The 72,052-nt window shown below is 27.8% G+C and overlaps 2 protein-coding genes across 3 annotated transcripts; one reads left to right on the top strand and one right to left on the bottom strand.

Annotated features, from left to right (window-relative positions):
• The first annotated feature begins 15,552 nt into the window (after window positions 1-15,552).
• Window positions 15,553-41,211, top strand: LOC136977244 (voltage-dependent calcium channel gamma-5 subunit-like). Of its 2 annotated transcripts, XM_067272714.1 has the most exons (5): window positions 15,553-16,139; window positions 33,636-33,728; window positions 34,280-34,420; window positions 40,013-40,030; window positions 40,103-41,211. In XM_067272714.1, the coding sequence occupies exons 1-5, from the start codon at window positions 15,932-15,934 to the stop codon at window positions 40,543-40,545; spliced, it is 903 nt and encodes a 300-aa protein (XP_067128815.1). In that variant the 5' UTR covers window positions 15,553-15,931; the 3' UTR covers window positions 40,546-41,211. The 2 variants fall into 2 exon arrangements, with proteins under 2 accessions (XP_067128815.1, XP_067128814.1); XM_067272713.1 differs by having other exon boundaries at window positions 40,013-41,211.
• A 2,198-nt stretch (window positions 41,212-43,409) lies between these two features.
• On the bottom strand, window positions 43,410-49,406 carry LOC136977183 (epithelial membrane protein 1-like). The gene is made up of 5 exons (XM_067272630.1): window positions 49,249-49,406; window positions 47,969-48,279; window positions 45,391-45,468; window positions 44,764-44,901; window positions 43,410-44,193 (listed from the first exon to the last, which is right to left on the bottom strand). Exons 2-5 carry the CDS (start codon window positions 48,201-48,203, stop codon window positions 43,937-43,939), a joined length of 708 nt encoding a protein of 235 aa, XP_067128731.1. The 5' UTR covers window positions 48,204-48,279; window positions 49,249-49,406; the 3' UTR covers window positions 43,410-43,936.
• Window positions 49,407-72,052: the final 22,646 nt, after the last annotated feature.

Below are 72,052 nucleotides of genomic sequence, written 5' to 3'. Positions count from 1 at the left end.
TAACAATGGTGAGTCAGCCGCACCACACATGCAAATGTCCCTTCTGTAATTACATAAAAAACTTAATGAGTTACATCTTACTTACATTAATAAAAGTTAAGAATACCGTATCCAAACTGTTTGCCTGAAATCCCCCACACCTCGGAAGCATAGAGAAGAGACGAACCCACTACAGCATTAAATAACCTTAACCGATCCCTCAGATTAAGCAACTTAGCAGACTGACACATATAAATAACTTTGTCCATTTTTATGTCGGCATTAACTCTACAAGATCTCACATGAGTATTAAAATAACCATTACTTTTAAAAATTACACCTAGATACACTTATATTGTGATACAACCGAAATTGAAACACCTCGGAACCACCATTAGAAGCCACTATTTCGAAGAACCACAATTTTAGATTTTGCAAGATTCAGTTGTAAACTATTATCCTTTAAATATTTCTCGAAAAGGTCAATCGACCTATGTAACGACCTCGGCGAATCCGCCACAATTACCACGTCATCCGCATACGCCAATATTTTAACAGAAACGCTACCATTTATACCTTTCCCCCGGAATCATCAATACAATTCAATAAATCATTTTAAAATAAACTAAAAAGAATAGGGCTTACAATACAACCCTGTCTAACACCCTTATCAGAAAAGAAAGGCTGAAAACAACGATTCCTCCATTTAATCCTAACATTCGAACCACTATATAACTCTGCCAATAAAGAGACAAACTTAAAACTTAAACCAAACTTTAATAATTTCCTCCATAGTAAATTCCTATCAACAGAATCAAATGCTGATGCTAAATCTATAAAAAAAAAAAAAAAAAAAAAGCATAAACTCCACACCGTTTCCTACTTAATGTCTTAGAGATAACAGTATACAGAATAAAAATATTGTCAACAGTCGAGTAATCTGCACGAAAACCAGCCTGACACTCTGACAGAATATCTTTCATATTCAACCAACTTATTAACCTATAATACAAAACTCGACAAAAAATCTTAGAAAAACACGACACAACAACGAAATACCTCTAATTTTCAAGTACTGACCTTGAGCCACCCTTAGGCACCGGAACCAACAAAGAACTTTTCCACTCATCCGGAATCACACCAGTTCTCAAAACCTTATTAAAATTATCTAATTAATAAGGGAAAATACTATTAATTTTCCAAAATTCAATAGGAATACCATCTATTCCTGGAGCACCACCAACACTCGACTTACTTAAAACGTCTCACAGTTCCTCCTCCGAAATATACGAATCCAATATTTTGTTCGACCGAGTCACACAGTCATTAAAAACCACCAAATCAACATTATATGGTCTCTCAGGGCCATAAAGGGAGAAGAAATAACTAAACCAATCAAGTAAACTAATATTTACCTTAACACAATTTCCTCTTGCTTTACATGTATTCCAAAATAATCTATTATTTTTATAAAAGTTTTTTTTACATTTTGTAACCTTTTACAAAATTCTTTCTTCTTTGCTAAACATAATCTCCTTACCAAACTTCGGTACAACACAAAAACTCTCCACTGAGCCACCAAACCATTTTTCTTCAATTCTAACCAAGCTCTATTTCTGGCTTTAATCATTAATCGACAATCCAAGTCAAACCAATCATCCATTCCAACCATAGTTTTTTTCTTTTGACTCAATCCCTTTACTTTAGCAAAATCCAATATCACCTTACTGATCTCCAGCAGTGATAAATTAGGGGTCTGCACCAAGCAGTGTTTCAAATCAGCGGACAACGACTCCAGCCGATCACTGTCCCAGAAAATCCTCTCGTAACAAGAACCACCCAAGGAAACTGTAGCAAAATCTTCCAAATAAAGTACTATCAGACCAAAAACAACTCTCTATTCTAAAACATTTAATACAGTTCTACACAGAAGGAGTAACTATTTTTAAATCAATTACTGAAAACCCTTGATTAGAAACAAAAGTAAACTCTCCCGCTTCATCACCACAAGCTCTACCATTTAGAATTATTAGATCATTATCCGCACAATACGCGAAAACTTTCCATCCTCTCGCATTCATATTTACATCCTTGGAGGCTCTGCTTCTCTTATTAGCAAGAATACCTCAACTATCACATATACTTGTCGACATCACATTATGGTCACCGGTCCGTGCATTAAAATCACCAACCAAATCCAATTCGACTCGCCGACCTCAAACCTGGACAATACATCAAAAATTTCTTGCCACCTTTGTTCCTGCATATAAACAAAACAAATACTAAACTCTCTTAATGGTAGCAGAATATTAATCAAAACAATATAACTATCTCTATAAATAATATTAAATTTCAAAGAAGATTTAATACAAAGCAACCAACCAGCCATAGGTCTACCCCTACTGTGAACTCTCACAGCATCACCAACAATACAATGATATTCTCTTAATTCCTCCCAATAACATCTACCCCCACCCTTAATAAACCAAGTTTCCGATATAAAGAACACATCATACTTCAATAAATAACTCCAAAAGAACCGCGGTTTATTACCAATCCCAGCACAGTTCCACGCCATAATAGAAAACACAGAAGTCGTGAATGGTTGCTATGAGATCGGTACCACCTTGGCTGATACTTCATCAACTTTATACCGAACTCCATCTACCAACAACTTATCATAACTTAACCGAACACTTCTTGCACCTTCTTCCCCTTTTTTTCTTCCCAAACACCCTTAGGTTGTATTTAATATCCCTTAAACGTTTAGAGAAATCATCATACACAGCAACGTTCAGATTCCGATTCTCAAATACAGTCTTTTTAAACCTTAATTTGTCACTAAAAGAACTAGATTGACAAATCACTGATCTGGGTTTATCTCCAACTCTCTTCCCAACCCGATGCGCGTTTACAATATGCAACGAAGATAAATTCAAAGTATTAACCGCAAAAGAATTAACAGTATCAAATATTTCCAAAGACGACTCCTCTTTCCTCTCTTCCAATCCCTGGATAACAACATTGTTTATCCTTCTCTGATTATCCATAGCATCCAGTTCCCTCTAAAAAGTCAATTTCGTAAAAATTTTATCCATATCCAGCGAATGCCCGACACCAATTACATCCCCTCCAACCTTCGACTCAACCTTCCCTTACCTCACCTCGAAATCAATCAACGCCTCATCTACATTCTTGATCCATTCTGCCAGGTAATCCAAAAATCTCCTCACGCAATTTTGACAAAAATGTACAAATAGCGATAACATGAAATGCATCCAATGGTGAGTCAGCCGCACCACACATGCAAATGTCAAACATGTTTAATCACTTGTTCAAAAACATCGGATAGTCTCCCTAGAAAAAGATATTGCCAAAAGAGCCACAGTAGAAGAATAAGCATAATAGTTTCTGATTGAAATCCGTATGCGTGTCTCCAGCTTGCCTGATGTCCGCACAAATTTTCTATTTCTTACAATACCTGTAACTACTTCACCTACTTTACCGCTGCTTCTGCCGCACGTTATCTAAACCAAAAATCATATTTTAAAAAATATTTGAGGAGTTCAATGGCTATCGAAAATTCACAAGTGAGGAAATTAGACTTGTCCAAGGCAATGAATAGGGTTACATATGTTGCAATTAAATGCAGAAAAAAATTTAAGTAGCTAGGTTTATCATAAAGAAGGCCTACAGTGTAATTATTAATGTAGTTTACTATTTTAATCGTCATATATTTTTTAAGGATAACTTCCCCCCACTTAGGCGTTACAAGACGTGAAGAAAACCCGTAAAGCGACACGTGGTCAGCTCGTTCTGGCGAGGTGCGAACCCACGACCACACTGCCAGTGTTCGGGCAACGAAACCCGCTTGGCCACCGTAACCCAAGCGAAACCCGCTTGGCCAACCGGCGGGCCTGTTCGTATGAGTAATTTCATTACATATTGATAAAAAGCTACTAGCTCAACGTCCATTTTTATGTTTTCAACTTTTTCACTTTCGTATTGTTAAATAGAGCATTCGTAGCAGAGAAGCTGCACGTTTCCTCTTTGTTGGCACCATACTAAAACAATACTGTACTCTTATAAAAGTAACTGTTACGATTCAACATTACTCTCTCTGATAATGTAAGCAGTAACTCTTAATATGCCAAGTGGAACCTCCCTGTTAAGGTTGCCATTTTGAATTTTAATCCAAATTAATGCATACGTATTTTTCTGATACAGACGATTAAATTTAATCTACTCTCGAATAAACTACGAATAAATAACTGTATATACGCTATGCTCAACCATTATAGATGTGTATATAATTTTTTAATTACTAATAAAATGCATTATAGGCCTATAAGACATTCATTAACAAGCAACTCCTTTTATGAATGTTTTAAATGAAAATAATTTATTTTATATACGAAATCTATCAATATGTTTATCTACAGTCAACAATTCTTTAAATAAGTTTCCTTCGCTGACGTATCGTTAATTTAACAAATTAAAATATGATATAATTAGTTAGATAATGAACAGACAGATATAAGAATAAATTTTGCTTGAGGAAATTTATCATAAAAACAAATTAGACGTCAACTTATATAAAATTCAAATATGTGCTTATGATAAATGTTTACCTATTAATCTAAGTCGAGATACTTTTTTATTAAAATAATATATATATTATTTTAATGAGTCAATATTTAAGCAAATAAAAACTTAATGCACACAATTTATATATAAAGACACAGAATTATAAATCATTCTATTCCCAAAGTTCTAATCGAAATACGACTGTAGGCTATATTTTTCAACTTAAAGGGGTTTAAAAAGAGAAGAAATTGTTTTGGTCTGGTATCTGAATAAATTAACTAACTTTCGAACAATATCGAAACCAAAATTTACAATGATTGATCGAGTAATTAGTTAACGAGAGACATCACACAGTATTGGCTATCCGTTGGCTCCAATCATTACATTACAGGCAAGCCAGTACAAAAAATGAGACGGCCCTATGGCCGAGCGGTTAAAGTGGCAGCCTACCCGTCTGAGGGTCCTGGGATCGGGACTTTGTCGAAAAATCCACAATGGAGACTCGTCGAAAAAAAGACCATAAATGAAAATTTAGCTCTGAAATGTACAAAATAAATAAACTATTAAATTAATACATCTTATTTAAAAAGATTTCAGTAAATGGTAAAGATTTTTTTAAAGGTAAAACAATGGGAAGAGATGCGTGGGAAAAATCGCCCATCAACGGTCGAATGGATAAAAACCAATGAATACCGTGATAGTTGCCGGTTAAGTAGGGACCAATTTTTTATAGGAGGAACTTTTCCTTTGCAGGTTGCGATGTTGAAGAAAGCCTAGCGTTTTTACATTCGTAGTTGTACCGAGTTAGGCCAGGAACATACATGCGTAAAATTCGGCGTAAAAATTTTTCTGAAATTTTGGCTGAAACAGAACTGAAAATAGAGTAGAGCGTGTCTCTACTTTTTACGGCGTAAAATTTTTACGCCAAAATTCCTCCAATAAAGAGAAGTCTTTTCTGTGACGTCAAAGTAGACACGTGCTTTTTATTCTAACAATGGCGGCAATGAGGGGTTAACCCTACAATTGTGACGGTCTCGAAAAAACAAAAAATAAATGAAATAGAGGAGTTTATTGAATCCATTCGACCACATCGGTGTCATGTATAAAGCCACTATATTTAAACAACGTTTATGGATGGCTATAGGTGCAAAATTTCAAACAACAGGTAGGTCTAGTAGAATTGATTTATAGGCTTAGTATTTAGATTACACGTACGTTCTTTTATTTGAATTCGGAATACAAGTGTATTAATTTAAATTTTCTATATTATAGCAGAGGAAGCGGAAAAAAATGGAAGGTACAAAGGAATAGATATATGACAAGAAAAAATTAATAAAATTAGCACTGTTGGTAGCAGTGGTGTTTCCTATTCGGTCAGAATTTTTACGTATGTGTGTTCTGGCATAAAAGCGTAAAATAAAAACTGAACTGAAAGCTGATTTCTGATTCAGTTTTCTGCCATACAATTTTACGCATGTGTGTTCGTGGCCTTAAGCTATTACAGTAGACTCGTTAATCTAGCACAGGTCCGGTTAAAATCCCGACACAATTAGCCTAACTGATGCTATTTTATTTCGTTTTCTATCGGAATTTTAAACAATTTCCAAGCGTAGAAAACATTTTGTTGAATTTATAATTGTCAGAAATTTACTTTATTATTATTATTATTATTTTTTTCCAATGAAACTGCCAATAGTGAGTTCCTCGTGATCCGAAGAAATGTATTTTAAAAATACACTCAAACCTGTTTTTGTGCGGTCTTTTTTTGTGCGATTTTTTATACGTGCAATGTGTTTTGTGCAATTATTTTTGTGCAGTATACCAATTTGATTGAAATTCATATACCACACACAAAAAATCACACAAAACAAATCGCACAAATAAAAAATTGTACAAAAAAAGACCGCACAAAAACAGGTTTGAGTGTAATTTATTTCCAAAATTTTCTTTGGATCAAAAAATATATAAGAAGAGTGATAATATCGGTCTTTCGATCCAGTCTGGATTTTGATCGGATCGCTGATAAGGAAATTATGTTATTCAAATATTTATTTTACAGATTAAAAGAACGGAATATTAATCATTTCACAAAACGAAAAGGGTGTGTTGATTCTGAACGGATGGAAATAAATAAAAACCTTAAGAATATCTTTCGACAAAATGATCATGTTAAAATATACTAAAATTATTGTATTTTTTAAAATGAATTTATCTGCAAATTGATGTTAATTATTACTTTGTAAAATACTGTGCCGTACACGAAGCCACGCTCAATTATATATTCGTTCCTAATGGATTTAAAATGAAGTAAAGCTGTAATTTGTAATCCACGATCAAATTGTTCTTAAACTAATCCAGGTAATAGAAAGTTTTGTGTCGTGTTTAACATAAAATTCAATATGTCGAAAGTAGAGCAGTGTTTTGTTTACGGTTTATTACCATTTATCTTCATGATTCATCTCCAAATCTTATAATTTTATCTTTTTTATTTGAACTTATTTCTTTACAGAATTTTTTAATCTGCTAAAAAATATTTTAGTCGTTATTTCAATCTGTAAAATTACTATTACCATGAGAAAGTTTCTTCTTCCTCACTGAATAGTGATAAAAATATACTTTTTTGCTATTTATAACTAGTTAAAACAGTTATTACATAAATAATTTTAAAAAAGGCATTTTCTATGAGCAATTGAAATCCAAAGATAAATCTTTTGTGAAGATAAAAGTTAAAAAAAACTGCTTTTTTGTTATTATTTCCAAAACAAACCCAGAACACCTTCCAGTAGATTCATCAACTTATTACTTAATAAATCTAAAGTCAGAAGCATCGTAAAGTAATTTAATACTCTAATAACTTATTAATTTAATTAAATTATAGTCCATAGAAATCGATAGAAATGAATGAAATATATTTTCATTTATTTCAGTTATCAAATAAAGATCTTTAACTAAGTAGATTAAACTCTTTATAATAATTAAATAAGTAATTATATCTTACGTATACAATAAAATTATAAAATGGAACAACCGTAGTTTTATATAATTGTCAAGAAGCTTCTATTTTACTTCATTTTTTCCAGTTTTTTTCACAGTTAGAATATTGCCATTCGCTTTTTTAAAATTTCAATTGCAATTTCTCTATTAATTTTATAGCATTTACTATATAAAATTCCTTAAACGATTTTAATGTATGACTCATTTCCTTAGGAATTTCATGAATATTGCACAATTAATCTCTCCAAGGCGTGATATGAGAATAGACTGTAAGCACTCTTCCATATCATAAATCGCATTGAAAAGATCTTTTAACGTGTTTTACCTAATGTTTCTCGAGAATTTCGATACTCTTATTACTTATCCTACTACTTTTTTCCAAAGAAAAATATCTCCTTGGTCGATATATAATTTGTTTTTTTTTCATAATATCATTTCATTGCCTCATTTATAAATTTTGTATTTTATTATTAATCGATTTACGCTCTTTAAACTTTATTTAAATCGATGATTTGGTTATTTTCTTCTTCGATAATTGGAAAAACATTAATATATAATTTTTATTATTGATCAAAAATTAATAAAAAAGATTTTATTTATTTAATTCCTGTTATTTTTTTTCTGGAAAGAATCGATGTTTCGTAATTTAATTCTACGTTTGTAACTTGGGACTACCCAAACCATGTTCTTTCTCACAGAAGTTAGAAATGATGTACTTCTATTTTTTCATCAATTTCATTTTTTTAATTAACACAATTGTTTTCTAGTGTTTTTAAACAATTGTATACAAAAAAATCGAAAAAATTATTGTGAAATCGTCACAATGCCGGCCTGCAATACGCTCTCCATCTCAAATTATTAGTAGTGTCTTGCCCCTGTACATCATACTTTTCCTGATAACAATAGAGCTGCTCCTAAGCTTTCCATATCTGGTCTCGACTTTCATCTATTTAACTCAGTTCTCGAGATTAAGGAAGGACATAGCCAGTAGGAATTTAAACGTCTTCAATTTAAAAATAGTAGCCCAATCACCATCACGCAAATCACTAATTAAAAATTCATTTAAATTATGATAAATCTGTTCGATCTTGAATTTTCAATGGTTTTAAATTCTCTCTAGAGATATATAATACGTAATTTGAATGGTTTAATTATTTAATTTTAAACTTATAGGGGCCATATCTCTGCTTATATCCAACTCTACGCGTATTTAACTAGATAAATCCTATGCTATATTATAATATATGTTATCACTCGATTCAGAGTATCCAGTTATTGATGTAAACGAGAACCAGATATAGTTTGTCGAGTCTGTTTCCGGTGTAAGGTATCGTTCTAATAATATACTAACAGAAAGGCTCCCGTGTACACGATAATTAAGGCATTCTGCTCGACTTAACAGGCTTTAAAAAATTCTATAATTAAATTTCGTATATTTTCATAACAGATTTTCTATAATTATTTTAAAGTAGAACCTGTTTAAACCAGAATTGCACAGTACCGAATATTTTTCCGGTTTGACGGGTTAGGTTTCCGTTTTGAACGTTCAGCTTCAAAGAATTTTTCCCCTTTAGGCAGGTTTCCGTTTTATTCAGGTTCCGTTTTGAACCGGTTTTTACTGTATTTACTAATAAATAGTTGAGTTTTTTTACAGTTTCTTTAAATATGAGACAAACAAAGTTTTACTATTGTATTAGAATACAATAGTAAAACTTTGTTTTACTGTTGTATAGATCACATGTACTGCTGTATAGTATAGTAACAGTACAGATCATATACTGTATATTGTTGTATAGTATAGTAACAGAACAGATGACATGTACTGTTGTATAGATCATAAATTTTACTGCATTCACTTTTATTTTCCTGCTTCTTGATTTTAAGCGATTATTTGTTATTTATAACTTTAAATGTCTCGAAAATATTTAAAATACAATAAAAATATAACTAAATTTTAAGCACACTGCCATTTAATTTTACAATTTTTATCTTATACAAAGAAACTAAACAGGCTTTTTTTTATCATTATATAAACTTATATCAGTCCAGAATGTGACCAATTTTCTATCAAAGTATTTCATATAAAAGAAAAAAAAAAGATTTAATAGCATTTTCTTTTTGAAAAACAGTCAATAATATTCCCAAATGGTTCTCTGTCTGAAATTAAGGTTTCTTATTTTTTAGGTTAAAATGTCTTTATTTATGATAAGAATTAAACTTTCTTTTAGGGGAAAAAAACATTGTTTATGGAATTTTCGGTGCAGAAAACACGAATTAAATGATAAAAATATAATCTGTTAAACGTAATTTCCAAGTAAAATAAACTTGTATAGAGCTATATTTAAGTAATAAAATTTAATTTTTAAAATTGTTAGGTCTAAATTAAAGTTCTTTACTGTTAAATTGATGAAAATAGATGATTTTTTATAGCCTTATATTTTATGAATTTAATTATACATACGAAAAGAACATAGAAGGAAATTTTGCAGAGTATATTTTTAGTTCATTTAAATATTACATTACTAAATATACAGTTTCTTTTTTGGAAAAAAAAAATTCATAAAAATAATTAATTTTGTAAGGATATATTTAATTAAATTTAAAAATAAAATATATATATATATACTGTATATATACATACGAAAAAGTAAATTATTTTGTTAGCATACACCATAAGAGTATTTGACACGGTGGATTTTATTCTTAAGATAACATTGATTATGGAAAAAAGCTGATGAAAGGCTGGTAAACTTTTCAACGAATCTAATTTTTATCCAATTTCTTTTAGATTGAAAATATAGTTGTTTTGTCTATTTTCCTTTTTTTAATACACACGCCTCTATGGCAATTTCTATTTTTAAATTTCTCGATTTTGATGATGCAATTTTGTGGTAGACATGGTTATCAAGATCTATTCTTTTTTTCCAGAAATTGTCTTCTTAAAAATTTTTCCATTTTACGCCTATAATAATAGTCATTTTTTAACATTATAGAAGTCATTATAGTCCAACCTTCAACAACGGCCACTTCTAAATGGCGGCCATTTTTTCGGGAACGTTTCTTTTTTTTTTTGAGATGCTTACAAAAATAACCTCTAAACAACGACCATCTTTTTACGTTCCGTCGTTCACAGGTTGGACTGTATATTTATTTGATTATTATTTTATAGATTAAAATTGAAACGGGAATATTTATATAATTTTACAACCATATTTAAAAAAATCAATTTTATAACTTTACTAAATTAATTTCTTTATATTTTAATGAAAAATAATAAAACTTTAAACAATAGAACCGAACGACGCATTTTATTACCTTCTCGATTCTAAATTTTAACTAAAATTAGATAAAAAAAAAAAAAAAAGTTTAATGCAAATGATAAAATCAATGAGTCTACTATACTAAAATTCAATTGTTTTCTAATATTTCATGAAGGTCACTTTAAAAATATATATATATATATATATATCGATTTTTTAAAAATAAATATAAGGATTTTACAATAGAGACGTATGACAATTAATTAAGGATAAGGTCTTATTTTATTTTATTAGATAAAAATTCATAAAGGTAAAGAAGAAATTTACCGATTATTGATAGAATATTTGGTAACCGGTAAAGGAGGAACTGGTAATGAAGTGCTGTTGATCGGAGGAAACTAAACGGAAATGAACATTAGTCAACCTCTTGACAAAAATCAATAGAAACACAGGTAATAAATTATGCAAGAGAGGATTTCGATCGCTAATGGTAACCGAAATATGTATTTAATATTTAGCACTATTCTTTGAAGTATTTATATCCCTTAGGAATTTTTTAGTAGACGAAAGAGAAGGTCTTCCTTCCCCTAAAGACTATCGCTTGAGTGCTGTTACTGAGTATACACAAGCAATCTTTTAGGGCCGAGTCACGTTTTCTATATTAAAATATCTCAAACTACTACAAAAAAAAAAAAAAAAAAAAAAAAAAAAAAAATGAAAAATTAACTTTATCTACCTAAGAAATTCCTAATACGTTTTCGTATAAATATTATATTTTAGCAACCCCGAATTGAATAATATATTCGTTATATTAATATAATATAAGCGGAGGTTACTACTGAAAATGGCTTAAATTTGTATAAATCACACCTTAAAAAATGAATAATTCTTAAGGATTTCGAGGTGTTAACATCTTTTAATACTAAATTATTCTTTTATGTTAGTCTATATATATTATATAATTAATTATTTAGTAAATATATAAATGCACCAGCGATCAAATTATTAAGTGAAATTCTATATAAATTAATAGAGAAAACCATTACAAGATTTATCTATATAAATTTTATTTTTTAAAAGTTTTTTGATGTTACTTCTGACGATTCCATTCTGTTACTTTCGAGGATTTAATTCTGATTTTTCTCTTTTATTTTTTTAAGGATTTAATCTACAAAAATAACAGGAAAAAAAACCCCTAAACTAAATCCTTAAAATAACATAAAAACTTTTAATAGAATAAAATTCGTAGCCGATAATTCTATTCTATAAACAAACTTAAGTTCAATTAGCAGGTGATTTCTATGCGATTAATGAAATAATTCCATAATACTCAATTAATTAATTGTGTTTTCCGATATTACAGAATATAATTAAGTTAAATTTATAATTATAATTAAGTATTAAAGTATATTTAATTGTTTTTGATATTTAATTTTTAGTCGAAGAAAAGTATTCATTAAAGTTAAATGAATTAACGATACAAATGTATCAATAAAACATTTTAAAATATTAAATTCAAGTATATTTAAAAGTGTTTATTTAATTAAATACATTCATTACATCTATACAATATTATTTACTTGTATTAAATTTAAGTATTATTATTTTTTTTACTTAAAATTTTTTTTATAATTATTAATTAAACATGAATGTAATTTAATTAATTACAATTAATTATTTTCTTTGATTCGTTTAGTTACATATTTAACGTGCAGATGGCAGCACTATACATTAAAAAAATTTATATTGTTGTCTATTGAAAATATTAATCTAATATATAAAAATATTTATTATTAAATAAAGAATATATATATATATATATATATTTTTTTTTTACTTTAAAAATTATAAATTAAAATTATAAAAATTTTTCTACGGTTTTATAATAGTAATAATAATAATAATTTTAAAGATAACAATTTTTTTTATTATTATTAAAAAATAACTTTAATGATAACAATGTGAGCAATTTATTAATAAATTTAAAATGTAAGAATTTCTGAATATATTTAGTGTAAAAGAATTTATGTAAAATTTTGATTAATGTGCTGATCACGTAAACTTTTTAGCTACAACTAAGTATCTCATCTTAAATAATTTTTAACCTTTAAAAATATGAAAATATAACCGAGTTTATACGTAAAAATAAAAGAGAAAAAAAATCTGTTTTCTTATAAATATTTAATTATATGCTTAAATTTGATCCAAATTACAAAATTAATTTTACATTTCTTATCCCAATTTCTTTAATGATATTTTAACAAAAATACATTATTTTATAAGAATATTTATCTTTTAAAATATTTAGAATAAATTTATTTAAAATATATTTAAATATTAAAGCTACGTTTTTTGAATTTGAATTTGTCAATTCTCTTCCGAACTTAACTCGTGCTTATTATATTTTTTAACATTTAAATTTAACATAATTTAATTTTAAACAATCATCTTTAGTGATATTAAACTGATTTAGATGATAATTATGTGTACTTTCTGGGAACTTTGTCGTAATAATTAGTATAGAGTCATTCCAGGAATAAGTTGAGGCTCTTGTCCAATTATTGATGTTATCGAAAGGGATGGCTAAATTATCAATATTTTATACTTTGTACTAGTAAAATAGCGTTAATTTAATATTATTTTTTAGTAAAACTTTTAAAAATATCGATTTTTCTTCTTTTTTTTTTATCACAAAGTTAACAAGAATGGTATCATTTAACGAACCATCTCGTATACATTAGAGAAGATATTTATTTTTCCTGTTTAAGAAAAAGTTTAAAAATAAATTTACGAATAAATTTAAAGTAGAAACAAACTATATAATTTATAAACTCTAATAATATCGATTCGAAAATTGACTTTTTATTGTTATTTCCTGAAGTGTGTTCTTTTCCGTGTTACAGTAGCTTTGAGATGAAAACTGATTTACAGGGGAATTGAATGTTATGAAAATAAAAATAAATAAGTAAAAAATATTTCGTAAAATAAAAGTTTATTTATACGTTAAGATTATTATTTTTTAGCGTCTATAGACTGGTAAATTTGCGTGAAAATCCTATTGCAATTATTCAAATAAAGAACAATTTATTTTAGATAAATTGAGTCGTTTATTAGTCAAAATTAACGTTATTTTTTCGATATAAAATTTTATGAATTTATATTATATATATATATAAGTTATTTATGATTTGTGGTTATATATCTACATAAAGCCACACATTCATATCGATTAGTGAAAGTTTGTTTAGTGGAATCAAAGCCAATAGTTTTCAATGGATATTGGAAAGTTGAACATTGAATATACGTTTATTCCTATGTTGTGGTAAGAGCATAGAGTTGGATAAAAGCCAAAAACTCAATCCATGCCAAACAGAAGGTTGGACAATCGCCAGCAATGTTTGTATGATATTAACGAAAAGGTTTTATTGTCACATTTTATAAAAATGTGGTAGAGATCTTACGTTTCCATGTTCCGATAATCGCCGATTAATTATAATTAGTTAATTTTTAACTGATTCGGATTTTAGCACAGACATTCGGTAGTTAACAGTGAAAAGAATGGTAGGTTTATTCAGTGATAAAAGAAAAACCTTTCGAGTTATTTGCACATTGTACTTTCTAGGTAAAAATATATTGTTTTGCGAAACTATAAAAAACGAAAATTAGATAAAATATAGATTTATATATATATATATTACTCATATATATATATATATATATATATTGTTTCCTTTATTCCAAGTGGAGAGGGAAAAAACAACAATCGAATGATTTGATGTTTTCCACAGTGGCCCGAGAGCATTGGATATAGAAGAAATTTCCGAGGATCCCCAGGCCGAATGTTGTTGCCAACTTTATCCGCTAGATGGCGAACTGCCGACCAATGGTTGTCCGCACCACTTCATCTATTGATTACTGCATTGTTCGCTTTGTGTGTATTGTTGCGATGCGACCAAAACTTTCTTTTCTTCTCTGGGCGATAAATGGTAACTTTAACAGACGATGACACTTTTCAGATGGTTATCGTCAAATCGTTAAAAATAAGTTCAATTGTTGAAAATTATAAAAAGAAAAAAATTATAAAAGAACGATTTTATTTATTCTTTTTTCTTTCTTTGATCCAATTTTTCTTTCTTCTGAGATAATTTACCTGGACGGATCGTTTTAGAATTGAATTAGACTTATATATTTTATATATATATTCTCGTTTATTACTCATTTCTATTTGATAATATTTTGACGTTTGAATATTTAAGAGTAATCTAAACAAAGTATATGACTGCTATTGAAAATCCTGAAGTTGTTTCCGTCTAAAGTACCGCTTTAATACTCCTTTAAAATTTAAAATAACAAAATAAGAGAAGACGAAGAGAAAACAGATTAGACAACAGAAAATCCGTTTATCGGATTAAATAATAATTTAACGCGAATTTCTCGGAAAGTATGCAAAAATAAAAAAGAGGAACTCCACCTTGTTGCTTGTAGGAAGGTTAAAAAATATATGGCGAGTTATTAAGAATGCAACTCTGGAATCTGATATCAGTTTATGTTGGAAATAAAGAGTCATCCCACTCGGCATCCGCATCTCAGTGTCACTATTTTCATCACAATAAAATTATGTAAAGAGTCCTGTATGCACGCGCACTGACGTCACCGTCGCAGGCACAGCATCCATAGAGCATGCGTCGACCAATCCATCTTAACCGCTTTTCCTCATCCGTTAGCTGGACATGCCTAAGAGTAGGAGAGCATGCGTTGGTATGCGTCCATTTAATATCTTTCCCAACGGCGCAAAGAGGAGAATGAGAAGCAACCAGGCCACCATTCCGTACGGCCTCGAAGGCGTGGGCCTTTGAGCGGGTCGCACGTCCACCCCCGTCTCATGCAGTGGATGGGCACAGCCCTGGCGTTGGTCCGATCTCGTCGGAGAGAGAGAATGGAATAGGAATTCTACTGAACTATCGGTGCCTGTCTCGCTAACATCGAATGGATATAGTCTGCACCCTGGGTTCTATCTATTGTGAGTTCTGGTGTTTGGATGCAGGCTTGTGGTATGTAGTTGCCTGCAATACCTGTCATCCCGTGTGTTGTTCCTGGGGCTGGCTACCACAATGCCCAAGACATCTGTCCGGGTTTTACGAATCTTGATGTTGATCACAGCTGTCATATCACTGGTCGCTCAAGCGATCTCCTTGTGTTCAAACTGTTGGTTACATAGCGAAGAACAGATGCCAAATCCAGAATATAACGGTACAGGTGACAGGGAATACCTGTCTAAATTCACGGTGTCGGGACTGTGGAAACTCTGTTATAATAAGCGTAAGTACAATTTTTACCCATAATAAAGCATTACTTATCGATCGCAAACAATCGGAAGTACGGACCGATGCCTCTTTTTTACATCACTGAATGAAGGGACACGAGATATCTTCCCTTTTCTCTTCTCTGACGTCATCTCACTATGGCGGATGTCTGCAGTCCGTTGATGTTCTGGCAAAATAGCTCGTCTAACACGTGCAATTTCCCAATAATCCATCGTATTCAAGTTTCGCCCTTTAACCGTCAAAAAATTAATACAAGTATACAAGCGGCGTCAATCTCTATACCGTGGAAAAATTAATGAATTAGTTCGACTAGACCCGTCCAGTTATTTTTCCCATTGAAAAAAGCCTAACGATCTTAATTTTTCTCTGAGTACAGACAAGTAAAAATTTTAGTGAGATACTTGTTTCTTTTTTTTACTTTCGGAAGATAAAAAAGAAGAATTTTGAGAGCTGTAGATGCCGGTTGAAAGTATTGATTGAGGAACTGCCGCCTGTACGATGCCTGCAAAAAGAATTTCTTTAGTATGCAGCTATACAAAAACAAAAAATTCCAAATTCAAATAGAAAATATCCATTACAGACAGAAGAATTTGACAAAAAAAATTCATGTATTATATTGTAATTAATCACCGAACGAAACTTTGACTAAACTTTTTTGTTTTGTACATAATTAGGATCATTCCCATCTCCATTCAATTTTGTTCAGACAAGTTTTCCTCGGTTAGCTGTTGAAATATATTATTAAATACCTACCAAATTACTTCCTCGAAGGTAAATCAAATAAAACAGAGAATTATAATACATATAAATATATATATATTTTAATCATAATCACTTCTAAGTAATACCACGCTGTAGATTTACAAAACAGATAAATCAAAACCATTATTTTTCATTATGGAATTTTTGAATAAATTTCGATTTTCACACAAATATTGCGTATCTTACATACATTTGTAATAATACAAAAAGTATTTTAAAAACGTGTTTGACTTTAGTTATTATATTTAGTTTTTTTTGGTACAATCTTTCAGTTGTAAGTCGATAGCAGTGTTTGACATGTGCAAACATTGATATCTTTTGAGGAACGAAAACTGCCTTGAACAATTGTCAACAGTCACAATACATATCTCTCACTCTCCTTCGTTTTATAATACAATTATATTTGTAAGAATATTATCAAATTATGCGTTAAAAGCATCCCAACAAGAGAAAAAAAAAGAATCAGCATTTCTGTTATTAGTTCTTGTCACACTCCTTCATTCAATATTCGGAGCTTGTTTAATATTGTAAACATGGCTTTAATAGAGAAATTATTATCAGGAAAGGGTCTGTAATAATTTATATTTAAGAAATTTCTGATTTCGATTGGAGGAGCTTCCATAAAAGATTTATTGTAGATACGTGTTTGATTTGTGATATTATATTTAGTTTTTACTTCATAAAAATCTTTCAGTTACGAGTCAATAGCAGTTGTTTGACATCTTTCAAGTGATGAAAACTGCTGTGCCCAATTGTTGGCAGTCACAATACCGATCATCATGTCGAAGCGTGTAATCACTACTATCGTTTCAACAGACGTCGGTGTCGGCGCAATCGACCTCAAAGTCCTTCAATCTGCTCAGAAACGCTTGACAGACAGCCTATTGATATTAATTAGGAGCTGGTTCGCTTGGATTCGCTCCAAATTACCTAATTGTTACATATGTTAAAGGAAACTAATTAGTACCTAAGTAAATACTTAGAATGCAACTAATCTGCAATGTACGATTTCTTTTCTTTCTTATGAGAATCGTGCCAAAAATACAGATTATTTCTTACATTAATAGGGTCGAGACGGTAACGTAGGAGAACTGACACCTCCAGTATCTAGCAATGGCATAGTTTCTTCTTATAAGTATCCGTATCCATGGTTACAAGATCGAGAAATGTTCCTATCACTTCGGTGATGCAGAAGCGATAGACAGACACTTGGCAGAAAATGTTTCTGACTGTAAACGCCTTTTTACAATTGCAGAAAAATACGTTTCCATCTATCAGATATTTGCCGTGTACATCGTATAATTACATTTATGTGCCGTTTAAAAACAGAAAATCATTTTATATCAGTTATCTAGTAAACGTATAAAATTCCTTTCGTATAGATTGCAGTCTTTTCTTTTTTGTGCCAGGATATTAATTATTAAATAAGAATCTTCCATGCATAAATTTAAATGAGAAGCAGCAATTAATTATTATTTTTTAAAAGTATTTTTTTACTTCTTCTTTTTTTCTTTGAATGGTTGATGACGAAAATGGTGGAAGTTTGTAGAAAGAGAGATATATGGTAGGATTATTTGATGGGATGAGAGGGAAAAAAACAAGACTTTAACTCATCTTTCAAGCAATTGGGTATGTTGCCAACTTTCTTTAAGGTTTAGACAGATTCTCTACAAAGTTTTCCAATGATTTTGCTCCTTGAAACTTGATTTTCGAAGTTAAGATAAAGAGAATTTAAGGTCGATATCTTATCGATTCTTTTCCACGATCATCATTGAAAGAAACGCAATTGAAGGTAATGATGCTGAAATATAAAAAGTGCATGTAAATTGTTTCTAGATTCTGTTATTTCTAAACAGCTTTTAACAGAATTTTAAAATTTCGTTACAGTGTTTCATTACATAAGCAGCACACGCTACCATTTCACTTTTACTAAACAGTATTACAGAGATTAAAAACACAATCAGTTCTTTATACTTATATATATATATATAAACTGGATCAAACTTAGAAAATTAGAAAAAATCTTTAAACTTTTTATTGTTTCTTTATATAAATATTTGAATTGCTTTTAATTAAAAACAGTGTTATAGCTTGGGGGTTAGTATAAAAATTGTCTCCTGTGTTTTTCCCTGGTTAGTCATTAAACAGAAGGAATATGTTTTTTAATTAAGATATATACGACTTAATTTTATAAGTTTTTTAATCTCATTCACGTTAGATTAATCATAATCGAAAGATTTTTCTTCTCAAATATATTTCCATGTTTTTCGCTCCATGCTCCGTTCTGCTCCTTTAAACTCGATAGTATGGGATATGTAAGGATAGGAGAACCACTACATAGGGTTGAAGTCATCCATCAGGAGAAGCAAGACTTATCTCTCGGTCAGAAACTGCACAACTATTGATCTAGTGTTCTGCCTGAGGAGACGAAATCGTCTGCTTTCCTCACAGAGTCGTCTATCTTGACGAAATCGTCAACACCAATTCCAATATTTCTTCCCTAAAAAATAATTAATAAGACCAAACAGGAGTTAAAACAAAAATTAAAATTGTGTTAATCATTTACATACCACTTCACTTAATTAAGAATAACAAATAATTAAATAAAGATTAATTTAAAAAAAATAATAATAATAAGCTTAAGCTTGGGAATAATTAAAATGCAACAAGGTGTAGACTCGGTAATGACGAAAAAAAAGATACTGCAATAATATATACGAATTAAAATACATTTTAAGGTTAAAATATAATCAATTTTTGAGCTAAAAATAGATAATTTTGTTACACAAGTAGCATAATAACTGAATTTCGTACCCTTATTTCGATGTCAACTTACTTGAAAGCTTGTAAAGCGATTCCGAAGCCTCTATCGATCTAAACACTATTATTCTTCGTGTTGACAATATATATATATATATATATATATATATATATATATATATACTGTAAGAGCAGGACAAAGCTGAATTCTTGAATAGCAATACTTTTATTTTTAAGAAAGTTTTAAGGATCTTGAAAAGGTGTCGAGATAGTTCAAGTAGGAAAACACTTGTTAAGAAAATATCCAAGTAGAGAAATATTACAATTATTATTATTAATTGATTAAAATAAATCGATTCCTTTTTTTTATTCTTTAAATAACAGTAAAATTAATTAAAATGAAAATTTTACGCTTGCAAATGTGTAAAAAGTTGGAAAGAAAAATTGTCGATTTTTCTTCATAATTGTTTTTAGAATAGTAAAAACAATAGATCGACCTTTATCTCTTTCTATCTTTTTCCCCCCTTTATATAAAGTCTTTTCAGAGATGGGATTTGTTCGTTGTGAGGACGAAAAAAACCATTTTCCAAAAATCATTTTTTTTTTATACTTCTTAAGAAAATATTTACAATCTCTTTGCTTACTTAATGTAATATTCAACGAAATTCTCTCTCTCTCTTCGCCTTCTTTCTTCTTCGATTTTCTCAGACTGCATAAATTACTGGAGCAGAATGGCGAAGACAAATCTATGATGAATAGTCCTTGGTGGAGATGACGTAGGGATTATAACAATTTTCCAATTGCTAGTCTCTAAGGATTTTAATTATAATTTGATAAACACTTGATTTTTATAAAGAGAATTAGAAATTTGTTTGAAAATAATGTAAAGTTTTGTAGGAATTTATGCTTTTCTTGTTAAGTTCGACGTAAAAAATCTTATGCCACTGACAAACATCGCCCGTTACTAATTTATTATCAATGTAATTTAGGAATGCATTCAACAACGGCATAAAACTTTCAATAACGATTTGGTATATTTAGAAAGTTACATAATGCAATTTTAATGTAATTAGCAAGAAGAAAGTGCATTTGTATTTTCTATAAAAGTAATGTGTTCGGTAGCATGTAACACGTTCGTAACATAATTAGTGTTAAATCACATCGTGTATAAACTGTAATTAATCACTAAAATATTTGTTTAAGTTATTTTATACAGAAAATCAGCGTTTAAAAGCATGTTTTTCAGTACTAATTCATTATATGCAAGCATTATTTCTTCCATATTATAGTATACCCTATATTGTTTCAGTATTATTATTTTACATTTTCTATAAAGTATCTGCTTTCTACCTCTTTATATTTTCTGAGCATCATTCTTTCCCTTCAACGTCATCATCTTACACCATCTAACAGCATTTTTTCAGCATCATCTTACGTCTTTTAAACAAATTTCCTATTCTACGCCCTTCTCTTTCATTTTTAAATCAAAATCCTTTTTATTCATTATTATTTTTTTATACATTTTTATATTTTTAAACGAAAAATCTCTTTATCTAGCATCGTTTTCTAATCTAGAATCGGTATCTTTTTCTATTATTATCATTTTTGTGTATCCTTTATTTTCTCTTTTATATTTTTACTTATTTAAACAGAATTAAGCTATTCAAATTAGAATTATAAACTCAAATGATTAATTTATGATTAAATTAAATCAATTATAATTTGTAATTACTTATTAAGAATTTAATCAGTTTCTAGTCATTTTAAAGTTGTTAATCAATACGCTTCGAGTTTTCCTCTTATCTTTATCTCGAAAGTTGTTCATAAAACTCAATCCTGGATGACAATTCGTTTGTAATTTAGAAATTTGTTTGAAATATTTCTTTGTAATATATGTCAATAACCATGGCATCCATTCGTATTTTAACCTTTCTATCAAGGTGCTTACATAAAGAGGACGAACATTAAAAGTTTAGCCTGGAGTCTGTTTCCCTTATCTTCGTAAAACAACCATTATTTAATGTCCTCTGGGCTTTCCCTACAAATGTCTAGATGTAGCACATTAGCTAAGATTCATACCAAGCATACACCTAAAAAAATCCCTACGCATTATTGATACCTTTTAACCAATAAAATACAACATCCAACGTTTAATTATAATTAAAACAAATTAAAAATTTATCGATGAAATACTTCATTTTATTCACGCCAAACAATACGATACAGGATTAACGTGAATCGAGTGACAGGAATTTTTCTCATTTTACACACGGGGTTTCTCTCGATCTAGCTCGAAAACTCATTTAATTTAGAGGATTTTGAATGTATATAGTCGTGGAGTGTGCTAAAATTTCATAAATTCAAACGGTTAAACGTTAAAATTATTTCAAATCTGAGATTTAAACGTGCGAATAAGATAAGAGAAATTGAAGGCAAAGTTAAAGAAGTGCCTGAGGTAGATGAGAATGAGATAAAATAATAATAAAAAAATAACCAGTAAAATACATTTGGAATAAGAATAATGATTTTCTAAAGCAAATCGAGGAATAAGTCACACAATTACAGCTTCCAGTCATTTTGCATTTGATTTAAAATTCAATTACATTGACCTTATATATAGATGGATATATTATTGCGTTATGAAAATGCATCCATCAAGAATGTCCATATGTATTTTAAGCCATTCTCTTTACTTATTTAACGAAATTTTTTATAGAATATCCAACTTACCCCTTTAAAATTTGTATTATTAAATTAACAACAAAATAAATCAGTAAAAATATATCAATTATTATATTGTCCACGTTGACGTTGCTTATAAATAGGACTTATTATACTGATGTAGAATTATCAAAAGGAAGAAAACAGTCAAAAACGAAAGAAAATATCTTTATTTTTACCTGTAAAAATAAAGATATTTTGTCTTATTTTTGACTAAGTTTTCTTCCTTTCTTAATTCGAAATTACATCAGTATAATACGTCCTATTTATAAACAAGGTCAACGTGGACAATATAAAAACAAAATTGAAATATTTAAGGACATACAGGCACAAAGAATTAGTAAAAATACATATATTTTTTCTATAGAAAAAAGTTTAAGAAATATAGCAAAAATTGTTGGGTATTTTAATATTAGTAATAAGTCGATAAATTCGTAAAAGGACACTTATCAGTGGAGACGAGTTCTGAATGTTGGAATGGAGAAAAAAGTTGAGTAGCGTTTTATCGATCAGAAGGTGGTTGTTGTCATTCACGTTGCTTGTCTGCGTTGCTGTCCTAAGGTAGATGCTGACTTGCTTTGCCTGCAATACTCTTGTATTGATGGAAGTTATACAAACGAAAATCCTCAACCTCCTTCGGTTTCCACATCTTTCAATGTTTGAAAGCTTAAATTTTTTTCTTCTCTCTCTCTCTTGTCGGTAACAGAAATCGTTTCATTGTATCCGTTATCAGATTTTTGTATACGTTTACTACGTTGTTTTCGATTTTTATGCAATTCAAAGTTAAAGTTTATATACTGTAGATCTAGGATTTATATATATTCTGCATATAAATATAGCGAGTTTGCTTTTTTCTACCAGGCTATATATGTATGTATGTATGAAAAGGAAAGATTGTGATGTAAATTGTATCTAGATCCTACAAAAAAGGCAAGCAGAAACCTAGTTTCGTTACTTGGAATATAAGAGATTATAGAAGAAAGAATCTGAGCCAATGGAGAAAGAGAAAAAGAAATGTGAACTTCTATTGGAGAAAATGGAATTTCTTTGGAGTCATTAGAGTTATTGGAAAGAAGGAATAGTCGGAGACAACACGTTTAAGGAGTAGACAGAAAGGAATTTGTCAATAAATGAAATATTCTTAGAAACAAGAGAATAAATTTGAAATGAGAAACAATCAAACTTGAAAAAAATCACTACTTTTGCATTATTATATAAGAATTTTTATTGTCGTAGAGGATGCTTAAGTGAAAAATAACGTGTTGGAAAATCGATTTTTTCCCGCAACACTTTCACTGTTTGAGTGTCTAGAACATATATTGATACATAAGTTTTGGTATTAAATTGCTCGAACCGAAAGTGTCTCGCAAGAACAAAAATCATAAGGAACAGATGACCCTAAACATTAATTGTAAAGGAGAAAAAGCCAGAAAATAATAGAAAACAGATGTCAAGTGTGTACATCTATCATTATTATAGAGTTAAATGCTTCTAATTTAATATAATACAGACATATTCAAGATTTAACAATAAATCTTTGTAGTAAGTTTCTCAAAAGACGACGTTTTAAAGTAGGATAATATAAGTAATCGTAAAGATAATCACGATAAAAATTCTCTCGTGTATGAAAAGATAATAAAATGATTTATGGTGAATTAATGGGATTAATTCTGATCAATTTAGCAAACAAGTTTTGAAGAAATATCAACAGAAATCCGAGAATAGTAGACTAATACTTAGTTCAGAATGAAACACTTCCATTTAGAGAGGAATCGAGATGATTGCATTTGGTTTATCTCGAATTACTTTTCTCTTATGTAATTTTCAACCCGAGATATGAACGTAACATATTATCTGCGTAGAGAAAAATTGAGACACAAATGCAATCTTCCTTTCAAATAAAAACAAATTATTTTTCGAACGGGGAAAAGTTTAAACACGGTCATTTTCTCTTCAACAGAAAACGTCAATCAAGTTTTAAAGGAAAGCAATAAGCTGACCCGGATAACGGCAAGGATACTTTTTTAAACAATGTTATTAATAAAACAACAATCCCCATTAGTAAAATAATAACAAGATTCCTCAATAATTAAGGCTTCTAACGATTATACATTAATATTAATGTAACCAATAAATTTTCCATTAACTGCCTATATACCGTACACAAATTACTTTTTAATGTAGAAATTTTCAGAATTTCCTGTTTTTCCTAACTTCTAAAATATTGCTAGATACCAAGGCAAATTTAAACTTTAAACGTAGATTATCGTCTTTGTAATAAATTCATTTTATCATTTCGGTTTTTAAAGTAAAAAAAAAAAAAAAATCAAATATATGCCAAGTTTTCCTACATTTTCGTCTCGCCTTCCTGAAGGAAACATAAAAATTAACAGTTTGCTTCTTTTTAATTATTGCTATTACGATGATTTAAAGTTATTTGTTAAATTAAAAATTATGACTCACTTCATTGTTGTTTAGTAGCCCTATTCGTTGCTGTAAATATGGGTCAACACAGCCAGTTATAAACTTATGAAAACATTACAAAGATACAAATTTAAATAGAGTATGTCTTATCCAGCTTCCACTCTACTTGATTCATATTAAATGAACTTATTCCATTCATTTAAATAAATAAATATTCACTTTCTTCATTTAAATATATTCTTTTTCGGTTTAAAAAAAAATAATAATAAGTTACTTGGAAATCTTCTCTTTTGCAGTTATAAAATTACTTAAAGTTTTGAATTCTACTCCGAAGTCGTAAAATATAGAATTATTTTTCTTATATTTAAACGGAAATGTAAATAATTTTAATATTCAACCATTCAAAATTATTAGTTTTTACGTCAAACTAGTTTAAATAAACATAAATCTATGCCTAACTAATATCTGTATGTATCTACATACAATTAATCTATAACTAATTTAATATAAATTACGTAAATCTTTAATGCTTTAACTTTATTTTTAAATCTAAAACAATCTTTTCGATATTCAGCTTTACACTTATACAAATATAAACTGTGATTTATTCTAATTTATTTCTCAATATATCAATAAAATTTATGTATGAATTTAAACTAAAGTATGCAACTTAATTAGAGAATTTGAGGAATTAAATTTAAATAAATAAATATGCATTTTATTTATTCATTTATAAAATCTACATAAATTTATTTTTAATGTAAACGAATATTGTGTATTTAATTCTTTACACTTATATCGCAGACTTCATTAAACATAAGTAACTAAACTCGAAAAATATGTTAATAGAATAGTTCTATAAAATGAAATGTCGATTATCTACAAATAAATTAAACAAAATTTATAAGATTAAATACATAAATATATATAAAATTCCTGTTTTTATGCGGGGGATAGGGACCGCATTAAAAAAAACGCATTAAAAAAAATCTCACGAAACTTCACGAATGGCTGTAAATAATAGTTTTCGCAACACAATTAAAAAAATAATTTTTTTATGCGGTCAACAGGGACCGCATAAAAAAAGTCTCACATAGAAAATAACTCAAAACCGTACGAAATAGAATTTATTGACAACAGATGTCAGCACTTGACTGCATCGTCTGGTCTATCGTCTGTTTTACATATTTTTGTCCAGGTGGTGTTTTGTTGACTTAAAAAGTAAATTATTTCATTTTTCGCATATTCATGCAATAATATTACTATAATAAGTGCATTTATGCTATAATAAGTTTATTTAGCTATAATAAGTCAACGTGAGACATGACGAATCGCACGAGACTAGTCGCCAACTATACCGCACAAATTAAAAATTCGCATTAAAAAAATCGCACAAATAAAAATCGCACATAAAAAGAGCGCATAAAAACAGGTTTGACTGTATATAAAATTCTACGTTAGATAAACCTAAGTCGAAGGAAAATCCTTCGCCATTTTGTAAACTGACATTAATTAAGTTTTTGTTTTTAAGAATTAAACTTTGTTTATTCTATTCTAAAATTTAAAATAATGCTTTGCTATATTTAAACGCAACACATAATCGAAATGAAATTTGAATATTTCTGCAATTTACAAAGCATAAAATATAGTAGAAAAAATATATATATATTATGTAGTTATAAAATTACATAAATAAAGAGTTCTTTAAGATTATCTCTTTGTTACAAAATTCGATTTGAATGAGGACATCTTTTATATTCTTCAACGAATTTATAAAACTTGCAAAGAAGTAAATTAAAAGAGACCAAAAAATAAAAATAACAGAAATAAATGGCGATTCTTTAATTTATTCCGAGAAATTACAGTATTTTCTATCGAAGAAAACCAGAAGTAATTAAACTTTATACCAGATTCGAATATTAAATATGGAGTTGAACAACTGTAAAAAAAAAATAAATAAAAAATAAAGACAATTAAGCCAAAATTCAATTTATATTTATGGGAAAGATAATTTGCACGAGAACAATTTACATTATTGTTCCAATGTTTTCGATATTGTTAAGAGCTAGATTGATAACATTCTCATTTACTTTTGGTTTGTTAATCAATTTTTAATGATTTTTGAAATAACTAAACAGATTTAAATCTTGTAATCTCTAAATATTTGTCCGTACTCATTTATATTTCGAAAAAGAAAAACTTTGCTTTTTATAAGAGTAATATTTGAATATATTTATTTTTGTCTAAAGAAATAAGTCAAAACCTTACGAAATGTAGCAAATAAATGATTGAATTTCTTCCAAAAACTTGCATTTTTAAACGCTAATAATTACTCATTACAATAATTAAAAGGTTAAATATCATTAATTTATTGTTTACCATACTTAATGGCTTTGAAATGCGTGCAGATAATTCTTCACTATGCCGTATTAATTATAAATTATCTTAGAATTTCTATTACGAAATAACTCGTTTCGTCTTAACGTAAAAAGACACGAATAATTTGCATTAGCGACGATTATAAAAGATATAAAAGGGTAAAAGCAATTAATAACAATTAATACATTGATTTTAAGCGTAAGAGCATCACGGAAAATAATTTGTGGTAAGCAACATGGCTAAAGAGCATCGTGGACAAATCACGGAAATAGCTAAATATTTAAAGAAGACTTTTCGTTAATTTCTTAAAATTGTTCCTGCTAAAGTAATTTAAGTACAAAAGTCGAGTTTTAATTATTTTTAACTATGTTTGAATCTCTTAATATTATACTTTATACTAATTAGGTAATGGAATTATGAAAGCGCCTACTCTAAATTTGCGTCGTGTGTATATGTAAGAAAACGAACTTGTAACTACAGAAGGATATTTTTATTATTATCAAGTAGATTTTCACATAAATTTATAATTCATAAGCTCGAATCTAATCAAGAATCGAAATTTGCGAAGAATTAGAATTTTAAACTAAAGTAGCCAATCAGACGAAGATTTTCTAACAATGAAAATAATGTTTTTAAGTCTATTGGTCAATTTTATTTTCGTTTACGTTGATTGGTTAAATCTTCGTAATGAATATCTAATATTATAACTTAAAACTTACAAATTGTTCCACCTCCTTACATTCATTGGATAATAATTTAAGATCTCTTTGCGCTTATTGGTTTTCAAATATGATTCAATAATTTAGCGTTTTTATTGGTTTAAGCATTGATGTTAATAAGGATAGGCATTTACGTGTTACCTTGAAGATGTTTTAATAAATCAGATCAGCAAGAATTTTTACTTCACAAGAAAACAATAGTAGTTTAATTGGATACAAGAATGAACCAATTAAGGAACTTGGTAGATTACTCATGTATTGTACTTATTGTGTATTCTAAATTGAGATAATAAATTCAAATATGCAAGCAGCCATCAATGGCCGTAATTACCAATCAAATTTTAATCAATGTTCCTATTTAATTTAATTTAATTTCAGTTTTCATCGTCTTATTTAGTTACCAAACATACTTTTAGTTTCGGCACACATATTTTGGAAGAGTTGAGAATGAATTAAATTGCCTTCAAGTGGCTGTTCTTGTCATCGTATAGGATCAATTCTTTAATATACGATGATACTACGTGTTTTCTCTTATAAATCGTTTATAAAATCTACATTGCTTAAGATTCTAAGAAACAGAGTCTTTAACTATAACTTGTTTTAGATATAGATTTATTACCATTTGTAATTTTAATATCTCTTAATAAAACATATTTTATACTTTAAAATAATGGCAAAAGTTCATTTAATAGATAAAAATGATTTTTCTTTAAATTTTAATTATAATTTTTCTGTAAGATTTATTCAGTTTATCTAGTTGCTATTAAGTTTCTCGGTTAACTTGTTAATGAGTTATATTGTAAGGAATTGTTAATGGACTTACTGTTTATTAAAGACAATCGTTTAATATGATTAATATTAATACAACAAAAAAGGAAAGATGAATATAATTAGTTAAATAGTTGACAATTGTTAACAATAAGTTTAGTATTCGTAGACTATATGACATGATCTTTTTAAAACAGAATAATCAATTAATTTGAAAGAATTTGCATAATATTCTAATCAACAACATTTATATTTAAGTTTTATATTAAATAATATTATATAAATTATACATTTACTTAAATATTTATCAAATGTATGCTGTTCTTTTTACATTGGAACGATAATAGTGACCTTTCTGTTTATTGTGTCGTTAGTTTAGTAGCGAAAATATTCATTCGTTGATTCACTTATTAATGTCATTGGGGAGTTCCTTATTGCATAAACATGTTTTTTATGAGTAACATATAACGATTGTTAAATAAATTTTAAGAACGATTGCATCTATTAAAATACAAAATATCCTTAATGAATCGACATAAATATTCTCTATAAATACAATTGGAAGTAATTTGTATTAAAATCGGAATTTTAAACATCTTTTATACACATAAATTACTAAGAGCAACGACAAAATATCGAGTCTATCAAAAAATCTCATCGTCGAGATAATTCTTTTGTCAGAATATTTAACAAAAATCTGTTAGATATAGAAAAATTTTTATCTGCTAATACAAAATGATATTCCATAAAACACGTTGCATGTTTCTGTAGAAATTTTTGGCTGTCACGCAACAATTCATGCACAACTTTTCTTGTTTTATCCTTTATAGAAAGCTTCTTTTATACTAAAAGCGCTAGCATTTCATACCAGTAAGTTTATGGCCTCTTTCTTTCCGGATCTAAAATGCACTAAAATTCTCAAAACGCAAGGCATATGCGACCATATTTTTTAGTGCATTAATTGATAACGGTCCTCAGTGTAATATCTTATATCGGCAAATTCTCATAAAGTCATTCTTGCATTATTGCTGTATCGATAAACAGGTTCATAGATATAACATGATCTTTAAAAGACAAAAATCGTTTAACCACATTATGCAGAATAATACTTAACTGGATATATTATCTTATGTTCCCCCCTATTTAAGGCAATCAATAAAACTTGTACTGATAATCAAAAATTGAATTTTATATTTTTCTGTTTTATTCTTTAAAAAATATACACTTAAATCGTAGATTTAAATACGCTAAATACATTCTTTTTGTAGAATATTCTGACCTCAGCATTATAAAATATTTATAGTAAAGGTTAAAATTATTATATATTTATTAAATTTTATTAACTAATAAGTCATTCTTACTATTTTATCGATTTAATAGGCTTAAACAGAGTTCATATCTAACCTAATAAAACAGGTGTAATATATTAAAGAGATTTATAAATCAAATGTGTAAATAGTTTAAGATTAAACAGAAATACAATAGTAATAATAATAATAATATAAAACATTATAGTTTATAGAACTATAACTTGGAAACTAATTTGAAATAAGGCCTAGCGTATAACTTGGAGGGGGGAAAACAAAGTTATAGTTAATATGTTCTTAGTTATGTTTTTATTTTTTATTTTGAAGAGAGAAAGCGAGTGATAGCAATAATTGAAACTAGAATTCAAGGAGCTACAGACATCAAATCTGTATTCGGATTACAGGTCACTAGCTTTAGAAAAATTCCATCACCAAGTTATGACGTTATTTTAAACTATCCTCTACTCGAAATGTACTTTTTCTAAACTTAAATGAGAAAAAATAAAGGAAACTCGATTCAGTGATACTTAGGCCTATTCAGTTCGCATTAATAAACGATATATGTAATTAAAACAAAACTTTTAATGTTTCATTTTTTATTTTGAAATAAAAGGTTTATTAAAAATATTCTTTAATTTGTTTTAATCTAGTTTCTTTTATTAATAAATTTATCGTAAGTAAAGTAAATAGGAAGATAAACTTAAACAAATAATTAAGAAATGATTATTTTTATTCTTTAGAAAGGAAGCAAAAAGCGGAAACAAAATATTGCACCCATCCACTAAATAAATTTTGTTTAGAAAATTCGAATATTGAGAAAAGAAAAAAAAATGGCACGTTTCAACGCATATATTTACATAATAGATTTAATTTTAATTCATTTAAATATAAAAATATGTGCAGTACATGTCGTCTTAACATATTTGTTCCATTCACGATAAACAAATAAAAATAAATGCAGCCATGTTGAAATATTACAAATAACTTAGTGACACTTTTAATTAGTTAAGTTGTAACTAGCCAAACATTCGATTATATTTTACTTTTCTTGAGAATAAAATATTTATTTGGAAATTTACTATTTACTAAAGAATTAAGTGGACAATAACCAAGATATTTTCTAAGATTGATAACTTATCTGCCTTACCTCGTTATCTTCAATATAATTTCATAGAAAGAATTGTTGTATAATAAATACGTAGAAAGGTATGGCAATTTTTATAATGCTTTTCGAACATTCTAACTAATGAACTATTTATAACTTCTGTTTATATTTTATATAACGTATCGAACCTGGCAGTTTATTGATCTTCGAGATACTTTAGTTAATACTTCTTTATATAAATTATAAATGTGATTATTGCATTTTATAGGGCCCTAATTCGTCAAGTTACATGATTTCATTCGTAGAATTGTCTAGATTCTATCAGGTTCCTATTGAAATGTTTCTCATTTGTAACGTCTTTTCTTAACAGCTGGTCGTAATTAACAGGTTTAATGGTTTACAAGCCAATAACAGAGATATTTTCTTTGATCTTAATTTTAGAAACACTCTTTATAAGCTTCCTCTCTATTTTCTAGTATTTTTTATATAATTATTTATTCGCAATTCTATTGTTTAAAATCTTTTATTTAACCTACATTAACTTTGATAAATTAATTTATTAAATAATTAATAAATAAAAATATTCAGATCTATCGTTATAATAATAAGTAAAAAAAAGGAAAAAAAAATGTAATATAAATATTAAATTTATTAATTGGCCTTTATTTTAAATAAATTTCTACGTCGTGAAAGTGATAATTAATTTATAAGCAATATTTATTTGAAATATGTTAATGAATTACTAAGTTGTTAATATAAAGAATTCAATTTTTGTGTGATATCAATCAAATATTTTCAGAGCACGAAAGAAAATTTATCAAAACTATGAAAAAAAAAATTATTTTTCGAATGAAAAGTTTGTTTTCCAAGGAGTATTTCAAATAAATTTCCAACTGAATTTCATTATTTGAAAGTATCCAACGTCTTATATGACAAATAAGCGGTATCTTCCATACAGAACTTTTTTTCACGACACTATGATAAATTTATTCCTTCTGCTGATTATCAATAAGTAAAATATATCATTTTTTCTCTATATATTTCTTTTTATTATTATTATTATTATTATTTTAAATTATTTTTTTTCTAGACACAAATAAAAGTAAGGATTAAAGATTTAACAGGATGACTTATATAAGTGTGATCGCTAATATGATCTGGTTTATGAGGCCTAGATGCGGATGAGAAAATAGCCGAGAATATTTTTTGCTAGAAACTGTGCTGCAAATCACTTTGGTAATAAAATTAATGGTAGTTTGATAATGATGTATGGTATATTTTATCTTCTCTCTTGTCAGTCAATTTAAGAGTTTGAAAAAAAAAGTATAAAAAATCTGTAGTTGCCTTCGAAGTAAAATATACTTAAATTTCAACTATGTTAGGAAAATAATGGCGATAATTTAAGAATTTTATTAAGATGACTTATGAGGGTTTTATAGCTTGTTATCGGGAGTAAGGTGTGATTTTCTTACAAAACATTACACAAAATCATAGTCACAAAAAGAATGATACATAATTTTTTATTAAATTTTTAAAATTTAGTCTTTATAATGCCCAACCAAACTGCTATATTACTTTAAATCAAGTCACTTATTACTTAAAAGTGACTTGATTTAAAATAATATAAATATGTACAGTACGTAGTATATCATATAATATAAATACTTACTGTACAGTACATAGTATAATTATTATATATATGTATATAAGACAATATATGTATATAGTATAACTATAAAATGATAAGTACAATGTAAATATGTATACATGTATAATATAGAAGCAATATATTCTTTAATATTAGAATGCTTAAATAAAAAAATATATTTTTTATCATTCCAAAACGAGAAAAATAGCAAAATACATTTTTTATTTTTATTATTAAGTTAAGGCCTTATCTGATTTTTCTCAGTTTTTAATGATATTAAAAATGCTTTTAACAGGTTATATAAAAATTGATTGCTTTCGAAGATTTATTAAATTAAATAGAAATGAATCAGGTGTTAAAAAATTATTGAATTAAATTACTATATTTACTTTTACAGATTTTTTTTTTATTTCTCAGGGGAGATTCCTAATGAGTATATGGACGATCTTAAATATTTGCATATGTGTTTTTTTATATCTTCTTTAGTTGCTTATAAATGTTTAACGTTTTTTTATATTTATGAACATTTTATATAACTTTTTGTATATTTATATTTATTCATATAAAAAATAGAATATTTTAGCCAAAAAAAGCGTAAAGAACTAAAATAATGTGCTATCCGCTTAAAAAAATATTATTTGATTAATGTATTGATTGCATTATATAAGTAATTTCTTCATAAAATAGTTGCGAAAGTTAATTAGCGTGATAATAAAATGCAATGATGTGTCATAATAAACTAAGCTACGCTATTATACATTTAAGTAGTTTCTTTTTAAATTCTTTATATTAATCAAGGGAAAAAGTACGAAATTGTAACTTAATCAAATAATAATATTTGATATTAAATGATTAAAAAAAGAAAGGAAGTATTTAATGAAAAACTTGAAATTTTCAGCTGGAAAATCAGAAATGCATTGTTTCCATATCGACTACTTTCCTAAAGAAGAATATAGCCCAGATCCCAATGATTCTACTATGGCAATACCTTGTAAGTACTTAGAAAAATTTTTAATAGAAACACTTTTGATTTATCACATAAAATAAACAAAATAATCCTTCCATAAATCATGTATCCGTTCGAGTTACCTCTCTTAAAAAACGATATTTTATGAAAGATTCGTCTTGTTTTGAATTTATGATCGAATATAAAAACAAAATAATCAATTTTTCAAAATGTTGTTAAAAGTCATTTTTATAAAAATATCTTTTTATCCAGATTATAATATTTTTAAGTAATATAACACGAATCAAATCTTTCTGCACTTTACATATTACAGTTCTCACGTTTTGTACGTAATACGAGATGCAAACAGACAGCTCTTTGAGTTTGGCGTAAAAAGTAATTTGAAATGTTAAACGGAATGTAATATTCTCGAGTTTCTTATACATTTTATAAGTTTGTAGATGTAACTTTTCAGTTAAAATTCCGTTAAGAAAAGAAAACTCGTGTCATATTTGACTTCTAAGGTATCAATATTTATATTAAAATATCAAAAAGATTTAAAATAAATGTCTATATTTATATATGCTTATTTATAGATGCTGTAAAAAGAGCGGCAACTTTTATCTTCATCAGCTCTTTGATCTTAATCCTTGGTGTGGTGCTTTGTTTCTTGGGCAGAATTCTATATCGCAGGCCTGTCCTTACATTCGCCTCAGGGATTGCCTTTATTCTCTCAGGTACGCTACTAAATAATGTATTATTTATGCATCCGACGACAGAGAAAATATAAATAAATTCGATTTTCACTACGCTCCACCGCCATACCAAGAGTTTTACTTATTAAATAACGTCACATATATTACTAATATTGAAATTACGGCATGGCCTATCCTATATTAAATGATCTTCTATTAAATGATTAATACTTAATGTCACTCGATGCAGAAAATCAATCAAAATGCGATTGAAAAGCAATGTGTTTCGATCGCACTTTGCCAACAAATAATATCATTAAAGTTAATTTAATATCATTTTACACAACTACAAACATTAACTGAATCAAACAATAATTCGTATTTAATATTTCAATTCGAAAATTTTCCATTGTAGGGTTTGAATTGGCAGCATACACTGATTAATTTTACCTCATACAGGCCATTTTTTATCTTATTTTTCTTAATAAATAATTCTTAAATATTTTAATTCTATATTCTAAAATACCTTTTCTCTTTCTAAATATTTAAATATTGGATAAATATTTAAAATATTTATCTCTCAAACTATTATAGTTTACATTATTTTAAATGTATGTTTCCATCTGTCAAAAATAAGGATTTTTCTCTTTTTAATCAGAAAATTCGTCTGTTGATTCACTTATTTCTAAAGTATTTGCAAGTGGCAAACAGTTTAATTATAATTTATTCCATACATATATTATTAATAGAAAATTTACATTTATGCTTATTATTTATTCATTATATTAACATGTAACAATTTTCCGGAAAACTTGAAAGTGAATAAATCTAAACATAAGATTAAACTTCGAAAATTATATCAATCTAACGTTGCCTGACGTCAAAATTCTTTTATTTTAATTATTTTAAGCTAAATAATAACAATTTAGAATTAATTCTGTGACTTCTTTACTAGTTTTTTTTTTTTCGTTAAAAATAATTTAACGACGTACAAATAATCATATTTTATATTAAAAACAATTAATAAAATTCGACATTATTTTGTTATTATATTAATATTAAACTTGTAAAGTTATATATTTTTATAATTATAATACAAATATTTTAATGTCTTCTAATGTAATTACACAGTATTTTACGTAAAGTGACCCTGTATTTTATAGTAACTTTATCGTATTTTGTTATTTAAATTTAGGATAAAACTAAAATAAATTTAATAAATTTATCAAAGGATAATGTAAAATTTCTCAAAACAATATGAATTCACAATTAACTTATTTAAATTAGTTACTACAGGTCTCTATCTTTAATTTTACTGTCAGGGAATTTCAAACAGTAATAATTTATAACGCCTATACAATAATGAGTTTTCTAGTAGACATACACCCACATATTATAATTAATTTTATTAATTTTCACGTTATATAATTATCAAAATACCGAGTAGGCCTATAATAAAATATTAATTGGAATAAGCCTATATATTCGATGTAAAATAATCATTAAAACACTCGATTTTATTTATTTATATTATTATTTTCTGGGTTAGAAAAGTAATAAATGAATTAAAAAGTTAAATAATTCTTTAAAAAATTTAATACTTTCGACTTTTATAAGAGGCGAACGAACGTTATCGTGTATATAATAAACGGAATAATCAAAAGTGTTTATTTGGAGGGTTTAAAAATAGTAAAAAAAAAAAAAAAAATAATTTATGAATTAATAATTAAGTAGAGAAAACAGAAACTTTATAGTAATATTGTAAAAAAGAGAAATAGATTTGGTGTGTTAAGATTCTCCGTAAGATGTAAGGATTAAAACATAAGAGGATAGCAGTGACACCTCATTACAATTCGCTTCCAGAAACAACACAAAACATGTAGAAGCAAAAGAGAGTGACGACCGTAATGAAAGAGGCCAGAAAAGGTTAATTAAGAGAATGTCTTAAATCTGATCATTTTAATATTACAAAATTTCAAAGGAAAAAAAGACAGAGAGAGAATCTTCATTACACATATTGAAATTTATCGCAGGTATTCTACTCTTTCGGGAATCGCGATTCTCACTACTGGTCAAACTTTAATCATTTGTAATTTTACAATTTTAATCTACATCATTTTAGTTTCTTTTTTTTATCTACAAGAAATTTGTATAAATCTGTACATAGTTATAATATAATTTAAGGCGAGTAGACTTAAATAACATCGCCTGTTGATCTGTTTAGATTATAGATTAACTTCTCGTTTATATTTAAAAAAAAAATTTTTAAATATATATAACTCAGTTAAAATTAGCTTGAATTATAAAAAAAGAGAGAAAATACATAGAATAAACATTAAAATTTCTGTGTTTTGTTCTTTGGAATAAATACTAATTAGCGTCAACATTTTCAAATTAATTTGCCTTAATTAAACTTGAGTTAATACTAGAATTATCCTAATAAGGTTTTAGAAGGGATTGGAAGTGGTAGCAAGGCTATTAGCCTCTACATTTAGTGTAGAAGTTAAAAAGTAATATTGCTTTTAATGCCTTATAAAATAGGAGAGGGGGGGAAAATTTATAAATCATCTTCATTGTGGCTAAACATAAAAATATTCTTAAAATATCCAGAGAGTCTATTCTAGTTTAGTGAAATTCTTTCTATCCAAACTGGAAATAACTTATACCATATACTGTATTATTGATTTTCGGTTGTAACTAGACGTATCTCGAATTGCCTATCAATTGCGATAATCAAAACTATTGATTTTGATTTTGGTCATTTAAACAACTAATAGCGAAAGTCGGCGCATCGAAACTTTTATAGAAAGAAGTGAGAATAGTTTTGAATTTATTTCTTATCTTGCCGAATAAAAATCTATTCTTAAAATTCCAGTTTTATTCTGTTCGGTAAACGGCTCTACCACTTTTTTTTTTAGATACAGCGAATTATAATGATAAAAACTCTTTCTAAGAAATCTAAGTGAATGGTTATGATACATTTTAAGAAATTAACCAACATAATTATTTATTATTTAATTTATTTTTAAAAATTCCATACAGAATTTCTTATTCGGACATCCAAAAGAATGAATTAAGATCATCATTCTTTTTAAACAGCATCGAATTAGTAATATAAAAATTATAAAATTTGAATCGAATAAAAGAAGAAATAATAGTAAAAAAAATTAAAATTTAAACTTTTAAATATTTTAAAAATAAAATCTGAATATCATAAATGTCTTGTATCTTTACATATCTGGGAAGCAGACATATGGAAAGGAAGGACAACTATGTGACAGTATTTTTTATTTTATCCATGAATAATATATATATATATTTTCTAAGTGAATATCTCTAGCGGATCAATAAAGTATTGTCTGTAGAAGCATTTTGTTTGAAAATTTTAACAGTAAATTCTTACAAAATGGCTAAGAATAAAAGAAAATTTAGGTCCTTTCTTAGACGAGATAGGATCTTGTCGCCTTTAATTGCTCGGTCGAGTTTGAACTATCGTTTCTATTGTATCTTTCTTCATTCGTGGTCACACACCATAGAATCGGTAATCTATATAAGTCGTTTATTAATTTTCTTTAAGTTTTCTTAGTCTAATATATTAAAAAATATATTTATGTTTAATTACATTTTCGTATACATTTATTATTATTATTGTTTTAAGAAAATAAAATGGTTATCGATTTAAAGATTTGAGTGCTCGATAGTTTAGTAGAAGAAAAAAATTTCTTTAGAGAGTTAAGGTTAGATCAAAATTAAAGTTGACAAAAGATGAGAGATGATGCCAAAAATAAATAAAATAAAATGATTTAAAAATAAACGGAGAAGAGTTTGAATTTATGTATTGTGTGAATGATCATTTTTTCTTTTCCTTCGCTCTCTTTACTCTAATTTTTATCAAAGTTTGAATTTAAATATAGTTAATAATCGATCGTTATTAGATTAATTCTTTAAAAATATTTCTTACAATATTTTTATCGATTTGGGATTAGACTTGATCGTTTTTTTTTTTTAATACAAGTTTCGTCTATGAGTTTATTACAGATCCCAGACATGTTATAAATTAGACTCGACCGTGCAATATTGAGTAAAAGAAAATTATTTTCGTGTAGATTTATACTTAATTTGTTGTTCATAAAACTCGGAACTATTTATAATTCCGCTTTCAATTTTTATTGCACGAAAAAGAAAAAAAACCCTGCAGGTTTAATTACGTATCGCATGAATTAAATTATTATTATCGTTTTCTTCTACTCGAATTTAAAGATTTTTTTTTTGACGGTGTCTTTAGGTATAAAATCGTCGAAGACAGTTAGTATCTGAGATTTAGTGTTATCAATCTTAGGTGGCTTTATCAACAATCATTCGTGTGAAGGACCATACTTCTTTCGTTTATTTTTGTTATTTTAATATTGACTTGAAAGATCGCTGCACTGTAATCAATCATATTTGATAATCTTGAGTCTAATCTATAAAGAAATGATCTCTGAAATTTCAGTTAATCAGACTTTGAAAAATGAAAAAAACAATTTCAAATTTTTAATCTGCGATTTTTCAAATCTCACACACACACATTTATATACACATGTGAATATTTAAAGTTTTTAATAAGATAATTTGATACGTGTGCGAATAGTAAATTAGATATCGCTAGTAAGTAAATTATTAGATTTTTGCCATTTATATCCGGATGTAGACGAGTTAAATAATCCAAGCTTAATAACATAAATATAAATAACACGATTAGGATTTACATAGATTATCATTTGCATAATGAGTCAGGAAGTTAAGAAAAAAGATAATCATTTTTTTAATATTCTTCCTTTCTTTAACAATGAAGAAAAAGAATTTCTGAATAAATTTATAGTCATTTTTTTAAATTTAATGTAAACTTTTAATAATTATTAACTTAAATTACTAGAAATGGCATTATTTATTAAAAGATTAAGACTAAGAAATATATTAGTATAAGTAACTTGTTACTTTAAATTATATTATTATAATCTATATATATATATTAATATAAGTGTATTAATTAAAATCTATATGTTTATAATAATAATAATATATTGTTTACACAATACAACTATTATAAACACGCCGTGTTTAAGAACTAATTATAAATTTAAATAAGCATAAACATTAGCAGTCCTATTCTGCAAACTTGGAAATTGAACGAATTATTTATATGCTAATTATCATTTTCTGTGTTTCTGATATACATATTATGTATATATGTATGTATATTATACAACGAACTTTGCTGTATAATAAACGATGCTTAATTAAATATCATTAAAAATATATTAATTTACTTTAATCAGTGGTTCCCAACCTAATTTGATCAAATGTTTCTGATACGCCTGTAAATAATAATTAGCGACTTTACGTTTTATTAATAATAATAATAATATTATTATTATTATTATTATTATTAAGTTTCGAATCTTATAAATATTTAGATTTTACTATTAATCCCCGTTAATTCTTTGATATGTCGCCTTCTGTTTACGTCCGGCAACGTCTACACGATTCTAAAATGTTGACAGAAGGCCGCATCCTCCCGTTGGGAATCTCTGATTCATCTGAATAAACTTAGATTAAATTCCCAAAATTGAAAAGTTTATTTATTTTCCACAGGCTTGTTCATCTTGGCAGGTATGGTGATCTACATCTCAACTTTCAAATCCGAAGTGGGAAACAAACTGAGACCTAAATCTTCTTTCCAAGGTCCATTGTTTATATATCATTACGGTTACTCCTTTCAATTGGCAGTTGCAGCTTTGATGATGTGCGAACTCGCCGGAACTTTTGCAATCTTTCTCTATATACATTGGTACAAAGAAGATAATAAGAAACAAATGGAACGTCAAAAATTTAGCGACTTCACACCAGTCTCGGATCACACTCATTGTCAACGTCATTGGGATAAACAGAACAATTATAGACCCAGGGAAAGCAACCACGACATGTCACCCAAGCCATCTACAAGCAGAGGGCGTCGGAATACAAACGTTGGACTCCCCCATTCAGAATCGATGAGAGACTTGGCTTATTACAGCTTTCCTCCATTTTCTAGAGACACTACATGCAACACGGTGTCCACAGCAGCAGACAGAGAATATTCTCGCGAATTCTCCTTCGAAACCCTGCGAAGAACAACACCTGTCTGAAACAATACGATGTGCCTGGACCAACGGTTACATAAAAAAATAATTAAAAAATAATAATAAATAGCATTAAAAAAAAATTCGAAACATTTTCCTCATATCAGTGTTAGGGACAACAGGAAAAAAAATCTACAAGTCTTCCCAGAAAAGAGTCTTCAGGATTGACACAGTCGTATGGGAAAGACAAAAAAAAAAAAATAAATAAAAATAAATGCTCATAGACACTAAAACAATTCATGCATCCTATTACTTCCCCTTTTATTCTACAATTTCTACAGGAACTTCAGTTAGTCTGTAGTCAAGTCATAGTGGATAAATAAGCAACGTAGCTGGATTGCTCACTAAAGTCCTCCCCGTGCCTTCTGCAGCAACAAAAATATGGATTAAAAAAGAAAAAAAAATACAGATTATCTTTCGTCATCCAACGGTAACTTCTTAGTTTAGATGTTCGTTTTAATTGTTGCAAAGACCCTATACATCCACACAATTAAGAATACATTCCTTTAGAAGTTTCTTTAAACGAGTGTCTTTGGATTTGTTGTTTAAACAGAACTGATTACCAGATCGGATCAACACAATCGGAGCGAGAGAATAGTTTCCCAATATCTCTCTTTCAGCAGATTTAGACTGTAAAATTTAGTAAAAATTTAGTATAGATAAAAAAAAAAATATATTAAAAAAAAAAACATATAGTTCAATATTTCCTTCTCGTCCCCCGATCCAACAAAGGTGAACGAAAATTAATAATAATAATAATAATAATAATAATAACAATAATATTAATATTAATATTAAAATAAATTATAATAAATTATAATAATGTACAATCTCCACATCCATTGCTAATCGAGAGCTTGGTGAACGCACTGCCATCTGCTGGTAGAAATTGTCGAAAACCACAGCTTCGAATGGATTTTCGCAATTATTTAGTCGGTCGAAGACGGTTCCAAAGATTTAGATAATTACAAAACAAAAAATAAATAAAATAAAATAAAAAGCCAAGAAGAGATAGATTTATAACGTAGTTAGCAGTTCATTGTTTGAAATCGGGCATATGTATATGTGTATATATATACATACATATACAGTTATATGTATGTATATATATATATATATATATAATAACGGTATCGTCGAGGAGGACAGATCTTTCGTCATTAACAAGTGCACCTCTTTACGCCACACGTGGTGTGGCCCGTCAGTCACTGCCACTGTGTATTTGAGAGAATAGGAGTGGCACAACCTGTTTGTTTCTTTTTTTACATCCAACTTCACTGTGATGAAAATTAATAAAGTTATCAATGAAAAACATGACTGTGATTATCTTTTATGATTAATCTATCTTGTTTTAAAGAAGATTTTTTTAAGAAAAAGAAAACTATTAGTAAAAAAAAAAAAAAGAATTTTAACAGTTTAAATAAATCTTTCTCTCTTTCTCTCTTTCTCTTTCTCTATAAATATATGTTTAAGCATTTTGTAAGAATATGGTGAAAGGAAAAATAATAAGAGTAATAATGTGCTTATTGTGATAATTATGAAGTAGAATTTTTTTAAAAAAAAATTAGCAATCGTGAAATATTGTTATAAAATATGGTAGATAAATTAATATAAAATCTTCTTAATATAGAAAATACTCGAGTATATTTAGTATATATACATATATAAAACATATCGTACTCTATAGGGTTTAATTATTATTATTTTTAGACCAATAAACAATATAATATATGCATTTTTTAAGTAAATTTATGCAAATAAATTCGAAAAATATATATTATTATATTCTCTCATAAATGATTTTCTTTTCTTTTTTTTTTAATCTATTGCCAATTTTATTTTATTTATTTTTTTTAAAATTCTTTTCTTAGTTTAGAAAATAAAAGAAATTTAAACAAAAACTTTTCTTCGAAATTTATTATTTACACTTTCTTCACATAAATCGTTTTCGAGACTTTTCAAAGAGTAAATTTAATATTTACTCTTGTGAATCGAAATGATTTTCATGAACTTGAGAATTTAGAAACTTGCATAAATTTCCATAAAAAATTCGGGTTTTTTATTTATTTATTTATTTTTATTTTATTTTAGCAAGTAGAAGTTTTTAAAAATTCACTTCTAAGAAGTCGAGAAATTAACAACTTGCGTAAATCGTTTGCAACTAGGAAAAAAAAATATATATATATATTTAGGATTTTAGCTGTTAAAAAAAAGCTATTTTATGAGATTTAGAATGTAACTAAAGGAAGGAAAAAAGTTGTTTTTAAGAAGTTGAATATTTAGTAACGTACTGTACAGTACACACACGAATTTATTCTCAAGAAGTTAATTTTTATAAATTGTTCTTGATAAGAAGAGATTTCAATAATCTAAGAAAACCTTTTTTTCAGGGAATAAAGAATTTATTAACTTGCATAAAATGTTTTCCACTTAAAAAAAAAATAATAATAATAATAAAATTCTTTTTAAAACTTTATAATATTTTTACGCAATTTTATTTATCATGGAGTGTGAATTTATTAATTAATCCTTGATTTAAAAAGTAATTTAAATTAAAAACTTTTTAAAATTAATTTTTGATGTAATAAAAATACGTGAAAAAATGACTTAAAGATGTATTTTTTTTTTTTTTAAATTATTTAAATTAATTTTATAGTTATAATTTAAGTAATAATAATCACCAATAATTTAGAATTTTGTCACTTTTATATATATATATATATATATATATATGTTTAATAAATGTAAGAGTCTTTAATATATTTATAAAAAAAAATTGTTGTAATTATTTTTTAATTTTATAGAATATCTCGACTTATTAATTTTAATTCTGTTTGAGGCAAAGAAATCTTATATCAAGTAGAATAATATTAAATTTTGCACAAATTTTTTATTAAATTCTAAACTGTCAAATTCTTTTATCTTTAAAAGAAAATTTAATCAAGATATCGGAAATGATATTATTTAATTATTTTCTACATTTTCAAAACTCTCATCAAACATATTTCTTTGGGAAATAAAACTTTTAAATCGTTTCCAGAAGAAAAGAAAAGGAATAAAAATTAAAAAAAAAAAAAAAAAACATTCAAACAGGAAAAATAATTAAAATTTACATATTTCCCCCTTTTAAAGCTCTCATTTATAAAATAAGATATTTGAAATCTGTTTTTTTCTCCCCCTTTTTGTAAAGATTAAAATTTAGTAATTTTTTTTTTTTTTTTTTTGGTTTACAGAAATTTTGTGCGTAGTATACAAAGACTCGAGTGCTTCGTTAATAAAATTTCGTCATAAAAATACATTCAGTTTATCGATAAATATTCGATGATTATTTAAAAACAATCTGATTCATGTCAATTTGACCAGGAACTTTTTTTTTTTTTCTTTTAATTTGAACACATCAAAGGCGTCCAAGAATGTGAGGTTCGTCCGCTTGAGCCAGTTCGTCATCTGGTGCAGATTTGTCACGTTTTCTCTTTCTGGAACAAATCACAAATATGATACCAGCAATCACATAAAAGACAAAATCGAGCCACGCCAATATGGAAGAATAACCAAATTTCCATTCTATACGCTTAGGAAATCTTCCAGGAGCATATTTCTGTTCGTAGTGAAGGCAATTAATCAATACTTCGATGACTACCAGAACAGCTCCAGCTATAAGAATAGAAAACGTGCTTTTTTTTAGTGTTAAATATAATAACAAGAATAATAATCTGTATTAACAAAAAAGGAAAATATTTTGTTGCCTAGGAGCAGGGTAATTACAAATGTTAGTGTAAACTATTTATTCTACAAACATTATTATTTATTTATTAATACAAGCGATGACAATAATAATAATAATAGTAATAATAGCCATCCCCAATGCAACGAACAATAAACGAATTCCATTAAAATATTACAGTAAAACTTGTGTAAACCGGAATCGCCGTTTTGAACAGGGGTTTTAACGTAAGAAAAATTCGTTCTGTTTCGAAGAATTTTGCCCGTTTAGGCAGGTTTCCGTTTTAGGCAGGTTTCTTCTTTTATAAAAATGAACGTAACCGTAACTTTACTAGAAAATGTCATTATTCTAAGAAAATATCAAAATAAAAAAAAAAAAGAATTCATTCATTCATTTTACTTGGCACAAATTCTTGTCAAAGATTCCAACTTGAGAGCAAAAATATTCGGTTTTTATTTTATGAAATAAGAAATGAATTGTAAAGGAATTTTAACTCTTACCTGTAAAAAAATGTATTCCTCCAACAAGTCTTTTATAAGTATATCGGGGTTCTTTAAACGTGTAAAGGCTAAATCCCAATCCCATAAGCATCAACAATACAGTGATGACTGAAAACACCGCCTCTGTCCTAGAATAATCTGTCAATAAGAAGAAAATGAGTACTTTAAAATATATATATATATTATGTAGAATTTAGCTGCCGGTTATAAGAATTTTTATTTTTAAAAATCAACAGACAAAAGGAGGTTAACGGAATGAGAGTATCCAATTTAATCTGCTTCGCGCAGTTGTCTAACTGATTGGCAAGTTTTCAAGACACGAGTTCTAATGTTTACAAAATAAACAGAATTAAAATTACATAGAAACTAGAAAGAAAAAAATATATATTTAGGCACGAAAAAAATCTATATAAATAATTGTTTTTTAAAAAAAAATTATAATTTAAAATATATTTTTAATATTTATCACAAGATGGCAGCACACAATATTGAGTAATTAATGTTGCCAGTTAGAACGTAAATTTAAAAAAAAAATGCGAAATTTATTTTCGAATTTAGATTACTCGCGTTATTCAAATTTTTAAAATCATTATTTAAATTGTCATAATAGTAATATAAATAATTTACCTATAACTGTTTTATCCAATTCTGGATTACTATCAATCTCTTCTTGAGAGGGAAACATCCTTACGTATCTACAAAACTCTGAAAAATTAAGTTTAAAAGTTTAACACGGAAAAAAAAAAATATATATATTATAAAATTCTAAATTAAATAGTTAAATTTGGCATCGTCAGAGTCGAAAGCATTTAACAAATCATTCTAAATATGAAAATAAAATTGATAAAATTTGATTTTTCTTACAAGCGTATTTGGATAAATGATTTTTCAAAATGCAATTTACAGATAATACAAATCGAATGAAATGAAAAAAATAAAATAAAATAAATACTAAAATACAAAAGAAAAGGGAAGAAATATATAATATGCTTCAAGCTATTCTTTATTTGAATAAAATATATTGATAGATCAGTTGCAAATATTGACTTATTTAATTTAAAAACTGAAACGTTAACGTTAATTACAAACGTTTAATCAGAGAATAAAATTTTACGAGATAAAAACCGAAATTTTTGAAACTTTTTTAAGTCCACGAGGCATAAAATTCTTCAATTTTATTCTACTCGAACAATAAGTAAGAATTATAATATATATATATATATATATTCTATTTAATTAATTAAATCTTAAGATAAAAAATTTATAAGACATAATTTAAACAAATTTTAAAGATTTTTTATTAAGAAATTCGACTTAATATTAATGAAATCGTTGAAGATTTCTAATTAAGTAGCGAATGAAAATTTTCTTTGGTTTTATATCCACGTGAAAGGGATTGACTCGTTTCTAAAGACCAAAATACTTTGTGAGTCAGCACATATTCTACAAATTGATCAACAGCAAGAAGGATTAAAGTCTTATATTGACACATTCGTCTTTGCATATAACAGTCGAGTACAAGCTACTTTGTCAATTCACTTATTTTTGTTTTTATAAGCTTTGATCTTTTATCTTAATTTCTATTTTTAAATTAATTAGATTCTTACAAAAGTTTTCTTTAATTTTTTTATTATTATTATTTTATTTTTTTCGTATAAAAATTTATTACAGTAATAAGAATGCAGGAAAGATCTTATTGCGAAGATATTATTTTATAAAATGATATTGTATATGTATGTAAATGACAAGCATTATAACAGTTGAAAGTCCAATATATTACATATATTTCGGAATGTCTGTTGTTTAGTTAGTTATTTTCGAATGTTTATGTCACGACATGTCATCGAAGGGATGCTTGCCAAGTGGATGGAATATCATTTCACTTACTTTTTTAAGAAGAGAATGTCCTTAGATCTGTCACGTTTTCATTAATAGATATAGAAACAATTCCTTCAGAAAGTAAGCGTTAATATAAAATTATATTCCGTATTTTTCGTTACGATAGTTATTTAAGTTGTTTCTGATGCAAATTTGACTGGAATGAAGCTACATCCTTCTTTTATTCTATTGATTTTTCTGAAGTTTTCTGACTATTAAAGAAATATCTTAAGAGAGAGAAAGAGATTGAAAACTTAAAAATCTTCTAGAAAATTATCTTATCTAATTTCTTTCAAAACATTTCTTTCTTGAATATTTTACGAAACATTGCAGATTAAATAATTCTATACGTAATATATACTTTATTCAATAATTATATTAAAAGTAAATATGTATATTTGCAGTTGACATATGTCGATTTTAAAGGAATAAAACCCTGTAGGGATTTCTCTACAAGGTTTTTTTTTTAGTTTATAATTAGAAAACAACGATTTAATTCTTCATACGAAACAGAGCGGTGTTATGGTTATTTTCTTTTTTAATTCTTTAGTTAAATATAATTGTAAAACAACGTTTTATAATACGTATATACACATTTATATCTTAAATCTTATAATTACAAATTAAAACTAATCAATACGCAATTTATAATTTCAAGAAATAGAAGAAGAATGTAGAAATTCTTTATGTAGATCTACAAGGTATAAATTTTTACAAATTTTAAAAAATATGTCATAATATAATTTATTAATATTTTTATTTTGAATATAAACTGTTCTTCGGGCAATTTTCTCTAGAACATTCTATATATCATACAGTAGCCTATAAAGTTCTTTTATATGTACCTTCTATTCTTAAAAGTAAACTATTTATAGCAAAATAAAAAAAGAGAGAGAGACGTAAGAATACGTGCTTAGAATAAAACATGAATTTGAGATGTAAAAAAAAGATAAATTATATAATAATTTTACGTAAGAAACAATATAACAACATATATATATATATATATATATATATTGAGTATTAAAAAATGTTTATTTTAATAATAATAATGAATTAATCTTTAAAAATAGAATGCCATCCCCGATACAACGAACAATAAAGGTTTTTCCATTAAAATATATATATTAAAATAGAAAAATAACGTATAATTTTATTAATAATGAGTTAATTTAGAGCAGATTGTAGGGGAGATAACTGAAATAGAACAATAAAAAAGGCATTGTGGTTTATTTACAAAAGGAAAAAAAACATTGTTGGAATGGGTTATTTAAACTAAACAAATATCTAAAATAGGTAACGATTGTTAAAAAGAGTATCAACGTACCCTGTTCAGTTCCGTTCTGAATCGTCGTTCGACAAAGCCTCCAAAGTCCGACATTACTTCTCAGAAAAATGATTTTGGTTCTGTTCATATAAATGCCAGCTCCAGGTGCGCTGAAGTAATACCAATAATCTGTCGATATAGATACGAACCATAGTAATATACCAAGGGCACAACCAGCTGTCACTGCTATCAATAAGCGTTGCTCTATGACTCTTTGGGATGATTTTTGAGCCATTTCTTGTCTCTTAGCATTTTTTTTCACTTCATAATTCCACTCGGTACGTTTTCGGTGTTAAATAAAGCGAATTTATCTATTATAATAGAAAAAAACAATTGCAAGATTTCAGCTATAAATCTTATAATTAATAAAATATTCAAACTTATAAAGGAGCAGTTTAATATTTTATTAGGAAAAAAAATAAACGAAGAATTTTATATATATATATATATTTCGACTGTAACCTTAAGGTACAGTGACATTAATTATTTTTTCCACTTTTTTTACGATATTTTGAAAACGGTGATGATAGTTATTGTAATAAATGATTGCTAATTGTGCCAAATTAATTTTAAAATAGGCTTTTTTTCTTACTTGGCATCGAAAATTTGATAAGAAAAAAGAACTTCGAGAGAATAATACTGTCAAAAGTTTTTGACGATCGCTCGAAAAAAGCCTAAAGTATAGAAGAATGCATTGTAGAAATCAACCAATCAGAACGATTCCAAATCCAAGTTAGATAGTTGGATGTCTGACAACCATTTCTTATCTGTGGGGTCATGCAATGCTTTCTATATATAGTATTTCCATTGTTTCTCATTCTGACATAAGGCAACTCGAACAAGGTAGCATTCTTACGCACAGAATGGCTTTATTCACTATTAATAATGTGGTTAAATTATTTTTATAATTATTTAAAAAAATTCTTTTATCCAATTAATTATTAAAATATACGTCCCCCCCCTTATAATTAATATTCTTAAGTTTGTAATATAAGGATCTTAAGGAAACAATGTCTTACGTAACCTCCAGCAATTTATAATTAGCAACATTGTACGAACGAATTATTCATTAATCATTTAAGAAAAATAGATTTTATACTACGCAATTATAAGACTATATTTAAAATACTTATATAATAAATTAAAATTGTCTTTCACTTTCTTTTTTTCCTCTTTCTTTCTAATTTAAAAAATTTTAATGCTGTTTAATCGATAATTATAAAGCAATAAATTTAGGAAAATATTCCTTATCCTTAGAGAATATAAACGTTTAATCTTACCGATAAATTTTCTCGCTGTGCTTATTTTTTAGTGGAAAACTTGTGATAAACTGTTGTGTGAAAAAGAGGAGCAGCGCTCAACAGAAAAGCAATCCGGGACAATGTACTACGCTTGTCTGAAGTTCCTCACTGGAACACTCTATAATCACATGGTATTGTCACATGATCCCAATCACAGTCTCTAGAGAAAACATATGTGCCTTCTACAAACGAATAAACGCGAAGAAACACTCAAAATTCCATTCTCTGGTCGTATTTCTTGCTACTAAATATCAAGATATTTGAAAGAAACTAAAAATATAACTAATTTTAAGTACATTTCCCTATGTTAAACCTATTGAAATGAACTTAAGTTTAGTGTAAACTTTCGAAGTGTATATATTGTTTTAAATCTTTATTTTACTACTTTGAAGCGATTATAATATAAATTTATTAAAATTTCATTTAATTTATATATATATATATATATATATAAGTCTATCGAAATAAACACAATTATAAACAGTTTCCATACGTTAAAAAAGTAATTGTTCGTATTATTTTTATGAAATTTAAACAGCATATTTAGGAACACATTGAAGTAATGACTGTAAATTTTATGGTTGGGATGGTTGTATGGATATTATTCTACAGATAAAATAAGGCCCAATGGCCAAATTCTGTTGTTACTGTAGTAAAAGTTTCCGGAAATGCAAGAGTTCTTCCACAAAAGATTGAATTGGAATCTTTCCAAATGATGCAGTTTCGAGCTCTAACATGGCTTCTTAATGAAGTAGTTTTGCTTTACAACTGCACTTGAGCTTGAAACCGAAGGCCAGATTCACATATGATGGATTTATTTTTCTTTATACATCATTTTATATTATTATTATTATTCTATTCTAGATTAAAAAAAAGAAAAAAAAAATAGAATTAAATATTGATAAATTTATAGCTGTTATAATTTAAATTTGGAAAATAAATTAACATTTTTTTTGTTTATCTCATGTATAAATTAATATCTTTAGGGAAGGATATAAATTATTATAAAAAATTGAAAGTTTGTTTATTAAATTAAAACTTTTTTTTTTCACTTTTTATATCAACTGGAAAATAATTTAAATACTTTTTTTTTATATATATATTTTTCTTCCTTTTTTTACATTAGAAGGATAAATTAAATTCCTTGGAGACTTTACTAAAAATTCAATCCCATTCGATGATTAATGCATCGTCTGAAGGGATAAAGTATAATAACCTGCAGAGAAGAATTTTCAAACATGTACAGGACAGCTGGGAATTACTTTAAAAATAAAAATAACAAAAGAACGAGAACATCTACTCATAAAAATTGATTTTAAAAGATTATTATTTCTTTTTTTTTTTTTAACTAGGAAAAAAAAAAGAATAAATTCAATTTAATATATTGATACCAAAAATAGCAAAATCGGTAGATAAATAAGGAGAATTATTAACTTTAAAAACTGTTAATAGTCACCTATTGAATGAAATTTTCATAAAAATGTGCCGCCATCTGTTGAGTAAGCTTGAAAATATTTTAATCTATTTATAGCATTAAAGATGTTAATTTAATGGTACAAAGAACGGTGTTGTAATAAGAATTATGCGGTTTTAATATATTACATAAACAGTTTTGAAATAAAATATACAACACGTGTCTTCCTTATTACTTAATAGAATTTTCATAGGCAGAGAAATGACGGATAAATAAATCCTGTTCTAATTTTAGTCAATTCACTAGTGTGATATATTCTTATGTTTTTAGAAATTTTAACAGCTTACAGAAACTTTAAATATATATATATATATATATATACAGAGACTAAAGATATAAAATATTAAAAATTTTAATTACACTTTTAAATATTAAAATGTATGTATTGTGTACATATGTATACAGTACAGTACCATGTAAAGAAGATGTTTGACACGATTTTATCTTACATTTTCTAAAATTAATTATATATTTTTTAATTAAATAATTATTTTTATTGCAAAAATACGCTTATATAATACATATATATATTTTAAATTGAAATATAAAACATATAAAAATAGCTTAAAAATTAATTAATTTTAGTAAAGATTTAAGTGTTTTGCACAGAGGAAATAGAACGAGCAGATGTGCATCAAGTGGTTATTCTTATACTTTATATTCAGATAAGAATAATAAAATATTAACAGAAAATAAGAAAAATAATATAAAATAATAATAATAATAATAATAAATATGTGCATTAACACATCTTTATTGAAGAAAATTGAATTAGGCTAATGGTGCGTGACCTTTAAAAATCGTAAACAAAACGGCCGTCTAGCGAAAGAACAACGCTTAACTTTGATTTGGTAAAATCCAATTTTGGCTCAGATTTCGATCGATGGCTAAAGATGAAGTGTAATACGGAAAGGGGACTCACCTGAACTCTTTCTGAACCAGATGGAAGGAACAGAAGAAGCCAAATGCCAAACGATTGGATTCGACATCAAATGACGTCACTAACTACCTCCCGCATCTTCCCATCCACCTTCTCTTTTATCTTGGACTATACCGTTGTCGGGTCGACCACATTTTTGTTGAATTGTCGGATTTTTGAAAATTTATTCAATTTTCTTTAGGAATTTCGACAGGGACGAGTATTAATCGTTAACCATAACTTAAATATCAAAGCCTTTTGTTCGAATCGTCGCAATCGCATCGGTAAAGAAAGGCCAGATCTGCACTTATAACTTTGTTTGAACAAAGATATGCAGCATCCCTTTTATTTACTTAGGATTGCTTCTGCAAAGTTTATTCCAATTTCTTATCTAACTGCTCTTCAGCTTCGTAGAAATTGATAGCATTAAGTGATTGGTTTTTTTTTTTTTTCTCCCCCTTCTCTTCGAATTTACTGATGAAAAATTAATCATTTCCAGTAATAATTTCCTTTAAAATATGCGTGTTTATTAAGAATTATTATTATAAATCTGTTCAAATGTAATATTTATATATTAAAATTAGATGCAGATTACGAGATAACTGTAAATATATTTATTAATTATTATTATTATTTTTTTTTTTTTGGATTTTTTATAAATAATATTTTTATAAATTGCAATCAATAAGTTGAAAGATTTGGTATCAGAAAAATATTGTTTCGAATTGGACTTGAATTGGACCCTTTGGAGGTTTTAGTGATACTCTGGAGAAGAAAGAAAAACTCGTCAAAGACTTTTGATCACTGGAATTTATTTATTTTATTTTATTTAGAAGATACGAGTGGATATTTTCGTTTAATAAAACCTATTTTTATATCAACTCTTAAAATTTATAACTTGTAATTTCACTTAAATATATTAAGTATGAATTTTCTATTTTTATAATAATAAAAATAATAATTATTGATAGTTATATGGCCAAAAAAAAAAATACCTTTCAGGTAACGTACCATAATTAAAGCAAAAGAAAATTAATTAAAAATTTTAAAAAATTATTTAATTTTTAATTTATTAATTAAGATTTTTTACACCGATAAATGAAATAAGTATTTAAAAATTAATATTTAATTAAAATTAATTCATTAATTAAAATTGTTCTTCGATACGTTATTATTATTATTATTATTATTTAACTTAAATTTTTATAGGAAGTTTTTAATCTTTTATCTCGTGATTAAATCACTTGTTTTATTTATAAAATCTGAATAGAGTTTGTTTAAATCTCTTTGATGTAAAGGCCATATGTTCTCTTTCGGATATATCTTAATTAGTGTCATGGAGTTGTCCGTCTAGTGTTAATGATTAGTTTTATTGATCAAATTTTGGCAAACATCGTACTCTTTTTATTCTATTTCGCACAGAAAATAAATCAATTGATGTTTTTTTTTTACATCCTCATCCTCCAATCTCCATCCTCCAATCTCCATCCTCCAATCTCCATCCTCCAATCTCCATCCTCCAATCTCCATCCTCCAATCTCCATCCTCCAATCTCCATCCTACATTAATTATTTAAAGAAGTTCTTCAAAGCTGAATAAAGAATTTATTTTTATGCGGAGATTTAATAGCATACTGTTATGCTAATTTTTATTTATTTATATTTACTAATTAGAATTTAAAAATACATAATGAATTCATTTAATACAAGCGGGAACGTACGCATTATGTTGTAAATGATGTAAACAACACTGATTCCATAGAGCCTATATAATTTTTAAAATTAAATTTTGGCTTATATAATATTAAAAATAATAATATAATAATAATTATTATTATTATTCTTATAAATTCAATACTTTTATTAAATTCTGGATATTCAATTTGAAGATTATACCTTTCGGTGGAATTAAATATTTACGTAACAAACATATAAATAGCTACGACTGCGATCGAAAATAAGAATATTTAAATAATAAACTATTATTTTTAATATTATATAGACTCGTATTTGATTCAAAATTTAACCCAATATTATTTTCCATTAAAAATTAATTAACATATATATATATATAATAAGAACGTCATTTTATAATTTATATACTGTGTACATGGGCAGAAAACTCTTCGAAGGGAGCAAATGATGGCGGGTTATAGCTTCATGGGGCCTAGACAAATTTGAATTAGGAGGCCCCATGTACAGTGTAGACTTCAGACATTATTCTTCGGGAGAATTTTCCTTATAAAAGATTAGTTTGGTGAGAGAATTACCCTTTTTCCCCATAGGATAACGCGCTACTGGAGGCAACGTTTGGAGACAAATAATTACACCAAATAAATTTATATTTAATTGTTTAATTTTTTTCTCTTCAAGTAGATTATAGAATATAGATTACCCCATGATCTAGGGTGTAAGATTACATATCACTTTTAGGATAATTTGTGGAACTTTTTACTCGATCCCGGGATGAGGCATTTGCCCCGTTTTCCCCTTTTCCAGACTGTATATACCCTATTTGTTTATGATATTTGAAAGTTTATTTTAAAAATAAATGAATTTTTAACCACAGAATTCTTTATATTTTATTTTTTCCAGTTCAATTTTTTAAAAAATTTAGATAATTCAATTGAAATAAAAAGATAGATTAATGTTAAGCATTAATAATCTTTCGAGATCGTTAGAATTTTTCTTCACGAAAGAGTAATTTTATAGTTGTGTAATAGAATCGGTTTTTGAGTGGAAAATTGCAGAATCGATGTTTATCCTATGAAAATATTTGGCGTTTAATGAAGTGGTAAAGGAATTCAATAGAATCTTCAACACACAAATTTTGAAGAACTTTAAGAGAAGACGTCATAGAAATAGGTGTGAATTTATAGCATTTTTAAAATTCTTCTGAACTGCATTGACGTAAAAGCTTTTCTAAAAACTCGTGAAAAAAATTTCAAACCATAAACTATTATATGCAGCGAAGTTGTTTATACATATATATAAAATCATAATTATCGGCTATTTATTTTATAATAAGAAAACACATTAAATATAAATATTTTATTAAAGATTAACGGGACGATTTACACCGTAATTACACTCGAATAACTTAACCGATCCTTTACAAAATGATAAATAATTGAAATAAAAACTAAGTAAATATGTATTGTTTATTCTATATTTTTCGTAAGATATAAAAATTTTAATAGGAAGAAATTCCTATTATGGTAATTTTTCTTGTGTTTAATGTTTTTTTATTTTTGTTTATTAAAAGAATTAAATGATGTGCTTCTAAATCTAGCTTTGTCCTTAATGCTAAATATACAAATTTTATTTTAATAAACTTCATTAAAATTATTCAAAGTTTATAACTTCTAATCTCGAAGAGATTAAAATTTTTAAACAGATTTTTAACTTATTCATTTCTGTAATATCATATCATCATATCATATCAACCTTTATTAACGTAGAAGGCTTTCGCCTGTTACAAGGGACGTGGTTTGGAGCTTAACAAAATAGTCCAACAAAGAGTAAATTTAAATAGCACTATTTCAGCTGCCTATGTATCAGAGATTTATAAAATTAAACAGTAACTTAATTAAAGTGTACAGTATAGCAAATATAATTTCACCCTTTAATATATATTATTGGGTTACTATCCCTAGTTGTTTATATATTTTTTCTTTAGGAATGATTGTTAGAACATTCACTTAGTACATACACTTAGTACATATCGTATTGACTTAAACATTAAAATTGTTCCAACTTTTAGAATTTTGGTTCACGTAATTATATAACTTAAATATATTATTCTTATTCGCTCTATCGAAGATCTCATATAGTTCACTTTCATTGGAAAATTAGCTAATATACTTATTTCTAAATTTTGGGAAATTTCTTTTGCTTTGAAACACTCACAAAAATGTAGAATTTAGGTAGTAGTTTATTCCATTTTAAACTTATTCAACGAGAAGACCGACCAAACCTACTTTCCGCTGGGCTATACTTATGATTATTCTATTTTCGTGTTCTAAATAGTTACTTTCTGCTTCAGACAAGTGTGTCGTCCATGTTTCTGTACTTCCAATAATTGAATTCGAGTTTATAAATTCTCTAACAGCGGGATTATATAGTCTATCCCCAAGATCTTGAATGTTTCAGAAGTTAATCAATAAATTTTTGGTGTCACAGTTTGACTTTCTCAAACCTATTTCTCTCTCTAATTTATCCGACACAACCAAATCAACTCCAAAATTTTAATGTTATCTATTTCCTGTTCAAACTCACACGAAACCAGGTTTACTTTGTTTTTATCTTCTATCATTTCTAAAATTAATTTGAGGCTATTTCTAAAAAATGGTTTAGTTGTATTATTTCTTTAGAGTTAATATCATAAGTATACATTATATCGTCCTTAATAAAGTAGTCATCTCTAACTAGTATTTTGTTGTTGGCTAATTTTTCTAACTTAACCTTAGATAATATCTGTTTTCTTCTGATTCTGGATCTTAGACATAAGTCTGCTGTTACTATTATTCTTTTCTTTGTTTCATCCACGATATTCGGTCTTAGTAACCAAAATTTTTTAAGTACTAACTTTCTAGCTTTGACTGTTTCCATCATGACTTTTATTATTTGCTTATTTTTATTATTTTTTAGATGTTCTAAGCCTACTATTTCTACGTTGTTAAGTCCTAGATCTTCTTTGATAAATGATTTAACTTCATCAAGTACGTGTACATCCACAGATTGAAATGGGTAATTAAAAATAATTAAGTTATTTTTTGTGGTCTCGTTTAATGATCTATCAAATTCAAATTCGACTATACCTTTTAAGTTGTTGGTAGAGTTTGACCTTGCTTCCAGATCGTGAATTTTTTGGCCAATTATCTTCATCTCTTCTTTAGCATTGAGGTTGTCTTCTTTCATCTTGTTAATTTCAGATTTTATCGATTGGATTTCTAAGTTTAACAGAGAAAACTTATCCTGAATCAATTCGTAGATTGATTTTAATGTATATCTAGACTCATCGCCATATTGTAGGTCAGATTTTGTTGCCGGTTCAAAAAAGTCTTTAATAGTTGAATTTCTTGCAGTGCCAAAAGATCCTTTCTCCTCTTCCTCTAGTAGATATTCCTCTCCCGATAATTCCACCAGTTGATTACCCTCCTCAACAACGTTAGTATTTTCCTTGCGAGGTCTTCCTCGCCCCCTCTTTTGCATAATTGCTTGATTAGTTTGGGGAGGGGAACGAGGAAAAGGACCGGGATTTGTTTCGATTCCCGCGATTAATTTCTCAGATAATAAATTTTCTTGAGAATTTGCCATAACTTGAAACTTTATAATATAACTCAATCTATCCATTCCGAAGTCAAACCAGGCACTCTGCAAAAAAAGTCACCAACACACCTGCAGTCTGGAACACGCCCCCATCTTACTAATTTCTGTAATGAAATATTTTAGATTTAGTTTCATTCCAATTTTTATATAATTCACTCTAATTAATATTTAATATCGTGATTTAAAAATTACCTATTCGTATACGAATTCTTCAATATCAAAATTATATAATAAATCTTATTTAAGAATTTATTAACTGATTATTTGCAGAAAATTTTTATAGATTTTACTCGTAATTTGCAATTTTATTTTTAAATAAAACTCATTCCTAATATCAGAATTAAACTTTTTGCCATTTTATAATGGCAAAAAGCTATAAAACAATATAACAACAATATAAAAACTTTTAAAAATAAAATCTAATAAATAGATGGCTCTACCATAATGTTAAAAGTTGCCGGGAAAGTTAAGCAACTCGTTACTGGATTATATTTTGTACGTTGTTTTAGAAATGCAGCACAATAATCCGAATTGCAGGAATCGATGCAGGGGTTTATTCAGTTTAATAGTCCTTAATTATGCAACTTAACAATATAAATATAAATAATAAACACAAACGAATCGAATAGCATCTGTGCTTTTAAGTATTTATTATAAATTTATGACATTGAAAGTCAAACCTTATTATCTTCTGGTAAACTAATGATAATATTTAATATTTAAGAAGTAAAATTCAATAATATAAATGTATATAAATCGATTTTCTTCAGTAAATAACAATTGAAAATTTCTCTTATCACTTATTAAAAAATCAATGTTATGTTATACACCTCTAGTTAAGAAAACACATTTGAATTTTTACTTGTATTTTATTAACTAGAGGTATAATATAATATAACTTTCTTAATTTTAACATAAATATCTCAATTAAAGTATAATGCTTAAGGAAGCTATTAAATATGAGGTAACAATTTCATAAGAAATAAATTTTTAAAATGATATTTTTATAAATTCGCGTTTCAATGCTTTAATTTAAACTAAGAATTGTTAAAATACAATAATAAATTAAGCCATACAATTGGATTTTCTATACATAATATTTGTGGGAATAAGATGTAAACACGAGAGATGAAGTGATTGCATTTCGCTTGTTCATATTCAATGTTTACGTGACTGATAATATTGTGTGTTTTTTTATGATATGAGTAGGAACCTTAGCTTCTGGTAGTCTTAATTTTAACTAGAATTTCATTGGAGTATCCTAATAATTCGTTTGAAAAGGCAAGCTGCACGAGTTGTAATTTTAGTAATTACTCGAACAATAAGTTTATTTAAAAATTTTTATTCTAATACTTATAGGGTAAAATCAAGTGAGATGCCTAGTGAATTTACGGGAGAGATTTGTCCTTTTTCTGAAATATTTTATTATATACTTAATTAAATTTATTAATTTCAGATACCTACTGAATACAAAAGATGGGAACTGGTGCCAACAGAGAAAAATGCACTGAACAGGACTTAGCCCTTCCATCTGAAACAGTGCGTACTAATCCTCTAAATTACTATCAAGCAAGTAAAGAATTTAACATTCCATGTAGTAAGTATTCTTTGCAGAAGACTTAAAGATAGTAATTTAGCAACACAAGCTCTTGGTTTGCACTTAGTCTAGATCAAATAGACACATATACATGCGGATTTATCACACAGGTGTGATAATCCCGCGTGTATATGTGTCTATTTCATCTAGACTAAGTGTAAAACAATAGTTTATTCCATTGAAAAAGCTCTTGGATGAAATCAAATTCAATTTTAGGTAATCAAAATGAAAAAATACCACTTGTTTATCATAAAAATTAAGTTACAAAATCGAGACAAGTAAAGCACTTGGCTGTATATGCGTTAAATAAACTATAGGCCTCTGCCGATTTTACCATATATAAAAGCATAAAACATTAGAGCTGACTTACAAATCTATAAAAGATTAAATGGAAGAGTAAGCACCAAATTCGCAAATATGCTAAGATAAATACCTCCAACTATTTTATTATGGATTGACCTTCTTAGGTCAGTCCATAATAAACCAGTTAGAGAATTCCGTTTGTAATTTTTTCATTACAAGTTTACAAATATTGATAAACGATTGCACATAATCATTTTATTATAATATAATAATGTATTTTACATATGTTAAAATATATTTAAATAAAATATTTATTAAACGTGAAAGAATTGAGCAGAATTTAAATTAATATATAATTGTTGAATCACATCCAGACAAACATCAACAAGCATTTTATTTTTCGGCAAGCGTACATACAAATCGAATATTATTTTTTAAAAAAAAATACTTTAAAATGTTTTTATCTTTGTTCTGATTTAAAAACAAATTTTTAATTAATTTTCTCTTTTTATGGAATGTTGAATTTACTTTCCTTTTTTCCTTTTCGTTCTTTTCCTTGTAATTTCGAGTCTGTTGAATATATTTATAATGTATTTTAAAGGACAAATCACAAGAATTGTTAGAAAAATACTTAATAAAATTTGTATTTTCTCTCTGCTAAAGATTTTTTTTTTTATATATATAAAGAAATTAATAAGTAAATTACATAATTTACTTCTTGATTTAATACAAATCCGTATTTAAAAATGATTGTAGTAAAATATTTTTATGTATTTTTATCTGTACAAATGATATAAATTAATTTCGTGAGAGAGTTACTGTGTATCTAGCTTATATTTTAATTATATTTCCAGCCTGTGGATAGGACCATCGCGAGCTTGTATGAGGCCCTGGCCCTTTTTGTACAAATTAAATACGTAGATTGTCTCTTTCTTAATAGAAATCAGTCTTAAATATTTTATTTTCTGTTAATAAAAATAATTTTAATTTTATAGAGTAGTAATCATTACGGGCCCCTAATTTTTCTCTAGGTCAGTGATAAAATTTACAGCTACACCCCTTTCTGTAGGCATTAACTTAAGAGAGGGCCTTTTTCCATGACCATCAGGGGGTCAGCCACTTCCATAATGGGATCAGGTAATGATGAGAGTCGGGAACCCTGACATATTTACCATCCACGGAAAAATTCTGGGATTTTTTACCGCCTGGATTCAATTCTTGATCTTCCGGAGCGGTTGGCTGCTAAGGCTTCAACAGCATCGTCCATTCGTTCGTCTGTCCGTCAGTATTTATATTTCGATAACAATTTCTAAAATTAGATTTAAATCAATTAAGTAAATGTCATAAATGAAATCATTTAAATTAGAAATTCTGCCCTTTCTAAGAAATAGCACTCAATAAAATTCAATTATTTAATTTATAAAACGGGGTTAAACAGAATCTAACCACGTAAAAATACACAATAAGCTTTTAAAGTGTTAAGAAGATTGAAGTTTGAACAACAGCACTAAAAATCTATTTATACACACGAAAAACAATTTAAAAATTCGACAAATTAAAATATTACGTATATTTCTACAATTTTTAATAATTATATAAGCCTTTTTATTAAGGTTATTTAAGTTATTTCTTAAGTCGAGGGATGGACTACACCGGAGAATACGCGTGATGTTGTATGATTCACGTATATTTACAATTGTGTAGAAGGTGATACATCGAGAAATCGTCGGATCTGCACCAAAAGCATTAATTATATGAAAAGTTGATACAGGTATTACTAATAAACAATGAATTTTTATTGAGGCGTAGTTGGGCTACGAGTCTTTTTACACTAAAGTTAGTTGGTATTTTCATTTACGCTTGGGAGGATGGTATTTCTTTTAAGATGTTTATATACCGGGGATGGTAATTGCTTCTGCTTAGGCTAACTTGATCTTTATTTATGGATTGGGACATTGCAAATTCCAGTAACAATGTGTAAGCATGTTTCCAGTCCTGTAGGTTATCTTTGAATAGTAGGTCTTATTATTGAATTGTTTTTGGTTTTTTTACAAGTTTTGATTATTTCCTGGTCGTCACTTTTGAGTTTTAGTCGATAGTAGAATTTGATTATTCGTTTTAAGAAGAAAGGAAAGGACCGGGTGCGGTTAGTTTCGTGGCGGAATGGCGTATCCAGGGACAGTTTCTCCGGATGAAAGAGTTTGCGGAGGAAATAGACGTGGAAGCTTTCTAGTTTGTATATATAATCTAGAGATTTCTAGACCCCAGATTGAACTTGCAGAGTAGATGATTCGGTTGATTATCGAGTCATAAAGTTTCATTTGAATAAACAAATTTGAAGTTTTTGAGGTAGAACACAAAATAACAGGTTGTCGATGGCTAATTTTACTTTGTTGTTTAAACTGAAGATTCCAATCAAATATAATTTCCAGAAAGTTTACTTCTTTTACTATTTGCACAAGATTTTTGTAAAGATAAATCTGGATTCTTTTTCCGAAATTTTACTGTTATTACGAAAAATGATGCAAATGGGATATAGTGAAAAACTCTATTGACGATTTCAATACCATAAAGTTTTTCCATGTTTCGAGGTTTATTATTGAAGTGTTTTCTCCTTGGTCTATTTTAAACTGAAATTTACGTATAATAGACCAAAAGGATTTAATGATTTACTGTGGTTTATTAAAGAGGATTCTAGGTTGCCGAAATAGTTTTTCTTTTTGGCCTTCAATAAATTGTTATAGGTCTGTTTGACCTTTCTGTAATTGATAAAGTTGAAGTTGGTTTGTTTAATCTTTTTCAACCTATAACTGTCGAAATCATACCATGGTTTCTTAAGTCTATTTTGGATGATTCTTTTGTCGTTTTTGATTTGAATGTATTCGTTCATTATGTTAATCATAAGTTTGTAGATTTCTTCGCTATTAAGGTCAGTTATCTCCGGAATGTTGTTAAATTTGTTTTCGATTTCGGTTAAATATCTTGGAATGTTTGTTGCCTATTGGACAAATTAGATGATTTTCTTTCCGAAAACATAAAAATGTTGTTATTATTGGGAAGTGGTCAGATATACCAAAGGTTGTTGTAATAGATTCTGAGCAGTAGCACGTATAGTGGAAGTCTATAGTGGATTTACCACTATGTTCGATACAGGTAAATTCTGCTGAATAATCAGGCTGGATGCGACAGTTTATGTTCAGTTGTGAGTTTTATTAAGTTTACACCCAGTCTATTTTGTTTATCTTTTGATTGGCGGTTATTTAGGATTAGTGAATTGGGACCGCTATACTGAAAGTCCATCGTTTCAGCAATTCGTGAGTTAAGGTCTCCAAATAATACAACACACCAAAATAAACCTCATCAAGAAAAGGACACCATCAACACACAACCACTGGAATAGCAAGGCATAGAAAGTAAATTACCATCGCTCAACTTTTTACAATCAAAATTTAAACCAGACATAATAGAAATAACTGAAACGTGGATTACACTCGAATCGTTTTACAAAGTTCGTTAGTTAAAACATTCATTTTGTATTGCATTACTTCTTTTTCTGTCTTAACTTGTCAATTTGTTGTTTTACATTATCAATTAGGCCTTCTATTTTTTAGAATTGTTCTTGGTTTCGCGTATATTTCCATGAATTATGTCTAAGTCTTCTTTTTTATGGAAATTATTTGGTTGGATAATTTTTCATTAGATGTATTTATTAATTCCGAGATTTTATACCATAAAAGTCTTCCGTACTTTGTTGGTCAGCGTTGCATATTAATTAATTTTGAGTAATCCTTTAAGAGATATTGATTTATATTAAGTTTTGAGCACTTTTTCTCTAATTGGTTTAGTTAAAGTTGGCACATACACTAGTTATCAAGTGCGAAGAAAAAGACACCAGCAGTTCTGGCGGTCAAGACACGCCACCCCAAATAAATGAATTATAGCAAAATACAAAAAGATTTTTAAAAATTAATAAATATATAATAAATTTTCTTTTATTTAAATAAAAAAAAAACTAAAGTAAATTTAAAATACGGGAGTCGACACATTTTTTCCGGCTCCACAGCCATCAACAAACTTTATTCTTCAATGCTGACAAAGCTTAAAACGTTATTTAGAACTATTCCATATAATTTAGGATTGATTTTTTAATTATTACTTTGAATTTATTGTATATTATCTAAAACGTTGCACATTATTTGCTAATTTGGCTTCAACTTGATAAAAATTGCAGGCCTATAAATTCTATCCTTTCTTATTGTCAAAATCGAGAACAGATATGGAAGCTCAGGAGAAGGAGGCTCAAATTAACCCACTAAAAACTTCCGGTCTAAGCCGAATATCACGTGATTTCAATTTATAAGAATTTTCCCTAGAACGGAGTTACATAGATGACCGGCACGACTTTGTTGTTATCAGGAAAAGTATGATTTACAGGCGCAAGACACTATTAATTTGAGATCGAGAGCCTATTTAAAATAATTGATTATCTTAAAGCTATTCGCAATGTTATTATTATTTCTAGTTTTACATAAATATTGAGATCGTTTTAAAATTATTTGCTTAATTAAGAATACCGATTTTATAGCTACAATTCGTACATATTTTTAGAGTAAGAAGAATAATTGTGTTTTGATGCTTAAACTTAATATAAATTTATGTAAATATTTAAACTCTAATATAGAAAACACAAGAAAACTTAGAAAGGAAAAAAAGATTCATTTAATGGAAAAAAAAACACAAAGAATTTTCGATTAATGTTACCTATGGTGCCAAAATGGCGGCTTGTTTCTGATTCAAGGAAACAGAAAAAAAGAGAACAGTGGGGACGCACGTTCTAACCTAACCTAATAATTTTGTCGGTAATAATTATGGTAATTTATTAAAATAGGTTAGGTTAGGTTAGAACGTGCTTCCCACTGTTTCCCTTCTTCTGTTTCCTTGAATCAGAGACGAGCCGCCATTTTGGCACCATAGGTAACATTAACCGAATTTTCAATTGAATTGTTTAAATTTCATCTGAAACTTTTTTATAAATTAAAATGCCAAGTAATCTGAAATTATTAAATCGTTTTATTTCGTTTAAATAGTTAATACATTTCTTTGTTAAATGTGAGTAAGTTTCATTTCAAGTAAAAATTTGTTTGAGAATTTAATCGAATATATTATTTTTAACGCTTTGTATTCAATTTTTTCTTACTGTAAATTGTAAATACTAAAAACAAGAAGTGAATTAGAGGAAAATCAGTCGTGAAGTTCAATTATTTTAAGGTAGATTAGTATTGAGAACGTCTAAATCATTGACTTGAAATTTATTGGATGGGATTTATCAAGTCAAACTGTATTGTTGAGGCAAGTTTAATAATCAATATCCAAATAAAATATCTAAAATATATATTATTTCTTTTACTGCAGATAAAAGATAAATATTTGTTGTAATTTTAAAATTTTACTCGTTTAAGGGAATTCTTGGCTTGAAATATTAATATAAAAATTATTGATATAATCGTAAATAACCGTGTAGCGATATTGGAATTTAGATATCGAAATAAAAATAAACTTTTGTTACTAAAAAGTAATAAAATAAATAAACTGATTCGTTTTCCAGTAATCAATTTGATTTTATTTGAATCTACTTAATTAATATGTGAACGTCTCGTTTATATTTATACTAGCAGATAGGCCCGGCGTTGCTCGGGCAAAAGTAACGAATAGCGAAGATTTTAAGATTTATACTAGCAGTTATAGGCCCGGCGTTGCCTTACCCTTTTCACAGAATGCAAGAATTGGGTCCCCCCCTTTTCCAGACTAATTAGAGAATTTTTAGATGGGTGTAAAAATATGTTCGATTTCCCGCAAAAACGAAAAAACTGCACGTCGCTTTCTTTTAACACTTCCATTGTTACGTAACACTTCCATTGTCACTCGACACTTCCATTGTCACTTAACACTTCCATCAACAATGGAAGTGTTAAGCCTTAATCCTGTTCCTCTCCCCCGTGGGAGGAATTTCGAAAAATCCCTTCTTAGTGTGCATTTTCGTGACGTACCCTAACTGTGTACCAAATTTCAACTTTCAACTCCTAACCGTTTGGGCTCTGCGCTGATTATTATTATTATTATTATCAACTCGTCTCGATTATATATATAGATACAGTGACTTCTATTACTTATTACTATGTTATTTATTCAAAATTTTTTAATCATTAATGCAAAATATTATTTTAAATCGTTTGCTACATTAAAACAAAATCGATTGTTACGTCAATTCATTCACACTCGAATTCGCTTTGTTTTTGAATAGCTTTAGAACCGAGCTTGGCTCCAAGCTGCAACGTACAATAGACCCTTCTCCTCCACTAAATAATGATACGAAGCTGTATACTAGAGACTTATAACACGAGGCCTGATATAAAGCTAAATAATCTGCAGCTTATTTAGCTTTATATATGCAAATCCGGCCTTCTTTTGAATATAAACATAATGATAATAAGTTAAGAATGATCTATCCTGTTGATATACTGTAAAATTATTTATTATTATTACAAAAATTATAATTAGAGTAATTAGTCCGTGAACTATTGTTAAATATAAATTTATTTTCTGATTACCAATAATGGTTTTAACGGGCAAAAACTAATGATTTATTATCGTTTTAAATACGTTAAAATAATAATGGCGTGCCACGTATTTCCTTAATTATTTATGTTTGTTCTTATTCAATTAATGCTTAATAAATATTTTTTTTTACTTCGAAAGAATAGTTTATTACTGAATTGTTATTAAAATTTAGAAGAAACATAGAAAATAATTTAAAACAAAATAAAAACTTTCATATATTTGCATAATTATTATTTAATTTCGTATAAAATTATATAAGTAAAGCTATAAAACAAAATTATTTTGTTTAGTAACTGACAATGTCAGTGTTTTGACATTAAAATTATTTCCTTTGCAATATCCTTTAATTATGGGGATTTATTCTAATAAATAAATTAATTACAAAAGAAACATACTCGTAATACATTTACAATTTCCTTTTTTCCCCCTGTAAAAGCGAAAAATAATTTTTGCCAGTTTACTTGTGTCTATATTTAATATAGGTTTTTTTTTCCACCATTCTATTTTTGAATGGTGTTTAGCGTGTAGATTTATTTCACCACAGTTTTATATTATATAAGAATTGCGATGAAATTATAATCTTATTTCCGGTATTCATTTTAAAATCTGCCATAATTTATCTGCCAATACTCTATTACAAAGCAGGGAGATGTATCGATCAATACGCGATTCTCATTTCCGACAATCACGCCTATCTCTATTTGTTTTCCCTCCTCCAACCAATCAGTAGACGAAGTGAATGTCATCTTTTACTGGTTCTATCTTCTTTTCTAATACCACGACTGTTAAATTTCGTTACGCTTCATCAAATCTATATATATTCTCCGAAGACAAACTAAATTGTATTCTCTCATACACATTAATTTAAGACTTTCACCAAAACTACTTTACAATGTGTTAAAAAATGTTATTGACATTTTAAAAAGGTATTTCATGGTCCTCTAATTAATTCAAAATGTTAGAATCCTGGATAATAAAAGATATAATAAAGGAATTAAATGTGTAAAGTTCGCGTTAAATGTGTTAGATTGATCACTCGGTGTGATAAACCTGATAAACCCTCACGTAAGATAACCTTTGTAGTTATATCATCATTCTATAATATAAGAAACATTAAAAACGAAAATCATATAATGAGTTTGGTTATTTTAGCCTACCATTGTCGTGTTTATCGCGATACTCGGATGGCACGAAATGGCACACTTTCAATAGTCAAGTCGGATAGGAATAAGGGGGTGTTCTACTACTAGAGGGACTACTACTTAATATTGGTCTACTATTAATATTTGAAAAGTGATCGGCGATTTTATACATATGTCGGTAAGACTCAACATATGTATAAAGTGCACATTACAGACTACAACTACAGGAAATTTTGAATAAAGCAATGTCATCATGATAATAGGAAAAATAAACATCTGCACAGATAAAGACTTCAAGCTCTATTTTGTGCCTTAAAATCATTGCACGTACTGTACAGTACATTAATTTGTCTAAACATTAGAACATCTTTCAACAGTAGGAAGTGTGCCATGTGCTACCTGTCGCAGTAATAGCATAATGGAGCGACTATTTTTCGCGATATCATTATCTCAGTAATTAAGTGAATATAATACGTTATATATATTTAAAAATTACATCGGTTTTTTGTAAGAATTATATATATATATAGTTTATTATTTTTTAAAAATTTTTTTGCTAATAGATAGCGCTACATGCAAAGCCAGCCGGTAGAAGGAAATTAATTAATATATAGAAATATAATCGATATTTCGGAGTACGATTACGACATTATCTAAGTTATAAGTATGTGAACTGAAGTGACGAGTTTCGTAGTAATTGGTCGAACGGACTAGGCGTGCATAGCGAACAAACAAACAACCATCCTAATTTACATAAATATATATATATAAATTAAATAGGTTTATATGTATTAAATTATAACTTGTTATTTGTTTGCTAAATTTTTGTTTGTAAGATAAAAATCTGCTATAAGCTAAATATTATATAGAAAACATCCCCGTCTGGAAAAAAAAAATTGCTAACAGAGGTTGGGAGGGATGGATGATAAATAGGCACAGTAGGCCTAGAGTTCAGTCGAGAAAAGATAATAATAATAATAATAACCCATCCAATCTTGTTAAGTGGGGTCAGAGAAGGAACCATGAAAGTCACTATAATATGTAGATAGAAATTCAAAATGTAGTGGTGTAGTGCTTGTGTTTGCGATCTTCCGAGAGGTTCATCCTAATAGATCGGCGAAACCAATGGGGAAGAACCTATAAGAGGAGGGAAAAATCTCTAAAATATTCTCAAGATCTTGAAATGGTTTTACGTTCGTAGAATATCTATCATAAATTCTTTCTATTATTATTCTTTTATTTTGTTTTAATCTAGGCGTCATCCAGTTTCTTCACGTATAAAATGCGCTCCTCTAAAGAGCGTATCTCACTTTGAGAAATTCGATATTTCCTTTCTATTTTTTCACTCTTTAAACAGTCTCACAGGGTCACTTTTTGTCACGATCGTACAGAATAGAGAAGGATATTAAATTGATCAGGGATGTCATCATCTAGTGTTTCTTCCCCATTGAAAAAAAGGGCGATTCCAGATCTGCATTTTTTGTCGGTTCCCATAGAAACATTTACAATAGTTGATTGTTTTCCCTCTGCTTTGCAGGACTGGGTAATATGCAGGTACTAGTTTGCCACGATCTGCCTAAAAAGGGATTCTATATTATATAAAACACTATCGCTTATTTTAAAATTTGGTTACTGTTGTCTCTATTAACTACTTTTGTATTTTGATTGGTAGTTCGACAAAAAGGGTTAGGGGGTCAGTTAAATCAGAGATAAATGATGGAAAATTTTCAAATAATGAATAGTACGGGGGAAAAGTCGTCGTGGAATGAGGCGAGTTTCTATATTCTTCCAGTGCTGTAGGCAACAATTTTAGCCATGGGGTATTGGGACTGTTATGGTGTTGGATTCTCAGTTTAGCGATTAAGATAGAATTTGATTTCTCTAAAATCCCATTTGCTTAAGTATGATTTGGATTTGTCGTTGGGTGTTTTATTCCCTTTTTCTGTAAAACTTTATCGAATTTTTTTTTAAAAACAAGAGAGGTGTCGGTCCGTATGTAAAATTTTTGTCTTGCTTTTTGGTAATTGACCAATGATATTTATATACGTAACAATCGTGATGCTTTTCGATGAATAAGCCCACATATATCTGTAATGGTGATCTATTACAATATGCATGCAATTTTTTTCAGTTTTGTGATAATCCCCGACCTAAAACTCCGAAATGAAAAATCAAAAGGATTCTCCGTCAAGGTAGGAGTTCCCATCATCCCAAGAGTATTAACTTTGTAGCCTGTCAGACGATGCAAAGTTGTGCATATTTCCTTATATCCCTATTATAACCCTAAAATAATATTGTGTTAACAGTGTTCCTGCCATGGTACTAATACCAGGATGGCATAAACCTTCGTGAGATCGTTTAATTAATTCACGTCATGACTCCTCAGAGACCATCATCCTGTCTCTATTCCGTCAGTTATCAATTCTTCACAGAGTATGACATTGATTTTGGAAATGTCAGTGTTGATTATTCATAAATTCTTGAATTGAAGACGTATACGGTAAGAGAGAAAGTATATCCACATATCCTTTATTGCATTTAAGTTCGAAATCATACGCTGGCAATTTTAATACAAGTGAAATAGCCTACCATTGATACGTTTAAAACTATTTAACCAAATGAGTGGTTGATGATCAGTGAGGACAACCATACGTCTATCTGAAAGATAAGGGTGATATTCTAACATTGCTAGCAATTCTAACTCCGTAATCTATCTTCGGCTTCTTTTAGAGTCCTACTACAGTAAGTAAGAAGTTTATGGGTGTTCTTGTTTGAGGACAGAGCCTATTCCTAATGTGCTAGCATCACAGTACACGCGAGTGGAAAGTGAGGGATTGAATAATTGAAACGATGATCTTAAGCTCAGTGTCTCCTCTGGACTCCCGAAGCTCTGATTTCATAACTCAAATAACTTATCTTTTCATGAAAAACATACATTTATCCTTCTTAAATTGGATTCCTTTCGTTTCTAGGTTATCAGAAAAATTTCTTACTGTATCGTAGATAAGAATATTCACACCTAAAATTAACTTGAATATCATCAAAATATGAAGCACACTCTCAAGTCTATAAGATTATTAAATATTGCTGGAGGGGGTGTTTAGTCTGAACGGTCAACGACTCCATAGGTAAAAATTATTTGTGGTTGTAAAACAAGTAATTGTCTGATTTTTTGGGTGTAGTGGCATTGCCTAATAGGCACCGAGAATATATAGAACGAAAATATTCGACATTCCAGTATCTAGATCAAATCTTCTGTCAAAGGAAGAGGATAATAACTATCAGGAATAATCCGCTTATTCAGCATGCGGTAATCAATGTAAAAACGGATATTTCTCTTTTCTCTTTTATTGGGTAACGTAACCCGAAAACTATAAAGGGAGGAAGAAGTTTTATTCAAACCATATTTTAGGTTTTTGATTTGTTTATTTATAACTTCTCTATCCTTAAGATTATATCTTAAACAATAGCGGTTTTATTTTTCAATTTTATTTCACGGGGTTCTATTTTTAGAGGCATAATGTCCTATTCGTTTTTGACAAAAAATACTTTGATAACTATTTAGCAAATCATAAAACTCGTAGATGATTATGAAGATGACTATCTTCACTGTGGGGCAGTGACAGTAGTTTAGGTGTAGGCCGGTAATTAAGCTTAAAACTGGAATTTGTTCTTAATGAAATAAGATTATTTTCAAAACTGCTTTTTACTCGTAAACATCGCTTACCAATTCTTAAACATATACTATGGTTATTACAGTAGTTAGTAAAACTTTAACGATCTCGAAAAAGTCATAAGAAAATTTAGAAATAAATTTGTTATTTTGGTAGATATCTAGCTGACAAAATAAGAAGTTCAACATCTGATTTTTCGACAGCATAAGACAACACAGTATTTGTAACGTCTCCGACAGTAAGGATCAATTCAATTTCCCCTAAGATTTTAACCATATTTGCAATCGTACCTAATCTTTTCAAATCGGATTTCTTATCAAAATAAAAAGTATTTGTTCGATAAAAGCGATTTGTCGACAATATTCAAATCAGAACCCGAATCCACTAAATACCTTTACGATTTCTCTTGCTCCCAATTTCTTCACACTCAAGCTCATACTTCGTAAACTTTCTTGCCATTGAGTGTCTTGAGTCAAGATTCAAATGTGGAGCAATTCGAGGCAATCAAAAACCTCACAGGTGAACCAACTCCTGAAGTAGTTATCGATGATGTCTTCCTTAAGAATCTTGAGTTGAGTTCCTAGCTTAACTCTCTCGTAATAATAATCTTTACAGCTTGCTCGTCTCTTCTTAATGGCCAAAAACTTTTAAAAAGTTATCTGTTCAATTCTGGGAAAATACACTCATTCTATTGTCTTCTAAAGAATAAATTTTGTTAAAAGTAGAAGCAAAAATGTCAAATGAATGTCTCTTGAACGGAATGGGAATCATAGTCAAAGAGTCTTCTCCGGGAATCCTTTACAGTTCGATCTGAAGTTCGAAAATTCTCTTTTACTGAAAATACGGAAGTCCATATTACGAATCAAGTCCTTAGAAGAGAAGTTCAATCTCTTTCCTACATCCTCGATACATTCCACTGAAGCTCGAGACTTTTTTACTCCCTTAATTGTACTGTACACGGTTGAACTAGCTGAAAAACTCTTATTCCTTTTTCTGAACTTTGTCACAATATATATATATACAGTATATACACAACCCGTATACATTAACCCGTGATAAATATGGAAGAAAAGGCCTCCTTAGTGCCTCGTGGGCACCAATAAGACCTTTTCTTCCATATTCATTATGGGTTTGACAGGTCTAAAGTGATGGGACCGGGTTATAAGGGACGAACCCGAAAGTAAATAATTGTATAGTTTTTAAGTACATAAAACAAATTTATTCTCTTTATATCGAAAGAAACTCTTGTAAAAAAGTGAGTTAAGAACGAATTGCAAATTAGAATTCTTTACAAATTAGCTTTTCGTATATAAGTTAAAACTGTTTATTATTAATTATAATATGATTTATTTTATATATTAAAATATTTACATCGAACTTTTATATTGGAATATTCGAAATACAGTAAAATCTGTCGTGTCGATTATACTCGTATTGAAGAATTCCTAATTATAACACATTCGATTATCTTCACCGCAGGCTTTAATTGACTAATCTAATCATTTTAACAATAAGAAGGATAATTAATAAGCGACATTATAAACAGAATTAAATTCTCAGATTCAAAACTTAAAGAAATTTTAATGCTAAAGCTGACATAAATGAATTTTAACGTAATCACTCACTTATATTAAAGTACATTTCTGGAGACATTTTCTCTCTTCAGATTTGAATTTCAAAATGTTTATTAATTTATTATTTCCTATATTTATATCTAAAGACAATT

Source organism: Centruroides vittatus, unplaced genomic scaffold, assembly GCF_030686945.1.
Source record: "Centruroides vittatus isolate TY-2023 unplaced genomic scaffold, ASM3068694v2 contig_452, whole genome shotgun sequence".
NCBI classification, from domain to species: Eukaryota; Metazoa; Arthropoda; class Arachnida; order Scorpiones; family Buthidae; genus Centruroides; species Centruroides vittatus.
This window is presented reverse-complemented; position numbering and strand designations above follow the sequence as displayed.

Coding starts and splice junctions, on each gene's coding strand:
- LOC136977244 (XM_067272713.1), top strand. CDS start 15,932: ATGCCCAAGACATCTGTCCGGGTTTTACGAATCTTGATGTTGATCACA. Junction 16,140..33,635: donor GAAACTCTGTTATAATAAGC/GTAAGTACAATT, acceptor TGAAATTTTCAG/CTGGAAAATCAGAAATGCAT. Junction 34,421..40,012: donor GATTGCCTTTATTCTCTCAG/GTACGCTACTAA, acceptor TATTTTCCACAG/GCTTGTTCATCTTGGCAGGT.
- LOC136977183 (XM_067272630.1), bottom strand. CDS start 48,203: ATGGCTCAAAAATCATCCCAAAGAGTCATAGAGCAACGCTTATTGATA. Junction 45,469..47,968: donor TCAGAACGGAACTGAACAGG/GTACGTTGATAC, acceptor TTAATTTTTCAG/AGTTTTGTAGATACGTAAGG. Junction 44,194..44,763: donor AGGAATACATTTTTTTACAG/GTAAGAGTTAAA, acceptor CTATTCTTATAG/CTGGAGCTGTTCTGGTAGTC.